Source organism: Populus alba, chromosome 3 (assembly GCF_005239225.2).
Source record: "Populus alba chromosome 3, ASM523922v2, whole genome shotgun sequence".
Lineage (NCBI taxonomy): Eukaryota > Viridiplantae > Streptophyta > Magnoliopsida > Malpighiales > Salicaceae > Populus > Populus alba.
In genome coordinates this window covers 18,589,786-18,660,210 of record NC_133286.1, presented here as the reverse complement: position 1 = coordinate 18,660,210, position 70,425 = coordinate 18,589,786, and the positions used below count along the sequence as shown (strand labels likewise).

At 32.5% G+C, this 70,425-nt stretch overlaps 7 protein-coding genes, 1 long non-coding RNA gene and 1 other non-coding gene across 13 annotated transcripts in view; 7 read left to right on the top strand and 2 right to left on the bottom strand.

Annotated features, from left to right (window-relative positions):
* Positions 1-3,892, top strand: part of LOC118054462 (serine/threonine-protein kinase PBS1) — a 5,511-nt gene extending 1,619 nt beyond the window's left edge. The window contains exons 3-5 of the mRNA XM_035066058.2: positions 944-1,133; positions 2,410-2,801; positions 2,917-3,892. Of these exons, the coding sequence (XP_034921949.1) occupies positions 944-1,133; positions 2,410-2,801; positions 2,917-3,393 (1,059 nt within the window). The 3' untranslated portion in view covers positions 3,394-3,892. The remainder of the gene's footprint in view (positions 1-943; positions 1,134-2,409; positions 2,802-2,916) is intronic.
* A 1,269-nt stretch (positions 3,893-5,161) lies between these two features.
* Positions 5,162-7,241, bottom strand: LOC118054461 (bidirectional sugar transporter N3). The gene is made up of 6 exons (XM_035066057.2): positions 7,028-7,241; positions 6,621-6,657; positions 6,298-6,508; positions 6,028-6,189; positions 5,816-5,935; positions 5,162-5,720 (listed from the first exon to the last, which is right to left on the bottom strand). The coding sequence occupies exons 1-6, from the start codon at positions 7,074-7,076 to the stop codon at positions 5,436-5,438; spliced, it is 864 nt and encodes a 287-aa protein (XP_034921948.2). The 5' UTR covers positions 7,077-7,241; the 3' UTR covers positions 5,162-5,435.
* Positions 7,242-15,147: 7,906 nt separating this feature from the next.
* TRNAQ-UUG (transfer RNA glutamine (anticodon UUG)) lies at positions 15,148-15,219 on the top strand. The gene has a single exon. It is a non-coding gene; the product is annotated as a tRNA-Gln (tRNA).
* Positions 15,220-15,376: 157 nt separating this feature from the next.
* LOC118054562 (uncharacterized) lies at positions 15,377-15,870 on the top strand. Its single transcript, XM_035066202.1, has 2 exons — positions 15,377-15,597; positions 15,675-15,870. The coding sequence occupies exons 1-2, from the start codon at positions 15,377-15,379 to the stop codon at positions 15,868-15,870; spliced, it is 417 nt and encodes a 138-aa protein (XP_034922093.1).
* Positions 15,871-27,072: 11,202 nt separating this feature from the next.
* LOC118054459 (NAC domain-containing protein 83) lies at positions 27,073-29,134 on the top strand. Its single transcript, XM_035066056.2, has 3 exons — positions 27,073-27,749; positions 27,994-28,280; positions 28,521-29,134. Exons 1-3 carry the CDS (start codon positions 27,569-27,571, stop codon positions 28,818-28,820), a joined length of 768 nt encoding a protein of 255 aa, XP_034921947.1. The 5' UTR covers positions 27,073-27,568; the 3' UTR covers positions 28,821-29,134.
* Positions 29,135-33,396: 4,262 nt separating this feature from the next.
* LOC118054458 (uncharacterized) lies at positions 33,397-35,340 on the top strand. Its single transcript, XR_004688521.2, has 2 exons — positions 33,397-34,040; positions 35,065-35,340. It is a non-coding gene; the product is annotated as an uncharacterized lncRNA (long non-coding RNA).
* Positions 35,341-39,593: 4,253 nt separating this feature from the next.
* On the top strand, positions 39,594-44,394 carry LOC118054457 (pyruvate dehydrogenase E1 component subunit beta, mitochondrial). 2 transcript variants are annotated; one of them, XM_035066055.2, is made up of 16 exons: positions 39,594-39,760; positions 39,927-40,002; positions 40,131-40,196; positions 40,502-40,582; positions 40,665-40,691; positions 40,823-40,885; positions 40,993-41,079; positions 41,325-41,450; positions 41,919-42,052; positions 42,130-42,202; positions 42,331-42,396; positions 42,813-42,851; positions 42,941-43,065; positions 43,156-43,270; positions 43,828-43,934; positions 44,050-44,394. In XM_035066055.2, exons 2-15 carry the CDS (start codon positions 39,952-39,954, stop codon positions 43,894-43,896), a joined length of 1,122 nt encoding a protein of 373 aa, XP_034921946.1. In that variant the 5' UTR covers positions 39,594-39,760; positions 39,927-39,951; the 3' UTR covers positions 43,897-43,934; positions 44,050-44,394. The 2 variants fall into 2 exon arrangements, with proteins under 2 accessions (XP_034921946.1, XP_034921945.1); XM_035066054.2 differs by having other exon boundaries at positions 39,594-39,809.
* A 10,554-nt stretch (positions 44,395-54,948) lies between these two features.
* Positions 54,949-61,916, top strand: LOC118054455 (uncharacterized protein At2g33490). Of its 2 annotated transcripts, none has more exons than XM_035066052.2 (11): positions 54,949-55,281; positions 55,700-55,772; positions 57,324-57,398; positions 58,134-58,195; positions 58,275-58,337; positions 58,547-58,575; positions 58,752-58,956; positions 59,034-59,273; positions 59,618-59,671; positions 60,282-61,293; positions 61,688-61,916. In XM_035066052.2, the coding sequence occupies exons 1-11, from the start codon at positions 55,165-55,167 to the stop codon at positions 61,696-61,698; spliced, it is 1,941 nt and encodes a 646-aa protein (XP_034921943.1). In that variant the 5' UTR covers positions 54,949-55,164; the 3' UTR covers positions 61,699-61,916. The 2 variants fall into 2 exon arrangements, with proteins under 2 accessions (XP_034921943.1, XP_034921942.1); XM_035066051.2 differs by having other exon boundaries at positions 54,950-55,281; positions 58,275-58,343.
* On the bottom strand, positions 60,923-64,587 carry LOC118054456 (uncharacterized). 3 transcript variants are annotated; one of them, XM_073407979.1, is made up of 8 exons: positions 64,414-64,587; positions 64,199-64,331; positions 63,513-63,584; positions 63,051-63,194; positions 62,810-62,881; positions 62,656-62,727; positions 62,447-62,539; positions 60,923-61,062 (listed from the first exon to the last, which is right to left on the bottom strand). In XM_073407979.1, the coding sequence occupies exons 1-7, from the start codon at positions 64,493-64,495 to the stop codon at positions 62,461-62,463; spliced, it is 654 nt and encodes a 217-aa protein (XP_073264080.1). In that variant the 5' UTR covers positions 64,496-64,587; the 3' UTR covers positions 60,923-61,062; positions 62,447-62,460. The 3 variants fall into 3 exon arrangements, with proteins under 3 accessions (XP_073264080.1, XP_073264081.1, XP_034921944.1); XM_073407980.1 differs by lacking the exon at positions 60,923-61,062 and having other exon boundaries at positions 62,107-62,539; positions 62,644-62,727; XM_035066053.2 differs by lacking the exon at positions 60,923-61,062 and having other exon boundaries at positions 62,107-62,539.
* Between the last annotated feature and the right edge of the window lie 5,838 nt (positions 64,588-70,425).

Sequence of the window (70,425 nt, the reverse complement as noted above, 5' to 3'; positions counted from 1 at the left end):
AAATGACCTTTTGTTCTATGATGGATGGATGTTTCTATGTATAAAAGTATCACAGACAGTTGCCAACCCCCGCTACAGAGCCAGGTACAACAACACTTCAGGATCCTTATAAAACAGATTTGAATTCGATACAAGATTGATTCCAAAGTTAAATGCTATTTATAATCACATGAAAGTAAATTAAAGCCACTGGTCAATCAGATATACCAGAAAACAAGACTGCAAAAACTGTATCAGTTACTGCGATGTGATATATATGGTTTCTTAACCATTTGCATTTCTGAAGGCATAATGTAATTGAGATGTATTTCCTTTATTCCGTGGTTTATTTATCACAGCATACCTATCTGATCTACTTCATTCACAGTATTCACAGTTTAGCACAAGAGATCAATTCTAAAGTGGTTTCTCCTTTACCCCAACTTAGATGAGGACAAGAATATCAAGTTATGAGGATTTGTCTTTTGAATATCACATTCTTTGAATTGGGAGACCAAGGATTTAAGTATTGTTAAGTCACCAATAGATGAGCGTGGTTGTTATACTCTTTGTGTTGATATCAGAACCATGATAGGCTGATGCTATTATTCTAACGAGTCATCAACAGTGCCTTTAATATTTAGGCCAGTTAAACATAGGCCAACCCAATAACGTAATTTTCTTCTAACTGACTTTGTATCCTTCCCAGGCTGCTGTTACTGCTTGAAATTGATAGTGTTTCAAGGGAAGACCAGCATATATGAATGATTTTAACAAATTTTACTCTTCTTCATGCAAAGCATAAAATTATGATATCACAGTGAAAGTCTGGTGGGATTATGCTCAGGATATTCTTTGAAATTCATATTATACATTTGTGGACTAACAAGGGGACATTTTTTTCCTTTAAGAGGTGAAAATGGTTGAGTGCTTTTCATTTCTCCTTTCTTCCTTTTTTTTGCAGGCTGTTGCTGTCAAACAATTGGATAGGAATGGCCTCCAGGGTAATAGGGAATTTCTAGTGGAGGTTCTCATGCTGAGCCTTTTACATCATCCAAACCTTGTGAACCTGATTGGCTATTGTGCTGATGGGGATCAGCGGCTTCTTGTCTATGAATTTATGCCCTTGGGATCATTGGAAGATCACCTTCATGGTAACATTCCCTGCATTGCTAAACCTTCAATTTTGAATATTTATTGTTTCTCATTTATTTGTATTATCAAGGGTTACTAGCTTCTTACTATCAGTGTTAAACTCAATCATTGAACTGTCACAATAAAATCACCGCCCAATGCTGAGCATCAAAGTGAAAAATATCCTTAAAGACAAATTTCAACGATTGGACTACCTAAGAAGCATCATGACTGATGTCATAGAGAAGCTAAAGACAATATACAAGAGCATCATGACTGATGTCATAGTGTTAAGGTTGGTTAAAGCAAAGACAAGAGCATGGTCATGTCAGTTAGGTTATTGGATAATATACAAGTAGGGACATTTTGGATGGCTTATTGAACCAATTAGCTTTCACCACTTATTATGGTTAGAGGAGGTATCATGATCTCTCTTTCTTGTCCCTTTTACTGGCTGGTGATATTGATTTTCTTTAATGAAAAACTCGGCTGTGCATAAAAAGCCTGATGCTTGTTCTCTTGTCTTTCTGTTCTCCTCCCTTTTTTGGATTGATTGTACCATGATGATGCTAAAACATTCTGGTAGCTGAGGTGGATTTGGTTGTCATTTAGATAGCCAGTGACAGTGTAATGTCTATCATCATAGAACTGAGACATTGCTTCAATAGCTGCTGTAAATTAGTTACAATACTTGTGTTTGACCGGTGTAAAATTATGCTTGAATAAGGTAGTTTAGTTGTAAACAGTTATGTTTATTTCTGAGGCAATGCTCAAAATAAATACAAGGTCTGTATTCATTTTCTTAATTGACTTTTATTTTTGAGATATTAGAAGCTGGAATTCACTGTTCTGTGATCGGCATTGTCTAATCATTCAAATAGATAGATTAACCTCCACATTAATATTTTTCAACTGTCAATTCATTGGTTGCTTGCTTTGAATGAATACTTCAAAGATCAAAGATTGTGTCAGTTTTAATTTGAATAATTTGAAATAGGAAAGTAAAATTTACAAGGGACATGATGGTCATCGGCAAATAAGAAGGCAGGTATTGATATTTGAACACAGTAGGCTATTAAGATGTTAAAGCACTGAAGCACTCAAAGGAAAATGAAGTGTCATGCTTGAGATTTTAGGATAATGTGAAGTTAATGCTTGGTGTATGTGTACAATTCTCGAGTTGCTTCTCACTGAACAGATTTGCATATTTTTTGTCAACTAAATTCATATTGCTGAAGGGAAGGAGTGGCTATTAATGTTATTTTACTCACTGGAAGTTGATGGATTCTTCTGCAGACCTTCCACCTGAAAAGGAACCACTAGATTGGAACACGAGAATGAAGATAGCTGCAGGTGCAGCCAAAGGCTTAGAATACCTGCATGATAAAGCAAGTCCTCCTGTTATTTACAGGGATTTTAAGTCATCCAACATATTACTTGAAGAAGGATTTCATCCAAAGCTTTCTGATTTTGGGCTTGCAAAGCTTGGCCCCACCGGGGACAAGTCACATGTTTCCACCAGGGTTATGGGTACTTATGGCTATTGTGCTCCTGAGTATGCCATGACCGGACAATTGACTGTAAAATCTGACGTCTACAGTTTTGGGGTAGTGTTCTTAGAGCTGATTACTGGTCGTAAAGCCATTGACAGCACTCGACCACATGGAGAACAGAACCTCGTGACATGGGTAATAATCTTTGACCAATCTGAAGTTTACCCCATTCTTTATTGTCTTGTTGTCACACGTATTTCCTATGCTCATGTAATAATTGTGAGTTGACGGAGGTTCTACAATTATGCAGACACGTCCATTATTCAATGATCGTAGGAAATTCTCAAAATTGGCAGACCCGCGACTTCAGGGACGTTATCCAATGAGAGGACTCTACCAGGCTTTAGCTGTGGCATCCATGTGCATCCAGGAGCAAGCTGCTGCACGTCCTCTCATTGGGGATGTGGTCACCGCACTTTCTTATTTAGCAAACCAGGCATATGAACCTAATGGTCATGGCTACAGAGGTTTGGGGGACAGGGATGAGAAGAGACATAGAGAGGAGAGAGGTGGACAGTTATCAAGGAATGAGGAAGGCGGAGGATCTGGACGCAAATGGGATTTGGATGGATCTGAGAAAGAGGACTCGCCAAGAGAAACTGCTAGGATGTTAAACAGGGATTTGGATAGAGAACGAGCTGTTGCTGAGGCCAAGATGTGGGGAGAAAATTGGAGAGAAAAAAGACGACAAAGCGCTCAAGGAAGTTTTGATGGCAGTAATGGATAGCACGCAATAATAGTAGTAATAATGCCTGGCTGGCATCGTTTTTCCTTATTGTCTTGTTTCCTGCACTTCATCACCACCGAGTAAAGAAGAAACTTTGGAAATTTAAGCTTTGCTTGGACTGTCCATCCAGACAGCTGCTTGTAAGGAATTTGATGCCGGTTTCTTCTTAAAACTTGTTTTACCATTTTCTCTTCCCTTTGTTTAGTTTCCTTTTCGTTGAAACATAGAGCAAGATGATGATGATGATGATGATAACGAAGAAAAGCATAATCTGAGGGTGTACATTATCAGCTAGGAGAGCAAGAAAAGAACTTGACGTGTTTATAAAATTTTGAGAGTAAAGACGTCTGGGACGTGTTCTTTTTGCTCTTGTAGGTTCCTTCTGAGAATAAACATTTCTGCTGTCTGTATTCCTCGACAAAATTTTACCGAGTAATTATTGTAATTTTATCAACTAATTGATGTGGTAATCTCTTGATGAATGCTTGCATTTAAAGTACTTGTTTGTTAAGGTGAAAAAGATTAAATACAACCATATAACAGAATAGATTGCTTTTTCCCTGTTAATGACCACTTTACCAGAGCTGCTTTTCCCCGTTCTCGCGTGGTATGTTTTTTATTTTTATTAATTTTACTCTTTCACAATTTTTTTTAATTTTTTTTAATATTATATTATTTTAAGTATAATGCTTTATATTTTTTTTTTGTTGGGTTATATAACAATTCTATAAATTTAATTTTTTTATTTCAACTTTTAATATTAGATTTGTTAAAAGTGATGCTTTATAATAATTTTTTATTTGTTTTCTATGATTATCTTGGTTTTATGATTAAATCGCAAGTTTAATATGTTAACACCAATTGATTTTTTTTTTATTTAATCCTTCAAAAATCAGGTCGATTAAAAATTAAGTTTCATATTTTTTTTCTGATTTACTTCTATGAGGTTATCTCAATCTCATGATCAGAATTATAGGTTTAGCAAATTAACTTGAGTTGACTCGGGTATTTTTTTTTTAGTTTAATTTTTTTTCGACATTAAATTAATTAGAAATTGACCTTCATAATTTATTTAGAATCTCATGACCTAGATTATATATTTGATAAGAAATCTTGGTCAACCTAATATTTTATAATCTTAATCTTAATATTTTAAAAATTATCATTTAATATTCAATATGTTGTTGTATTAATATTTTAAAAAGATATCGTTTAATAAACATTATATTTTAAATTTATGATTAAAAAATTCTTTTATTAAAAAACACTTGCATGATTTTTTTTATGTTAAGGAAAAAATTAATTTAACCTACTGCGCATACTCAGACCAATTATCTGGTTTTTATCTATACTCTGGTCCAGCTGCACCATGTTTTTATCAAATATGGATGTCTCTCTCATGTTGCATTAGATGAAAGGGGATCTAACTCCAAGGGGTTGGTTTAGAGATTAAAAAAAAGAAGACTCTTTATTTTTATATTTTTTTATTGGAACTTTGGGATCAGTGTCCATAGAAACTGCAAGATTTCTGTAAATATATTAAAAAATATGAAAAAAGTGTTCTTTAAAACATCTAAAAGAATTTAATACAGTACTTTAGAAGCAAAAGAAAGATAAAAAATTAGAAGCCACCGCAATAACGAAACAGAATTCATGAACCTTCCCTACACGGGCTTAAGGTGGAAGTGTTTTATGTGGCCTGCCCAGAATCAAGGGTCGATCGGAGAAGACGACATGAAGATGGGTTCGCAAGATGCTACACTGTCTGTTTCACCAAGCACTCTCGGTCAAGTATATTGATGTGGAAGATAAAAAACATACAAAATTAACATATAGAAGTCTTCCCGCTTATACAGGGGAGAAGCGGGAAGCTTTTGATTCATACATCCCTTATAACAGGAGAGAAGCGGACACATCCCGCTTTTACAGAGTGTACAACATGAAATTAATGCTACTTACTGGTAGGGGATCGATGGCATGGCATCGTATGATCATTGGCGAGGAAGTTTGTAACAAGGTTGTAATAAATAAATACATGTAAATCAAACTGCACATTCATTTGATTGGAGCTTATCCTGTGAAGCTTCCATGGTTTTCTCATCCTCCTTAGCCTCCTCTGTCTGGTCGTGCTCCTCAGCACCTCCATTCACGTCAGGTTTTGCATCGACCGGATAAACTTCAGGGGCCCCTACTGCGCCTAATATGACAATACTCTTTAAGTTTTGACCTGGCAGCTTCTTTTTCTCTTCAACCTTCTGTGCATTCCTGTAGATCCCATATAGCAGCATCTGAAGTAACCCCAAGATGAAGCCCAAGATGTTCGGAAGCTGCAAGTTCACAAGGAAACACAGAATCAGTTGATGGCTGAACTGAAATAGGTAGATATTTTGTCGTTTTGAAGTAATGCATGGAAATTACTTACAGCGATACACAAGTCCTTGAGTAGAAGGCCGTAGGCAAACCACATGACCGCGCTCAAAGTAAGGAAAAATGACAGGGTGAAGGGCATGAACTCGACGCTCTTTGTTCGAATTACTTGTTTCTACAAAAAACCCAGTAAACGATAGATGAAAAACATGAAGCTAGCTATATAAGATCACGAACTCGCATCTCGGTTCAGATGTCAAAACTCACCAGGATGTTTAAAGGTGCTGCAAAGACGCACACGGAAAAGGCAACGCAAAGCCAACCAAGAACCTTAACACGTACTGAACCACTCACTAGAAAATGTGCAAGGAGAAGGATCAAAGAGAACAACCCCATGTTCATAGAAATAAGGAGTTTGATTGTTGAGACCTGCATCCGAAGATTCAATTCCTATTATTAATCTGGATTGTTAATTATAAGTTAAGACTTGAGTTTCAAATAAAGCAATGGTGGTAATCGATGAAGGTATATATATACCCTGCTCTCTCTTGCTGCATAAACAATATAGATGGCAATGTAAGTAGTCTCCACGATACATCCAAATGAGTTGATGGTGACAAGAAGAATTGTATCTTTTTTTAGCATTGCATAGTAGAGCCAAAGCATAGAACTGAACAATGCCATGAGATAAGGCAACGACTGGAAATCTTCTGTTGATTTTTTTTTGAAAATTCGGATAAATGTTGGCCTGCAAAAAAAAAAAAAAAGTTTCCTTACAATTCCGTCATCGAACTTCATAATCAAGAATGAAGAAGAACACATCCTGCTTATAAAGCTAGAGAAAAACGCCCTGCACTTACACTGGAGCCAAGTACACCATGGTTGAAATAATGTTTCCTGTCATCAGGCAAAAAAGAATTTTATTGATTTGTCAGTTTGTCATCGATAAAAATAAACAACAACATGAATCACCATTTCGATATAATAATAAAAAATGAACGGGAACACAGTTAGGATTGACCAAAAAAAAATAAATGCTTTCTTGTTTTAAACTTTCTGCAAGGTGGCAAGAAGATATCTCGATAATCTCCCCTATTTTTTGCCAAGCTTAGTTTCTCTAGAGGAAAGGAGTATAGGTAGAACATAATTTTATTACCACGTTCATATTAAGTAGAAGAAGTAAGGATCTGTAGGCATTATTGCAAGTAACTATCTAGCTAGAAACGAACTGCATGTATCATGATGTTATGTCTATATATATATATACCCAGAATGCCAAATGCGAATGCCAAATGGAGAATGCTCGTCACTGCCATCTCTACTTCCTCCTCGAAAATAAAGTAAAAAACACCAAAACACAATCTGATCTCTCTATATGTGATAAAAAGGAGAAGCAGAGGGATTCAAGCAAGAGAATCCCCTGCGTTCTGTCCGAGGATTTCTAGCTAACTATAACCCTCTCTCTCAATGATCTCGTGAAAGCAATTGGAGCGGATGGAAAGCTAGAGTTTTGCGCAGCCCTTATATACACAAAAAAACACTCACACTGTTCATTCTTGTGCGTGACAGGTAGAGAATTAGTAGGTGACGTTGCCCCATTTCATTCTGCCTACTTACGTTAGCGTTTTTAATTCTTTATTGTTATTTTTTAAAATGTTTTATTTTAAAAATAAATCACACAAGAAAGTGTAGTGTTTATAATTTATTTTTGATATTAACATATTAAAACAATAAAAACATCATAAAAAATTAATTTAAAATAATACAAATTAATTTTTTTTAATATGTTTGACTAAGCCACGAAAACAAACGGTCATTACATTTCCTTATCCCACTTACCCTTCTCCTCGCGTGCCTACAATTCACACCACTTAATGGGTATGTATAAAAAAAAATTAATCTCTTCTAAGATTTTCACCGAGAGATGTTTCTCTTTTCAGAATTATGTTAATGTTTGTAATTCTTCATTATTGTTTTTTAAAATGTTTTATTTTAAAAATAAATCACACAAGAAAGTATAATATTTATAATTTATTTTTGATATTAACATATTAAAACAATAAAAAAATCATAAAAAAATAATTTAAAATAATACAAATTAATTTTTTTTTAATATGTTTGACTAAGCCACGAAAACAAACGGTCATTACATTTCCTTATCCCACTTACCCTCCTCCTCGCGTGCTTACAATTCACACTACTTAATGGGCATGTATCCAAAACAAATTAATCTCTTCTAAGATTTTCATCAAGAGATGTTTGTCTTTTCTTCCTTTTTTTTTTACATGCCTAGGTACTAATTAATCTATAAGTTCATTTATAACTTAATTATTTTCATCCATTTTATTTTTCAATTTATTTTGATTTTCTATTTATTAAAAAAATAGTGAAATACAAAAAAAGTAAGCATGATGAAAAGATATACAATAAAAAGATATTTTTTGAAAAAAAATATTATTAAATTAAGTATGATCAATACTGATCAAATAACAATTCACACCAATTAATCAACATGTATCCAAAAAAAATTAATCTCTTCTAAGATTTTCACCGAGAGATGTTTCTCTTTTAATCCTTTTTTACATGGCTAGGTACTAATTAATCTTTAAGTCCATTTGTAACTTAACTATTTTCCTCTATTTTATTTTTTTCAATTTATTTTGATTTTTTATTTATAAAAAATAGAAAAGTAAAAAAAAAAGTAGGCATGATGAAATGATAGACGATAAAAAGATATTTTTTTCAAAAAATATTATTAAATTAAGTACGATCAATAGTACTGATCAAATAACAATTCACATCAATTAATGGACATGTATCCACACAAAAAAATAATCTCTTCTAATATTTTTACCGAGAGATGTTTCTCTTTTAATCCTTTTTTACATGGCCAGGTACTAATTAATCTATAAGTTCATTTCTTACTTAATTATTTTCCTCTGTTTTATTTTTTTAATTTATTTTGGTTTTCTATTTATAAAAAAATAGAAAATTAAGATAATTCTAAGGTAAGGTTTCTACGTTACTAACATACAGCAAGGCTATCCCCGATTGCACAGCTCAATTCACCTGACCTCTGCACAGCTTTGTTTTTTGTTATATTCTTTTTAGCGGTTTCCATACCTCCTCTGATAATTCTTCTTCTCTTCTTGAATTCTCTAAACAAAAAGAAAAAGGGAAAAAAACAAACACGCATTGCCACGTCGGCAGGCATGAGTTGTAGTATTTCTGTTTTTGTTTGAAACGCGCTGGTGTCCATGCGCGCATGTTTTTTACTCATTATGGAGGGGATCTTGCTCTTGTTTTTCCCCTTCAAGCCGCCATCTGTTTTTGCATAATCAACGACATATCTTATATAACTAGTTGCATTACCTTGTGATATTATGGGTTATTTTTTTTATATAAAAAATATCAAAAAAATTAAAATTTAAAAATATTAGGTTTTTCTGCAAAACTATACCCAATAGTTTTAGGTTTGGTTGCAATTACTGATCTAAAATACCAAACCTAAAAGTAATATTTATAATATTAATAATAACATTAAACTTGCATGACTCAAGTTTAAGTGAACCTGACTGCTACACAGGACCCAAGAATATTTGATTTTTATTTTAATTTAATTTTTTTAAATTATTTTCTACTCAATTTATTAGATCTTTTTTAAAAAATCATTTTAGTAAAATTATTGATGGTCTTATAGATGGATTAAGTTCTTTGGTATATTCTAGAGAGTTTGAAAAAAATTAATAGAAATATCACTCCCACTATTTAATCACCAATAAAATTAAATTTTCAATAATATTAAAAAAATCACCATTTAACTATGATAGCGGTAACATTTTTTTTTTTCAATAATAATTCTAGAGGTTTACATGTTGCATTACCCATGACCAACAAAACAAGAATTACCTATAAAAGACTTTCATACGAGCAGTAACTACCAATAAGCTTATCCTTAAAAATCATGTTGACAGAATCATTGTCTAAGTACCGATGAAATATTCCACTTGGAATATATCAATAAGTGAAAGGTATAGGGAAAGTCTAAAGTGCTTTTTTCACGCCTTTTAAAATATTACTTAATTAGGTGGCCTTCAACTGGTAAAAATATTTGACATGGCTATTTCATAAATATCAATGATTATTTTTTATTATTTGTTTAGGGTAATATGTTATATATTTAGGCGGCCTTCATTTCTCAATTTGTGGTTCTTGTCGAAGCTTAAAATACTTTTCTAATCCACTATTTTACTGTTTTTTTTCTTTTTTTTTCTTGATTTTGATATTTATAGGTTCATTAGACTCTAATTAATCTAGTTAAACCAGGTTAATTCACTAAAAAATAAAACTCATTGAGCAATGATATATTTTATTTATAAAATTAAAACTCAACCTTGTTTAATTGAAAGAAGCACTGAAATATGTAAACCAACTATCGGTATTGTTTAATTTGATTATATGTAATAAGGATTTGGGGTGTAATAATTTAGGATGTTTTTGGAAATTTTTTAAAAATATTAAAAACATATTAATTTATAATTTTTTTAAAATACAAGTTAAATCACGTTTCCAAACCCAAAGCCAGACGGTCTACGGTCTGGTAGTCTGGAAGGTGCATAAAATGAACCGAGAGGACCCCACTGCTGGTGCTACTTCTGTTATCCATGTCCACAAAACATGAAAATACTGATAATTTTCCTTGAAATAAAGAGAGGAGAGAGAGAAAATGAAATCAACGGCTTTTGTGTGTTTCCGTGAAGGCGTTTAATCCTGTGTTTTTGTCTGTTTTTTCAATTAAATGTAAAAATGTACGTACGATCACTGTCCTTGTAATCAAACAATTATTGGTCTTCCGATTTCAATGATTAAAGGGACATCAAACTGAGCAAGAAACCCACTGAGAAAAGAAAGGGTTCAAATCAGCGTGTATATGTAATCTCTACCTGACAGCAGGGTGAAAAAAAGTGGAAGGCGTGCACCCAACCAACCCTGGGGCTGACATTTTTTTCCTGAAAATATCAAATGCTATGAGCTAACGCGTCGCACAATTGACACTACTTGGAAGGTGACAACCAAAAACGAGAAAATTTCCAGTAAGTAGGTCGATTCCTTTGACAAAATAGTTTTTATAGATAAACATCAAAGTAAATGCTCTCTTGATATTTACTTGGTGAAAAAAAAAAAAAAAAAAACATATTGATATATTATGTATACAAACATAATTATCAAAAAAATAAACATGAAAGTGGAATTCATCGACACCCCTCCCCCCTTTCCACAACAAATAACAAAATCCTCTATTTTATTACAAATCAACCTCTCAAAATAAATTCGGTCACCCTTAAACTTAGTTTGCAAGTATCCCTTTTATTTAATTTTTTTTTTTGGATTTTTCACATTAAATAAGCAAAACTACCTATTTTTTGTTTAAACTTGATTTTAAAAAGTTCATTTTTATTGCATTTTTTATAGTATATGTAATTTGTTTACGTGTTTACTTGTTTTGTAGCCTTTTTTTCTCATAGAATTTTATTTTCTAAATGTATGATTTATACATGTTAGAGTTTACTTAAAGTTTTGAAAAATTAAATTTGTTTGTAATTTAGAAAAAAAAAATTGATTTTGAATCTGTGACTTAGGTGTTCTGTAATGAAATAAATAATGGCTTATTTAATGGATTCATTTTATATTTTTTTGATTTTATTGTTGGGCTAAAAAATTCATTAAATGTATATGAATTTGAATTTATATAGATAATTGATAATAATTAGAATATTATTAAAGTATATTGAATAAGTTTTATTTAAACCAGTGTTAGCTAATTTACTTAGTTCAAATAATTAATTGATACATGTTGTCATGATCAATTTTCTATACAGGTTTGATATAAGTAATGGATTATCGTTTATAGATATATCGATATTCACTTAAAAGATTGCACGAGATAAATTATTGTAATGGGGTTGAGAGTTTTATTAATTATACACTATCTAATCCAAAAAATATTAGTGGATGCGGTATTAGAAGTTCATTTAAGAGGGATTAAAATAAAAATTTTCTCAATCCAGATGTTGTAATTATGAAATTTCTACAGGAATGGTTCATAGAAAAATACTTGTGTTGGTTTGCACATGGAGAACCATATATTCCTTGTGAGATCGTGGTAGAAATGATGGTTATGTTAACTTCTAGTTTTAGCAATGTGCATAAGTTATAGATGACAATAGTAATCCTTATAGGAATATGGTTATAAATGCAATGAGAATGAATATAAGTTATGCAGATGAATGTCCAATAATAGATGAAGAACTATATACAGACACTGCCAGGTTTTTTTTATCTTTTAAAAGACTATGGCAAATCATTATATAATGGGTACATGAATAACGGTAAATTATCAGTCATTGCACAGGTGTTCACCATTAAGTCAAATCATGGGTTGAGTGAGGCCGATTACGACATGATTGTTGAATGGGCTATAAGCATTGTTAAATCCATGATAAAACCCCTTGGCCTAGGATACAAGAAAATCAACATGTGTATAAACTTTTGCATGTTATATCGCCTTGAAAATACAGAGTTGACTAAGTACAAAACATGTGAGCATGCTCATTACAAACTTGTAATCGGTAGGGGAATGACCCTTGCCATATATAGAGAACTTGGATATTTTTCAGTCACTCATAGACTCCAAAGATTATTCATGTCTTCAAAGACTGTTGAGCAATAACATGACATCATTCACATGATGTGATGGATGGAGTAATGGTGCACCTATCCGATGGTGAAACCTGAAACATTTTAATAAGGTGCACCATTAGTTTTCAATAAAATCAAGGAATATACATATTTTTTTAGGTTTATAGATATTAAGGCTACCTGAACGGTAACATCAACGATGAAATGGTCGATGGAAGTGTAATTATTTTAATGGAATAAGGTTCCCAAAATTCCTGAATGGAAACCAATAATTGATGCACGATTCAGAAAGTTCAAGGTTAATATTAACTTAAATATCTTTTTATTATATTAATTCGATTAGTTTATTAATATTAAGGAACTAATTCTTTTACAAATTTGAGTTGCAAGGAAAATTTTTACTAGGACAGGGCTACCAACGTTGTTGCAAGGAGCTATGGGGAGAATCACGCTATAACTAGGAAAGAATGAAATCAAAATAAATATTTTTTATCCAAATATTAAAATTTTATTTTTCATTTAATAACCGATAATTCATTTCTACCATATAGGTTATGTGATTTTTGATACAAGACTAAAAAAGCCAAAACAATATGCTAAAAAAAAGAGAGCTTCCAAGATTGAAAGATGTGGCGGTTTAAAAGAATTTTAGACCTTCATATATCTCAAAAGTTGTATGGACAAAATATATTTAGCATGTGACGTCCGATCATTTCATGTAATGATCACAATCTAGTGCAGAGAAGTGGAACTCGCATATTCACAGTTTCATTACCATGCCTACCAACGGATCCATTTTGTTTATTTTGCATGTAAAATGGATGGTAAGATTCTTTTTTATTACATCTATATTTTTAATTGTTGTTTTATAAGATATGTTTAACCAGCAATATTTTTTTCTTGCAAGATAAAATTCTTGAACACGAACCAAGACCGATTGAGCTTTTTGTGGAAATGTACGTATGAAATGATAACCATCATAAAGGGGTGCAACAGCTCTTAGATAGCCGAGCTCAGTACTTCATGGTATGTTAGATTTCAACAATTGCTTTTCTTAAGTTATTATTTTTTTGAATTTGATGAATTTGTTTTTTCAAGAAACATATAACACCCAATTACAAGAGAGATCCCAGAACAATATTTCGACTCATTCGAAACTATGATTAGAGGAAGGATTATCAAGTGGACCTGATAGAAATTAGGTTTACGATACATTAAACACTACGAGCGATGACTTGTAGACAATCCAAAGTGTTTCAACTATTGGATGCTCGCAATTGTTTTCGAGAATTCAAACTCAAGATTTTAATATGATTTTAAATGAAATAATTGAAGTTTGGATAGCCCACTTTATTGTTGAGATAGAATGACTTAGTGTTGAGACGACTGAACTTCAACAATTATACATGAAGCTGAAATCACAGATGCGTGGTACATGTTCTCCCTATTATTGCCTTCCCAGTCCCGACAAAGACTCCCTCCTTCTCCATTTCACTCTCTTCTAGATGAATTATATTTGAAATGATAAATTTTAAAATCTATAATGAATATTTGATTCTTATTTTAATTTAATTTCTTTAAATTATTTTCTACTCAGTTTATTAGATCTTTTTAAAAAAATCATTTTAGTAAAATTATTGACGGTCTTATAGATGGATTAAGTTCTTTGGTATATTCTAGAGAGTTTGAAAAAAATTAATGGAAATGTCACTGCCACTATTTAATCACCAATAAAATTAAATTTTTAGTAATATTAAAAAAATCATCATTTAACTATGATAGCGGTAACATTTTTTTTTTTTCAATATTAATTCTAGAGGTTTACATGTTGCATTACCCATGACCAACAAAACAAGAATTACCTAGAAAAGACTTTCATACGAGCAGTAACTACCAATAAGCTTATCGTTAAAAATCATGTTGACAGAATCATTGTCTAAGTACCGATGAAATATTCCACTTGGAAAATGTAGAATTCTGGTAGTAGTGTGATAGTTATTGATGATTTGTAGACATCCATCTCCTATTATGATTGAATGTAGACAGTAGCTAGCTACCTAGGCAGAGCTGTTAGAGGATGTGATCCGTTGGCTAACACACTTCAAATTTCACTGAAAAACCTCGGATGTACTTACTAGGTATGTGCGTTTCAAGTGTCGCCTTCTTCTTCAATTTCTTCCGTTGGTTTTAGCCACTTCACCACATCATTATGGTGATAAGAGGTCAGGTGGGGTAAGTAAACATGATGATCATGACAAATGCATTCCCTGCAGCTGTGGGAACCTTAAGTGGATGTTTACTGGATTCATTTAATAACATTCCAGCAAGCTCAACAGATGTAGACATGCTTTTTTAGGCGATATAAAGCTGAGCTCCCCAACTTCAAATCAACTTCTTATCCCTGTGTTTCTGCTGACAAAAATGAAGTGGAAATCGCTTGATTGCGTGCAAGCTGAAGATAAATCTTCAGTATCCCTTATCTCTGCAGCATTTCAAACTCACTTAGTGATCGGCACGTCATTCTTTTTTTACTTTTCACTGTTGAGTGAATCCTCCGAAGATCACGAACTGCATCAATCCTGAGTGGACCAATCAACAATCAACCGCATTAACTCGAATTCTCAATACATGCAAAATTATTAGTTTAGAATTGTATTTAGTTAATGATTTAGTGGAATTGTTCAGGAAGGTTCTATGGTGTAGTGGTTAGCACTCTGGACTTTGAATCCAGCGACCTGGGTTCGACTCCCGGTAGGACCTTTTATCTTCTTTCATTTAATTTTTTCATTAATTTTTCGAGTAATTTCTCAGAGACCACAAAGCCAGAAATGGAGCACTACTATACTCTCCATATCTTCAAAAAATCCCCAAATCCAGGTGTTTTCCACTTCAAATCCCTACCGCCTATCTCAGCGCAATGTCTTATCACGTGACCCTCGCCGAATTCGCAATTGCTCTCCAATCCATCGACAAAACCCTAACGCGTTTGTCATCATCCTTCTTCTCCGGAATCGACATCAGAACTCTAAACTCTATCACCAACGATTCTGGCGATCGTGGATTGTCAAAGAGAGGCTCTGATGAGACCTTAAGTTCCCGCAGGACGCAATCACAGCGATCGAGCGGTGCAGGAAGCCGGTGATCGCTGCGATAGAAGGAGCGTGTATTGGTGGCGGTACTGATATTGTGATAGCCTGTGACATCTGGTTCCGCAGTAAAGATGCTTTCTTTTCAGTTAAGGAAGCTGGTTTGGGATTAACGGCGGATTCGTGGACATTACAGAGGTTGTCGGGGATTGTTGAGCTTCGTAATGCAATGGAATTGGCCTTGACTGGTCTGAGGTTCTCGGGTCAGGAAGCCAAGGATTTGGGTCTGGTTTATCGGGTTGTCGGGTCTAGAGGAATTGCATGAGGGTGTGAGAATCACGTCAGCAGCTTTAAAATTTAGAAATTAGTCCAGCGGTGTGTATTTAAAGTTCCCCCAAGCTGGGCAAGGCTGGGTCGGGTTAGGTTTTTCTTGGTATGTACATATGGGTGTACATAACTTATATTTAATTTAACTAACCTTAATAATTAAACTAATAATTAATTACATGCTTATTAAAATTATGTTCTTTCTAATTAATGATGCTATAATTGGCATGAAGTTGCTGACAGTGTCACTTCACATGCCTTTTTAAATTTTTATTTTATAATTTATTGGTTTTGATAGGGAGGAGAGTACTCAAACGCAGAGTCTTCTGTAAAATCAAAGGCATAAAAAACTCTTTCTTTGCCGAACAATAAATATTATTTTCAAGCTCTGTAAGTGATCAACCATCACTTTACTCGTTAATTGAGACTAATTCTCCTTTTCTTTATAAATCTCACGTCAACTCGGTATATTTAAGTGATATTTGATAAATATTTTAAAATACTAATTTCAATATTTAAATCTATTATTTTATTTTTCGAGGGAGGTAGATACAAATAGAGTGATGTTGGGCCCCTAACAGAGCATGTCCCTCTAGAGTGGGCCTCGGCCTTTTTTACAGAACCAGCCAGGAAGGAAGGACTGGAACTTCAATTGGGCCCAGCATCTTATACTAAACCATTTATGTCCAGGACAGTCCTGAACCATCGATTGAAATTAAGAGGCCCCGAGTGTTCCTAGAGCCCATGTCTAGCTGATCCATGTTGACAGCCCTCAAAATTTGATTCTACTTTTCCAAAATTACAGCCAGTTTCTTGATCAATGAATTAAGCCAGCAGTTGCATCTTGCACTGAGAAAAAGTGGGTGCCCAAGCAGAAACCCGGAAAAGCAGGAAAAAAAGAAGAAGAAAAAAAAGAAAAGTTTAGACAGATGTAATGTAATATTCGCTTTTAAAGATGGAATTTGTACCATGGAGAGTTATAAATCTTTTATACGTTGAGGCTAGTTTTATAGGCCGCACCGGGCAGCAGATAGAGTTTTAAAATTGAGAAAAAATTCAAATGACTATATAAAAAAAAAAAAAAAAAAAAGTAATTATTACAATCCGTAGTTGACGGTTTCCCTCTCGTACGTCACATTTTTATTTTTTTAATATTTCTTATACCTCGAATTGCCTTGTGTGTCCATGATTTTAAAAAACATTCAACGGTTCATAAAACGTAATTTTTTGCAAAACCAAACTATAATTATAGCAAAAATTTAACAATAAAAAAAATAAAAATCAAATTTAATATAAAAAACAACAAGTTAATTTGTTATTTTTCCAAGCAAGACCTTGTCGAGATACTTTCAACACCATCAAAAAAGACGAGATTCTAAGATTGGAGGAAGTTGAACATATCATTTTGCAGTGGTTTTCCTCACACGCTGGTGTATATGTTGCACGTATTATTTAATTTTTCCCTACTTGTTCACTTTGATCCTTAACCTGGCATAAAGAGGTATAATCATTTGTTTTAGCTTTGAATTCAACAGTGGATCTTTGAATTTTCTTGAATAAGTAAAATAAGATTTTATTTTTTCAAAACAAGCACTAAATAGGTGTTGGAATTTGAGAGCCCTGCATGCGAAACAAATCATCAAGACTGAAGGCCAATCAACTCACTTGGCAGGGATTAAATAAGAAGGAATAAAAAAGTCCGAGGGCAAATTTTTTATTATTTTTTTTTAAAAAAAGGTGAAAGCGTAAGAAAAAGAAGAAGGGAGATGCCTATGAACCTGGTTTTAGTTTTAGTGTTTTTGTTAATGTCAATGTTAATTGATAATAAAGCTAGCCAGGGTGTTCACATGACCAGAGGTACCACCATTCTTTAACTTGATGCTGCTTCTTTTGAATCTTTGGAGGAAGTTTCCTTGAAGAGCACTATTAATATCGCTGCCGATGTTTTTTTATTTTTTTTGTTTTTATGAACTTCACGAGATTCAAAGCTTTGGAAAGTAGCTGCTTTTCTGCATTTAGTGGTTAATTAACAACTTGTGCACGGTAGCTGGACCAAGAAAGGTATGATTTCGAGTACGATCTGTACATTTTATGACCCAACAACATTTGTTTACCATTTCCAACCAATAAAGAAGAGGGATGCTCCTGTCTTTTAAATTTCATCAATCATGTTGGAACTTTATACTTAGAAAATATATGTGTGTGTGGGATGCAGCATCCTGAATTTGAATGTCACTTGAACGATTGGCCACCGCTAATTTCCACGTGCAGGCGTCTGGTCTTTACATTATTTTACACTGGCTTCCATTCACAAGTCACTTGGAATATTTTGCAGGAGCACGGAAATCTTGACTCAATCTCTCTCGTGAAATATAGAGTCCGGGGTGATCTAAAACATGGAGATTTCGTGAGGTTTATTTGCGTAAACGACTCTCTTTTCTTTAGAGAAGAGAGAGAGAAAGGGATGTTTGAAAGTTCAGCAGATGAAATGCTAGTTTGGAGCTTGTGTTTATGCTCAAACTCAGCCATTGCCACTAATTAAGAACTTAAATTTCTCTTATATCATTTCAAGAGGGAAACCTGTCATCAAATTATCGGAGAATTAGGTATAATCTATGAATATAAGGCAGGCAGTGACTTTGATTAAGCTAATTGGCTCTACCGATCAACCCAGATATTAAAAATTCTAGATTTTACTGTACCACTTGTCAAGGGCTATACATGAAGAGAAGTTTGCCAAACCAAAATTACGAAATTTGAGCAATGAGAAGGGTTAATGAAATATTTAGCAACAATCAATTTCAGAATGTAGTAGTTGTCTTTTCAGTTTGGTTTTACAAGTTGCTCGGTCGCGCCCGCCGGCCATTCGCTGGATTGGATGGAACCCTATCCCATGTGTCCCCGCCTTGCGGTCGCCAGTCTGATTGAGGCTTACGTGTGGAGGTGGAATAGAGTGTAGACCTATGGAAGATGTCCATTTATGCAATTTGTGTGGTCCTAGTCTTGCTTTAATTATGTTCAGTCCCCAAAACCCTGTCTTACCTGTTGGTGAAGAAAGACAGCTCTTCCATTGGCATGAGGTATACATCTCAAAATCTGCCGTGTCTTTCTTCCTGCGGGTTGACAAGCACCCATTAGAATTAACGTTAAATCGAAGAAACTGTGCGTTAAAAAATACCCCTACGAAAAAGCAATGACCTGTTAAACGTATCACCATCAATATTGAACAAAATAACAATATATATATATATACATATATATAAAAATATACACGCTTGGGTCAACTTTGAAATCCATTGCGGCTTTGAATTTCTCCACTTTCTTGTTCTAGAATTTCAATTCTATGGAGGTTTCTTTACTCTTGTGCGCGATGAATATTTATGTATTTACAGTATTGTTTATGCTCAGGTGTGTTTGTTCATTTATCATATGATTGCTTATCGCTACTTTTGAATCCCATGACATCTAGCTTTTCATTTTTTTAATTGTTCTGGGAAAATTGGTGTGATTAAGGCTCCACTCTAAACATGGAATATGATGCGAAAAGGAAGGAGAGAAAAGAAAGAGAGGGATTGTGAAGGAATGCTTGGCATCAAGGACTAGAGCACTACCTAGTTCTTCATCACCTCCACATCCCTTTTACTTGTTGCAGCTCTTTTTCAGTCAATAATTAAATGAAAACATCACCTTATAACGTTTTTGAAAAGATGAGCTTATAATGTGCTCGGTTACAGGGTAGTTTTTGTATTTTATGCTTCAACATAATCAATTTCTTAGCACCATTTATATTTTTGAAGACTTAGCCCTTCGTTCTACATTGCCATGTAAATCATTTTTACAAATTTCTGCTTTTTTTTTTTAGTTTCAAATTTTTTATTGTTTTTTTTTTATATCGGATTTTTAAAAATAAAAAGAAATATATATATTATTCTAATGTGTTTTTAAGTAAAAAATATTTTTTTTTAAAAAAGGAAGAAAACCATTTATTTTTTTTATTATTAAGAATATAAGCACCTTTTCTTTTGTTATTTTTCTCTCAATGCGTTGCACATACTCTTCATTTCCATCTTATTTTTCAAAGTATAAAATTCGCATACTTTTCTACAAGAACCCAAGCCATCAAATCAATCAAGCTAGCAGAAAGCCCACTCCCTGAAACTCTCTCTCCCTCCAATTATGTCAACATTAGAACATGCAAGGTCTAGGTGGAGTCCAATTCCATGGCACTGAAATGCTTCCGAGGAGGGCAATCCTAAAGAGGTTAAATCCAATACAAAACACCATAAAGAGCCAGGAAAGAAACAGAAGGGAGGAGAAGGAAGGCATCCTACCTTAAAAAACCAAACTTAAGGGCCATATAATATTATACAAAACAGTACGATAAGAAAAGAAAATAAAATAAAAGCTTGGTAGATTATAAAAATTAAAGCAGCACACAAAGAGATTTTCCACTGAACAATATATTTTACTCAAAAGACAATAATTGCAGCCATTGACGTTTCTCTCACACTCCATAAAACTCTCTTCAACACCCGCACGCAAACTCCTTTGACTCTGTCAGACAGAAAGGGAAGGCAAAGGAGAGCAAGAAAGAAAAACAGGAAGTACAGGGGCTTAAAATAAATAAATCGCCGCCATTTAGCTTACGAAAGCCAATTTTCCTTCCCGCACTAGATACAAGTTGGCCTAGCTCATTTGCTTGTAGGTATCTCAAGCCTTCTCTTCCCCCTTTCTTTTTTTTTTCTTTTTTTTTTTACCTTTTACAGCAATTTGTTTTCCCAATTTAGTCCTCGGTATTTTTAGGATTGTGGAAAAAGAGTTTCCCTTTTCCACACGGAATTAGGCATCTTCATTTGTCAATGTTTGAGGCCCCAGAATCTCAACTGCCCCACGCTAACTCGCATCTTCAATTATTATAACCCCTCAACCACCCCTATTATTTCACCACTACTACATTGATGCCATTCTAGCTTTATCTGCGCTTTGTATTTTATTATTTTTATTTCTTGAGGCCAAAAATATCTTCTTTTTAAATTGATTTTCCTTGTGGTGCATGGAACTGTTGGAGTGCTCCTGTGACATGGGATACAATCACTTCTCCTCCTACAAGCTTTGTCTAGTTCCTTAGTTTATTTATAGTCTCCAGCTTCTCTTAGCTTATAAAAACTATGGTAACTACTAATCTTAAATTAATTTGTATATATGAACTGGCCCTTGGACATCATTCTCGGACAACCCGTATCTTACAATGTTTTCTTAAGGAATAAAGATCTAGCTACAGCATCCTGGCATATTGTGCTGTCTCCAAAAATAAAAACATTTTACATGGGTTCTGCTGCAAAAAAAAAACAACTGCACTCGCAAGTTGGCTGTAATAAATTTAGTTGGATGGTTATTTTTTAATTATTTTTACAGAAAATAAACTCAAGTTGCTCATTTACAAGCGCATTTCTTCTCAAGATAACACAAGGAGAAAGACGGGATGCCTGGACAGTAGTGGGTTCGTAAGGGCACATTCGTCCTTTCCTTGAGATAAAGATTCTTGAGACGATTACTCCTATAATTTTCCATCTGATCCAAAGTAGTGAGACAAGAAGATTTAGAAAATCTGGAAATGGGGCATCACTTGAAGGTGGCTCTTTTGTCAGTTACCCTGAACCCGACGTGGGTGTCCGTCGTTTTGGAAGCAAGTAGGTCCCTCATCTTTATTCCCTCACCCACCTCACTCATGGTCACACAATATCCAAATGACGAAAACACCCTCTCCAATCCATCCCCAGTATCTTCTTTTCTTCATTAATAACATTTAACTTCTCTCATAAAGTTTCTTTTCTGACATTTGAAGAGGTATAAATCATGAAGCATCTCTTTTTTGCTCCAATCTCTTTCTCATGTAGGAGGTGAGTTGAATTTTTACAGCCTAAATATCAAATCCTGCCGAGAAAGTTTCTTTGGGCGAGTGTGTTTTTGTACAGTGCTTTTCAATATTGTTTTTCACTTGAAATTAAGTTAAAATAATATTTTAAAAAATATATTTATTTTTAATATCACAATATCAAAATCATAAAAAAAAACATTAATTAAATATTTTTTAAAAAAAATCTATGATCAGAATCATACTCACTCTTAAAAACACACTCGCAATCACTTTTAACTATCAATACTCAAATATCATCTTATCCCACGCCTCCATAAAAAAAATCCTAAATATAAAAAAAAAATAAAAAACAAAGTCAATTAACCTAAGACGCCAACAAAAAATAATGCAGGAAGTATTACGTAAATGGACCCTCCAAGGGAAGAATATCGAGCACCATTGTCAATTTCGAAGGCCCGTCACAAATAAGGCCTTTTTGTACGAAATAATCAAGTTAGTTACACACGCATCCCAATGCGTGTACCACATTATGTAATACTTAAATGCCCTTATTATTATCCTTTCAAGAAACCAAGAGTGAAAAATAACGTTCAAAGACCGTTTTGGGTTTGATAAATTCCTTCCGCTTGCTTTACTTTATTGTATAAATATATGTTACATTGGGATCTTTTCCAAGTGGTGCAAGCAAACTTTGGCATTTGGAGATGATCTAGCGTGCTCGTGTGGCCATGTTTCCCCCCTGCATTAAAATAAAAATTGATATGCTAATTAAGACAGATTTAATCTTGTTTTTATACTTAATTATTAACAATCTTGACCCAACAAGATAATATACCTTAAACTAGTTATGCCTCCAACCTTTACACATAAGAAAATGATGGCGGTTTTATTATCTTGTACTAATATAATCTGTAGAGTGAGAATACAAACTTCGTGCGATTTGGAGCACCCCAATTTTTTTCATTTCTCCATTTCCATGGCATCATTGTCTTTGCGTAGGCATAAGATTAATATATGGTCAGTTTCATTTTCATACCAATGGTGAAACAAAGAGCTTGTTTGAAATGGAAAAGGGGATGGTACTGCATATAATTTATTTATATAAAAAAAAAAAAATCACTGACACCTCATTCATTTTTAGGGGCACATGTCAAATCAAAACTTTAGGGTATGTAATCCCCTTCATATACATGGAGGAAACAAGCATTTTACATTGTATTCTATATAAAAAAAATTAATACAAAATTTTAAATTATTATGTAAAGTTTTAAGATATAATCTATATTATTATATAACATATCTTCTTAAATAAATTTTTTTAACTTGAAATTTAAATAGATCCATACTATTTTGTACTTAATTTTTATTATATAAATAAAGATAGTAAGATTTGAATTCATGATCGTTTTATTATCAAGGTTATAATAACATATTAAAGAATTAATTTAACCCATAAATTTAAATTATTAAATGAATTCTTGATATATAATTTTATAACATATTTGTTATAAAATTAATGGCATTAAAAAATGCTGAATGTAAAATTTTATGAAATGAGATTTTATAACTTATTATCGAACTACCTTTTGTGATAGTTACGGGATCAAATTTTAAGATACCTGTAAGACATTGTAATTAGATTTTTTTTCAAAATAATTAAATTACGTTTACTGAATTAATAAAAAAAAATTCTGCGTGATGGGATTCGGCGAGTGGCTAAATTGTGAATTCAGGAAAAAAAAACAGTGAATTATGCAAAAAAATAAATAAATAAATTACAAAGGCAATGCCTTTTCCTTTTTGTTTTTTCGTTTTTTCCAGCCAAAACTCAATTAAAGAAGGTGGCGGGTTTCAGAAACCAGCGGCTAAGAAAAATTGTTCCCTTAATAAGAGCACAAACAGGCAATAAAATAGACTAACAAGTAAGGCAAAAGAGGAAGTGACCTCCAGCTGTATGACATGAGGTGACTTCACCCTCACTAGGCTGACACCTTCAAGACACCTCTTCGCCTCCTAGGGCACATCTCCATCCACAAAAGTCATTTGAAGAAGTTCAATCATCTATATAACATTTTAAATAGTGTTATTTAATTATTTTTTTCCTGTGACACTTTAATGAAAAAAAAATATATTTTAATAAGCTATTTTGTATTTTACATCAAATGAAATGATGAAATAGAGGGGAAGTTTAAAGGGAAAAAAATAGTTAAAATTTTCTCTTTTTCCTCCAAAAACATATAAAAATAGCTTTTCATTTGATAGACGTTATTTTAGCATCCCATGTAAATATTACATAGACTCAAAATCAACCGCGTAGTCACTTAATGATTTTATATTTATTAATAATTTTTTAGTATTTTAAATCAAGAGTTTCATCATGTATTTTATAATTCTTTTTCAACCTATTTTTTTCTAGTAAAATGTTTTTTTACTTATTTTACATGCTATCATAATTAGACTTAATTAATGATAAACACTTATACAATGGTCGATAATATACTATAATTTGTGAACCCATCTCATAATAATTTATCAGAATCTTTTAGAAGTTCAAAAAATTTAGATGCATCTACATTTGATTCTCCGAGCGTGTTTGGCAGTGTGGTAGCGGTTGCTTTTCAAATAATTTTTCATGTCAAAATACATGCCAATGATGTTTTTTCATTTTTTAAAAATTATTTTTGACATCAGCACATCAAAACGATCCAAAAAGTACAAACCGCACTCAATTTTAGCAAAAAAAAAATCAAAATTTGATGAGACGCAGGTACAAACGCAATGCCAAACGGTGTCTTCATCTACATGTAAACCTTCACTTGAATTACTATAATTTATTTTCATTGGATACATCATCATACTCTTATAATAATTACTATTATTATCTACAACTTCATATATATTGCTGGAACTAGATGTTAAGCCAAAAATCATTTCCAACGTGATCTTATAGGGAACATATGGTTCTTTGTGTGGAAACCAACATAAATATCTCTCAACAAACTCCTTTTTTTGCTTTAGGACATGCATCATCATAATATCTTATTGATTTGTCTTTACTCTTCACGCATGAACATTTAATTCCATTTCCAGGAATATTCTTCAAATCAAAAGGTGCAAAACTAATAAAACACTCAACCCCTTTACAATAATTTTTCATATTCAACTTTTTGAGTAAATCTCGATACATCTAAGAATAATCATCTATTATTTAGAAAATCAACCATTCTTACAATAATCTTCTCTATACAAGTATTGAAATAAATCTCGATACATCCAATAATAATAATCCATTACTTACAAAATTTATATAGAATAATGATGATATCATTTTGTAATAATATAACAATCAATTCAAAATTCAACTTTATTAATTAAAAATAAATTCACAGTCTAATAACCAATTATTATTTTTGTATAAAAATACAGTGATGTGTCAAAATATTAACTAAATAAATCAAATTAATAACAATTAATTGATACCCAACTAATTATCTATTATTTGTTCGATTCAAACTTATTCAATTTAAATTAATATCATTTAATTGCTATCGATTCCACAAGAAATCAATTTCTCTAAAATTCATAACATAACAATAAAATTGATAAAATATGATTGTTGATCATTAAATAACTCATTATTTCTTTCAGTATAACACGCTTAAATTATAAAATCAATTTCATCAAATCATAAACAAATTCAAATTTCTCTACATTCAAACAAATCCTAACATACAAAACAAAGTTTGAGAATATTTTAAAAAAATAGTACCAGGACAATGATGCTGAACTACAAAGTATTGAGTGACCGAATTTATGATGATAAGACCTAAATTTATGCCAAAATAGGTGGGAGGAGCTGTTCTTTTGATTTGTAGTTAAAGAAAAAGAGAAAGAACAAGAAAGGGAGAATAGGGTTGATGTTGATTATAACACTTTTAAATTTACTGATAAAATTTTATACAAAATATTGCAATGAAAAATGTTATCGGTCTATCAATTGAAAATGACGACGTGTCTTATTAAAGATGGAATCATCGATGCACTATTTTTTTTCTTCTAATTATTTTATTATGATGGTGATTTCATTGGTAATTATTAACATATTTTTTTATGTTAGTAATTACATTGAAAATTATTCACATAAATATTTTATCATAATTATTATTGGACATTACCAATGAAAAAACATATTTCACCAGTAATTTTATTGCTATTCCACAATTTCTTAGCAGTGTAAAGCCCAAAAGCAAATGAGAGATAATAGAAAGAAAAAAAGACAGTGGTGTTTTCACCTTATAGTTTGTTATTCATACCCTACAATTTATTTTAACTGCTTAGATAGATAAAAATACCCTTAATTATATTTTTATTTATAAATATAACTAAAATTAAAAATTCTTCCTTTGTGTATTTAGGATAATCAAAATTTACCCCCTTTTTTTCATATACTATAATTTTTTCCTTTTAGATATTATCCACCAATAAAATATTTATTTCAAAAAATTTATTAGAGCTTAAAATTTTAAGAACTTGAATTTTATTTACTTCATGTTTTTTATTTGAATTAATTTTTAATTTCAATAATTGACTACAGAATAACATTTTGATTATGTTAAAAAAAAAACACTCCATAACTTTACTAAACAAGGGGTAATGTAGTATATCAATATAGCTTACAATAAACATGGAGTGGGAATAACAAAAAAAAAAACAGAAAGAAAATAACACCATTAAAAAAAAACTATACAAATCCTAGTTTATATAGCTCAATCAATTAAATGCATACTTATAAGGAAAAAATCTATGTCACCAAGCAAGCTAGTTAAAAAAATTTAATTACACTGTCATTTCTTTCACTCCCACAAATAAAATCATGTTCTCTATTTATCAAAGGAAAAGAAAAAACATGTTCTCCTATGAAAAATATTTATTTTTCCAGATAATTAGTGTATAAGAAGCCATTCGATCGTTAAGGAACCGGGGCACAGGCAGCATTCATGATCTGTCGATGCATGCAACGCCTGTAAGGTCACATCATCCTCTGCTCTCCTCTGCTCCGTTGCCAGTTTGCTTTGCTTCCATGTGATGTTAAAAACAAAAAAAGAAAAGGGATTTTGTGTAAGAGAGGAAGGGTGAAAGGGTAATCTCGAATAAAAAATTGAATATGGGATGTGGAAGAGGAGAAGAGGAAAAGGGTTGAAAAGAGCTTTAACAGCATCGGTTATCCCCATAGGTTGAACAGAGCCAAGCTTAGTTTTCAGACTCTTGTGGGTTTGGTTTAATTTATTAAGATTTCCAACCTTTTTTCTCAGAGAACCGAAAAAATTAAGTGCTTAAAAGTCTTCAACGTTTATTTCCTCACAACGAATAGCGTCAGAAGAAAAAAAAAGAGTTTGAGTCTTGTTTACGCCATAGGAGTCGTCCTTGTTCTTAAAGACAGGTCCCTCTTCTCTTCTTTCTCTCCAACACACCCATCACTATAAAATAAGCCATACTTTCCCTCTCCAATAGCCACACCTCTTTTACTCCCTCTCTCTCCCCCTTTTCTCCCCTCTACATTTCTTTCTTTTCTCTAATCTATCTTTAGCTCTCCTTTTCTTGTTCCTGTTCTTGTTGAGGCTCTTTGTCAAATATTCTCTTCATGCGAACTTTGATGGTGGGTTGTGACTATAAGAAGGGTGCATGAGTCTTGGGACTTTCGAGCTAGAATTGTGCAGCTCCAATAGCGGGTTGAGACGTTCTTGAGCCACAAGGCACATACATATATACATAAAGTTTTTGATCAATTTCACGTTTTTGTGAGGTGCTCTAATAAGACATGGAGAAGCTTAATTTTGTCAAGAATGGTGCTGTTAGATTGCCTCCTGGATTTAGGTTCCACCCTACAGACGAGGAGCTTGTAGTCCAGTACTTGAAGAGAAAGGTGTTTGCTTTCCCCTTGCCTGCTTCCATAATCCCTGAAGTCGATGTTTGCAAGTCTGATCCTTGGGATTTGCCAGGTTAGTTATCATGCATAGACAACTAGCAACGAAAGTTGAAGTGGTAAATTTATTGCAATTATAGCCTTGTAGTTAGGACTCTTTGTAAAATTATCAGCAGCAAAGGCATTTTTAGAGATAGGTTGTCAATTGAAACCAAAATGCATTGCCACGTGGCTATCAAACCACTTGAGTAACGAGGTAGCAAGAAAATTCAAGGAGATAATTGCTACTTTGCTCTGATACATGGGGTTTGTGGGTTCAGGTGATTTGGAGCAGGAGAGGTACTTTTTCAGCACCAGGGAAGCCAAGTATCCCAACGGGAATCGATCCAACAGAGCCACAGGCTCTGGCTACTGGAAGGCAACTGGAATAGACAAGCAAATTGTGACTTCCAAGGGCAATCAAGCTGTGGGGATGAAGAAAACTCTGGTTTTTTACAGAGGAAAACCCCCGCATGGCACTAGGACTGATTGGATCATGCATGAATACCGTCTTGCTAGCACCGAAACCGCAGCCTGCAATGCCCTGCTAAAAAAGAACTCAATTCAGGTAGAGTTTTTACTGGGTACATTTTCTTTTCTACCAAGCAAATTGTAAGAAATTCTTATAAAAGCTTTGAAGCTTGTTTCCACTGAGATTCATCTCTCTGTTCCTGCAATCTACAATTCCTTTTTTATTAAAAAAAAAAGGGAGAATAAATGATCTCATTTAATCACTCGCATGCATTGTTCCACCTAATTCATTCATACTCGAAGGTCAAATTGATAATCTCTGTCGAATTTTTTGCAGGGCTCCGTTGCGGTGCCAATGGAAAATTGGGTTCTGTGCCGCATATTCTTGAAGAAGAGGAGCACCAAAAATGAGGAAGAAAACATGCAATTTGGCAATGATAATAGACTGTCCAAGCTCAGGACCACAAAGCCTGTTTTCTATGATTTCATGACAAAGCACAGGACAACTGATTTGAATCTAGCTCCTTCATCATCCTCAGGGTCCAGTGGAATCACAGAGGTGTCTTGTAATGAATCAGATGATCACGAAGAAAGCAGTAGTTGCAATAGTTTTCCTTATTTTAGAAGAAAACCATAACTACAATGCCCTTCTTAATCAGCCATTAGTTCTTGTACCGTATTTAGGTGTTCTGGCTTCTCAACCATAATAGCCATCTTAAGCAAACTAATGCTTATGTCGTTAGGTTTCGTCTCTCTCATCTGTGAGTATGGTTAAAACAGGAAGGCAAATCACAAGAAAAAAAAGAGGAAAAGAAAACAAACCCGGCATTACTGTTGTCAGTAATGCAGAGAAGAAATGTGGATGTCGACAAGTTATCATGTAATCAACCTCAAAATTTCAAAGTAATTGATATTTCTCTCTTTTTGCAAATAGAAATGTTTCTTCAATCATGTTTAAGCAGCAATTATACGCTACTCCATTAAACCATGCAGGAGCTGATTCTCTCTCTCTTTTTTTAAAAAAAAAAAGGCAAATGATTTCCAATGGAATAATCAGAGTGGATTTTGTGAAAAATAAAATCCTTTCGCAAGAGCATCGGAATATAAGAATAAGAATAAGATTTTTGCAAGAATATAACCTCCACACGAGGTTACTATCTCCCTCATGGGAAAGGCAAAATCACTTGGCAGAACCTAATTCCTTGAAGCTATATCAAAATGGAAAGAATCTCTTAAGGACTCTTTGTACCTGTTTCAATGTCGGAAAAAAAAATTGTATTAGATGAAGTACCAAAAATCTAATAGCCCAAGAAGGATAGCTAGGTCATAATTATCGTATCTATTTTTCTTAGTCAATGTGGTTGATAGACCAAGATAACTTGTGGCTAATACTTGTAAATACACGTTAAGCTCATCCAATTGGCATGGCAGTGCACTAGGCCAAGCTATTGGGCTTGGCAGCACCTACCAAACCCATATAGGGTATAGGTCTGGTTGGCGTCAGACCTAGGTTACGCTTGGGCTTGATGTATTGTCAGACTCATACATTAGGTCTAACACCATCTATCAGACCTACACATAGGGTCTGGCAGCACCAATCCTCAATATAGGTCTAGCGCTAGCCAACCCCAAAAAGCAATTAGGTTTAACTAGTGTTAGTCCCAATAACCTTGGGTCTGGTAGTGGTCTAGCATTAGCCAACCCCAAAAAGCAATTAGGTTTAGCCAATGTTAGTCCTAGTAACCTTGGGGTCTTGCCACTCAACGCGATTGGGCTTGGCACACTCCAAGCACAACCATGGTTAAGTATGGCTTTGGCCAAACCCAACGCGCCTCCACTATGGCATGTTTATACAAGAGCATGTTAGCCCAACACACCTAATAATTCAGAAAAATTATACCTATATGTTTTTCTTGATCTAATATTTTTTTGTAAAGATATACTAATGAAATCTCAGTTCATCAGTAAACCCCCAGTCTTTGCGATATATTAATATGCGGAAGACTTTAATTAATTTCTTAATTTGGTTAGAGTAGTGAGTTTTGCTCGTATAAAAAGTGGGTGTAAGCTGGAAAAAAAAATATGCATCTAGATTGAAAGAAATTTTTTCAGATATAAAATATCAAAAATATATACATTGAAAAAATTTTAGAGATTGAGGATATTATACCTATTATTTATAAAAATCTCAAGTGATGATGTGGAACCTAACGAGGTTAAGCCATTATCTTAGAAACTTTTGGAGTGGAGTGTGGGAGCCCGTGGCTTTCCTAGCAATAACAAAGGGTTTAGGAGCCCTCCACTAAAAAGTGGTCATCATGATTTTTTTTTATAGGTCATAAGAGCCCCCTACTAAATAGTGGTGATTGGATGATGCTGTTATTGTATTAGGGAGACTATGTCCATCCCTTGAAGAGCGGGGCTATTATCCTACGGAGATAGAGTTGTACAAATGACATTAGAAAGACCATATTTATCCTTTGAAGAGTGGTGCGTGTAGTACTTGAAAGACCACATCCATCTCTTGAAAAGTGGTGTATATAGCACTAAGAGACCACGTTCATTCCTTAAAGAATGGTGTGTATACTTGGAGAGTGGTGCATATAACACTAAGAGACCATATCCATCCTTTTTTTAGGAGAGTGCACATTCCTAGAATTAATGTCAATTACTTGGAAAGAATAAAAAATCATTTTGAATAAATCATTAACATTCAAAACTTATATTCTTATTAAGGATGATACATCCTAGGATGATCTGAGTGATATGTATAAGGGAGGTTCTTAAGAGGAACATGTCTTGGAGGTAACACTAAGATGTTCGATTTAACTACCTTGATTATTTCATTTGGAAGGCTATTCACGTTAGTTATCCTTATGAAAATAAAGAGGTTCATGTCATAGCAAACTAACCTCTTAAACTCGTAAATGATTTTTCATGAATTGTTTCACTTTCGATAAGTTTTTATCTGGTAAGGCATAAAGTTTTCTCCAAAAGGCATGTTCTTTTACTTCTCATTTCAAGGCTTTTAAGGCTACTGGCTCAAACAATTCTTTCATCCTAAGCATCTCCCCATTAAATCTTCTCAAATATGCTCGTGTAAACTCACCATTTTATTAAGCAACACTAAAAAGTTATGTGGAGTTTTCCTTGGCAAGTATGCTAGTGCTAAATCATTCCACTAGCTTGGCGCAGAGATCACTGAACCTTTCAATAGAGTTTGGTTCCAATTTGTTATATCAAGCATGCACAAATCATCTGAAGGTTGTTAGGGGTATCTTACATATCTAGTCACTCTCTTGGATGACCAATTCTAAGCTATTGGCATACTTTACACATGCTCTCTTGAATTGGTCAAGCCATCATAGTTGTCCAAACTCATTTTCATATAAATATAGTCGTTGTGAAGTCAAGCATTCCATATGCATTTAAACAAAAAGGAACCTCTCCACTAATGGTAGCCATAGAAATTCTCATGGATATGCTCATGAATAGACTATCTCCTAATTCTTTGTTTGTTGAGCTTTTAGAAGCCTAAGGAGCTTAGTGTAGAATAACGATTATGGTGGTTAGTGTTTGCCCCATGGTAACTAAAGAAAGTTTATTTAGAGTATTTATGGATGTCACAGCATTTGCTTTGCTTTGTGGTTATTGTCTGCCCGTGGTAACGAATTTGATTATAAAAAAAATTATCATCTCTATAAACTACAACAACAAAAAGTTTCCAAATAAAGGCCATTTTAAAATAAAAATAAAATATAAGGACTAAAATAAAATTTAAAATATATAAAAACTATTATGAAATTTTCTCTTACACTACAAAAAATCTTACAACTAAACAAATAAATGTAATGAATCATTACTTCATTACATATTTGATTTCAATATATCGTACTATTCATATTGGGGTTTGGTGTAATTACTTCAAGATAGTATTTGCAATAGAATAAGTATTAATACTTATTAGTCCGTGATCATTAAAAAAATAATTTCTTTACAAATTAAATAGTATTATTTTTCCTACCTAAAGGTAACAAGAATTATTTTTATTTAAGTTATACATAATTGTTCGTAACCATCATAACTATAGATTAATCAGCTAAAATATGAAAGTAAAGTATTATTTTTTATGGTTTATTAGTGAAATATATTTAATAGTTCATAATTTTTTTTGTTACAAAGTAAATAGTATTATTATAAACCACGTGGGTCATAATTATAAAATAATATGAATAATTAGCATAATTATGGGATAGCTAATTAAGTTATATAGTGGTAAGATAAATTATTACCATACAATAAATACAAATATTTAATAATTTATAATTTAAAAGAGTTATAAACTCCTTAAAATAATTAACCATAGATACGGTATATCCATGCACCCGGGGTTTATTTTTATCCGGATCCATGTTTCGTCATTTATTTAGTTTTCTTAAAAAATAAGAAAAAAAAAGTTAGATTGATATATTTTTGGTATTTTTAAATTATCTTGATATGCTGATATTAAAAAAAAATTAAAAATTAAAAAATATATATTATTTTAATATGTTTTGAAATAAAAATTATTTTAAAAAATAAACAACCGATATCATTTCAAAACACACTAAAAGTAACGGGGATCATATTCTGATTGGAATCTCAGATATATTTGGGTACAAAACAAAGAAGGATTTAATTGAAGGACTCCCCTCCTTTAAAATAGAGCAGGTTCCCGATTCCTAAATTCCCCGGCAGTTCATTTCATGCCCCTTCTGTAGAATCGGTATAATTGAAGGATTTATTTTTGCTTCCCTCGCTGCTGTCGTGTACAGAGTCAAGAAGTTAAATCCAAATTTGCAAGTTGCAAGGAGAAAATATTAATAAAACTTGTATCTTCCTCCGAGCGCATGCAAAACTGGGCTAAAAGTGCCAAAAACTATACAAAAGCCACCGCCCCCTTGTCCTTCACGGATTTGTTAAGGATTTTACTTTATAAATCAGCTATCACTTCTTGACAAAGCACAGTAGCCCATTTGTCACCAGTTGTAGCGGTCCGCGTTTGCCCTCCATTTGTACTGGCAGCTTTACAGTACATGAAGAAAGTAATTTTGTTTTTATTTTTAAAAATATTTAATATTTATTTAAAAATAAAAAAATAAAAATTATTTTAAAAAATAACTACAACCAAATTTTCAATCACCATGAAACTCTAAGCCAATGCAGAGCTAAAATTTGGTCCCATCCTTGGTGATAATGCATGCGTTGTGTCCTTTACTCCCCTTGGCTGCCCCTCCTCTCGTGGGCACTACCCTATAAATCGTTATGAATAAAGCAATCCTCGTCCTCCATGATCCAATTCCATTCCTCACAAATAATGTAATTGAGAGAGAGAGGGAATAAGGTATAATTGGGTGGGAGAGCGTGAATGAGAGACGGAAGATTTGCAATTGGCAGAGAAGGGGGTGGTTTCAGACGCACGCTAGCGTTGCGCCACCAAAACTTGCAAGAGGAGTGATGGTGCCACGCTGCGTGCGTCTAAAATCTTTAACCCCTTGATTTTCTTTTTTCTTTTTCATATAATTGACGCCACTTGAAGGAATTCAAACATCAAACCTGGACTGGAAGAAAAATGGTGAAGAGCTGAGATGTTAGGTTTTCCAAATTTGAATCTTGGTTTTGGAAATTGGAACATTATTGTTTGTTTTGATTTTCATTGTTCTAGTTCTCTGCTTTTCTATCTTCCTGTTTTTCTATTGTGTTAATTTGACCCTGCTAGTCTTCAGTTTCGATTGGCAGAGTGAAATGACAGGCCACATGACAAGGAAATGCAATTTCTGTAAATAACAGTGGAGCAGTGATCGTGCCTCCCAAGCAGGTGAGTTCATATGCTCTTACCTCGCACTTAACATGCTTGTTGCTGGAAATCTGAACCATAAGATTGACCTGTCCGAAATCTGAATCCACTAGTCTGGTTCGATTTGAGTTCTATACATGTGTTGAGTCACTTTAAAACTTGGTTATATTTTATTAACCTAAGTATTGATTAATCCGAGCCCTCTTTTGTGATGTAGAAATAGGATGTTGTGTGACAAGAAAAAACCATAATTTTTTATTTTTTATTGAATCAAGTTTAAATTTTACTAGATAATTTTACAAGCTTAGTTTTATAATAAATCAACTCAAAAAAATTCGTTAAGGTCTAGAAAACTTAATTTTCATTATTTTTTTGAAGTTTCTGGGTTTTTATATTAATTTTGAGTTTTATATTCTCTATTCTATTTGAATTAGAATTATAATGTTGGTTTTTATTTTATTTAGGAGTGGTAAACCTTTTAAATAAACAAAGTTGAAAAATCAATAATAAAGTATGGATTCAGTCAATTATATCTTTTTAGTTGTTGTTTTTTTATATTTTTTTCATCCGCGTGACTTTGATGTTGAAATTTAGCGTGTGAAGTACCCTTGACTATCATTTTATTATTGTTTTTTAAAGATATTTTTACGTTACATGACTAATTATATGTAAAGCAAAACAGTTTATTTCATCAGTTCAGTTAATTTAATTAGTAAGACAAAACAGTGTGACTGGCTCCATCTAGTGCAGTACAAATGGCTTGATCTAATATACTGCGAAATTTCTCTAATTATCTGAGCCGATGTCACATAATTGACTTCACTAATCCTGTTTTATGTTAAAGATAATGATTGTTTGTCATTATATTTTAAAAGTGTTTTTAAAAAATATATATTTTTTTAAATTAATATATTTTTATGTTTTTAAATTATTTTAATATGTTGATTATAACAATAATTTTTTAAAAAATAAAAAAAAATATTTATTTTTTTAAATAAAAAAATATTTTAAAAAACAATTAATACATTATTTCCTCGTAGTGCAGATATTAAGGACGGTAGCTGTTTGCTTCCTGTAGCAAGATATTAAGGTGCAGATCAAAACAGACCGAGTCTCGTGTTCTGCGAAGTGTGAGGTGTGAACTTTTCAAAGGCCTCGAATTAATGGACTCTTGTAAGAAACAGAACACTCAGAACTGAACCTGCTACTGCTTCAGCCGCCTATATAGAAGATGAAAACCGTTGCTTTCTCTCTTGCACTGGAAAACGCATTTTTATAGCCCTGCATTTAGTAAAATAAAATAAAATATTTATTTCGTGAATTGACATGTCAGCAACGAGTTACACTTTTAATTATCGTGATAATAAACTGTAACATCTTAAATCACGATATCAATTAAATATCGTGAGATAAGATTTGAATTGATATTGCAGTTTACAATAGTGACATATATTGAATTGAAAATTAATTGGTTGACTAGTTTATAATAATCAGTTAAATTAAAAAGTCAATTAATAATAAAAATAAAAAAAATATCAAAACTAGTCTCTAAATAAAAATTTTAAAATCTAAAGATTTGATACTTGTAGTAGTGATTTCATCCGTAAAAACATATAAAAACTTGAGTATGATTTAATGATTGGATTAAAAGTTATGGTATTTTTTAGCCATTATTTTAGTCTTGCGTGACTAGACTTTCTCTTGAATTTAAATATATCTTACATCTTAATAAATACTAAGCGATCCATGTTATTTATCTAAGATAAATCTTTATCTAATTATGACAGACTCACATTTTATTACCTAGAATTATTTGTTATAACAAGTCAGATGATATTATTGACACTAAAAAATAAGGGATAATTATTGCAAATAATAACTTTTAAAAATTTTAATTGGAGTATAAGTTAAAACATGATAAGGTGAAAAAGTGCTATATTATTATTTTTTAAAAAAATAATATTATTTTATCAAAACTTTTAATTATTGTGTTAATTTTAAAAAATCCAAGTTTTTCTTTCTATGCCTTAAAATCTTGTTTGGTATTATAGTACGAATTATTTTTTACTTGAAAATATATTAAAATAATATTTTTTTAACATTTATTTTGAAATTATCATATAAAATAATTTATATATATATGTGTGTTAAAATATTTTAGAGCCTGGACGCGCGCCGAACTTTCTTCAGTTATCAAAGTGGGCTTTTTTTATTCCAAAATTACTTTTTTTTTTCTTCTAATTTTGTTGCTTTTCGACAAGAATTTTTCATTGTCAAAATTAGGCTAAAATACGCAATGGTTGTTGACGGTGGTTATTGTTGTTCAAAAATCAGTACTTAATTATACAATGTAAACTTGTAATTAAAATAATATACAACTTGCATTTTAAGAATGCATTAAAACTTATAAGAAGATCAGACTAAAAATCTAGCATGTATATTAATTATATAATATGTTAGACTTAAACTAAAACAATACAATTACTTATTTCTTAAATCACTTAGAATATAATAAGTTGAATATAAAAAAAAAGCAAGCATAAGTTATTTTTCTTTTAGATTTTTTTATTATTTACTCGGTACAAACAAGTTGTATATAACCAACTTTACAAGATTCTAATAAAATTATCTTGTTTAAATACACTTTTAATTATGATCCATGAATTAAAAGAAATAATTCTCAAATATCTCTCTATAAAAACTGAATTTGAGCTATAAAATAAAAAATTAAAAAGGAAAATAAAGGTTATAAAATATAAATAAAACTAAGTTAAAACCAAGGTGAAGTAAAGTGTGAGAAATCTGTATAATTTTATCCATAACACTCCACTTTCAGCTCATTTTAGAGAGAATTTTAGATCTAAAACTAATATAAAATTAACTATAGTAATTATCATAATAAATTTCCTTCATTATCAACCTTGATTATTCATAATAAAACAATATTAAACAAGTTTTAACTTTAGATATGACATCTTTTTCTGTTGAAAAAATTGTCTAAGTTAATGAAGAAGAAGACTAACTCTAACACCCCACCCTACTAGTAAGGTATTGTCTATTTTGAGCCACGGGTCTCACGGATTTGTTTTTAGCAGACACGCATAACCTTAAAATATGTCTTAGTAGTTAAGGTGAGCATGCACATATAAGACACTCTCTAAGTCTTTACTCGTCAACGTGAGATATTATAATCCACCACCCTTAAAAAGTCTGACAACCCCATCGGCATCACTGGACATCTAGTGAGCTCGGCTCTGATGTTAAATTATAACACCTACCCCACTAGCAAGATATTGTCAACTTTGGGCCATGGCCCCTGTGGATTTGTTCTTGGCAGCCACATATTATCCTAAAACGCGTCTTACTAGTCAAAGTAAGTATGCTCATATAAAACTCTCCTCCAAGTCCTCATCTCGCTGATATGAGATATTACAGTCCACCCTCTTTAAAGAGCCCAACAACCTCGTTGGCACCACTAGATAGCTAGTGAGCTGGGCTCTAATACCAAATTATAACATTCCACCCCACTTGTAAGATATTGCTCGCTTTAGCCCACAAGCCTTACGAATTTGTTGCTCTAATGTAATACTCCATCTCACTAGTAAGATATTATCCGCTTTAGCTTACGGGTCTTATATATTTGTTCTTGGTAGTAACATGGCCCCAAAATATATCTTACTACTCAAAGTGAACATGTTCATATAAGGCTCTCATCTAAATCATCACCTGCCGATATAAGATATTACACTAATTGTCTAAACTTTTTATTATGGGTCGAGAAAAATAATTATTTTTATTATTTTACAGTAAACTCAAATTCAAACTTGGGCTCGGAACCTGACTCGAACAAGCGTGTAATTTGTTTGAAACATATTTTTCTTATAAAATTAATTATGGTAATTACCTAAATAAATCTCCTTTATTCTCGGCCTTAACTACCCCTTGTAATATAATATTAAGCTTAAATTTCTCAGCTCTAAATATGACATGTTTTTGTGCTGAAAAAATTGTTTGGTTTGATGAAGAAGAAAACTACTTGTTCAGACTCTTTCTTCAGGGACCAACAAAAAGTAATACTTTTGATTATTCCACAACAAATCCGGACTCAAGCTTAGAGCTCGAGTCACGCATGCATGTGGTGAAAATTCAAAGACTTCTTTGTTTATAGAATTAATTTTGGTAATTATCATTATAATTTCTCTTAATTATCAGTTTCAATTACTCACCATGAAACAATATTAGGCTGAAAAGTTTTGGATTTAAAATTATGTTTTTCATGCTAAAAATACTTGTCAAGGTTGATGAAAAAAAAAAAGACTAATTATTTAGACTTTTTATTCATGGGTTTACAAAGAATGATTCTTTAGATTATTTTAAAGCACACCCAAACTCTAGCCTGGAGCCTGAGCTGCACGCGCATATGACTTCAACTCAAAATTCATTTTGCCTAGATCCATTATTTTCTAAAAGATTTGGTGTTATTTTGGCTCAATTTTAACTCTTTATTTTTCCCTTCCATAAAACAAGAAAATATTATTTATTTTGCATATAAGATAAAGTTTTTGAATTTTTAAAAAATATGTTAATCAATTATTATTTGAGTTTATTTTTTTATTTATATATAATTTATTTTGATCATGATAATTTTTCTTCCTAAAATGTTTAATCAATTTTTGTTTATTCTGCATTCCCAAACGGGCTATATCATTTCTCTTAAAATCTAATGGCTAATCAATTCAAACTTTCAGGGAGATTTTCAAATCTCGTGGAATTACTCTGGTGGACTATTGAAATAATATCGAATTAGTTCTGCTGTGGTTTCTGATAGTACCTGTTGAATATCTGCGGTGGTTGGTGGGCTCGAGCTGCCCGCCCATCTACCGCATGATGTGCCCACCTACTTCCACAATTCTAAATGCAACAATAACCTGTGCACTCGCTAAGCATTGGTATTTTAAAATAAATAAATAAATTGTCAATAATCATTGCTTTTTCACTTTTAGCGATTCTTAGTTTATTTTGGGTATTTAAAGTATAATAGTAGTTATTTTTTAAAGTATTTTTTATTTATTTTTATTGATTTTAAATATTTAAATAAATTAAAATGATTTAATTCTATAATTAATGCTTTTTTGAAATAAATCTTAAATTTCATTTAATTTGAGTCAGTAAAAATACAATACATCTCTAATTCATATTTTCAAAGAAAAAGGACAGCGCATCAAAACTGACACCGGAGAAACAAGTCCCCGTCAGCAAGGATGTACAGAGAGAGAGAATCTGTCAGCAAGATTGTTTTTTGGAAAAATGAAGATATTTAATTGTGAGATCCTGTAACGAGAAACTATCTAGTACTTTACATTCTCTCAAACTAGTAACAGCAAACAATCACCATTAAGACTTCATCATCGCCTACCGTCCGATTCCTCACTACGACATCATGAGATGATCTCACAACACAAGAGTACCAGCTAACCAGGTTTCCAGTCATTATTCTATTCCAAATAGTAAAGTCATAGTTGTCTTTCGTGGAATCAATGAAAAACTAATATTATTAGTGCCCACCCTCTCAAATAAATAAAAATATCGGAAAAAAGTACGCGCGGAGTAATTATCATTAATAATAATATAATAAGAAAAAAAAAAAAAAGAGTAAGCGAAGAAGGCGGTGGAGGTGGCTGTTTTGATCGCCATTCCCTCATCTCATCTCCCCTACCAGATCATCAGATCCTGCTCTGCCTGTGAGAAAAAAAATATTTATTTATTTCTTTGATCATCGCCTTAAACAAGGTGCTCTCACGGCTTCTGCTTTTTTATTTTTTCTTTTACAGTTCTGATTTTATTTATTTATTTGAACTTTTCCTAAACTCTAGGTTTTTAATCTTTTCGTTTTGTTTGGGGATGCAGTTTTTGAGATAGAGAAAGAGAGAATATGTTTGGAATTGTAAGGCAAAAGATTAGTGCCGGAGGTTCTCCGCTCCTGGTATTATTATTATTATTATTATTAATATTTGATGTGTTTGTATTTTTACTTTATTTTTTGATTCATTTAATTTGTAGCTTTTACATTTGCTATTTTGTTCTTTGTAATTTTTTTTTGTTTGTGTGTAGGCTTTTGGGCAGAGGATTCGCCCTGCGGTATCGGCATGGAGAGGTTATTCATCTGCAGCAAAAGAAGTAAATGCAAAGCCATTTTCTTTTCCATTGTAAATTTATCGGTTGTGTTATATATCAGGAGAATTTACTTTTTTTGCTACTATAATTGGTAAAATTATTTTTTAATTGATTGTTTGTAAATCTCTTGTTCAGCTTTTCGTAATTGCCAGTCTTGTATTGGGTTTTCAATCCCCCCGTTTTTTTTGTTGGGGTTGTGGAGTTACATTTTTAAATGCTGTTGTTATCTCTTAGCCAAGGTATGCTTAGTTTTCCTGGAGAAGATAAAACTGAGATTTTGCACTTGGTGAATCTATAATTGTGTGCAGATAACAGTTAGAGAAGCGCTAAACACTGCGCTCGATGAGGAAATGTCAGCTGATCCTAAGGTCTTTTTGATGGGTGAAGAGGTGAGAATAGACTCCAATGTTTTAATGGAGTTCTTTTTTTGATGTTCTCTTCTTATGTGTCTTGTGTTTATGTGAAGTGCAGGTTGGGGAATATCAGGGTGCATATAAGGTCAGACTTTCTTGCCAATGATATAAATTTGAGGTTTTCCATATTTGTTGCTATCCCTCTTTCATTATTATTATTTTTTTCTGTTGACGAGTCTGATGGTCCATTTACCTTGAATTTTTCATTTTCTGTAGATATCCAAGGGGCTTTTAGACAAGTATGGTCCCGAGAGAGTCCTTGATACACCAATCACAGAGGTTGGTTTTATCGCTGGACTTTATGATGTGGAATTTGATGTTTTGCTTCTATTCTTTGGTGATGGTTGTTCCCTGACCACCATCTGCTTTTCTTACATGTCTAACAGGCTGGTTTTACTGGCATTGGAGTTGGTGCTGCTTACCATGGTCTCAAGCCAGTTATTGAGTTTATGACATTCAACTTCTCTATGCAGGTTTGTAGGTTGCCTATGGTTTATAAATACCTTGTGCAAAGAGATTCTCTGATTCAATAGTGACAAATAAATGTTTGGGGTGCCAGATAGTGCATTGATTGAACATGTGTTTTAGAGTGATGTTGATGGAGTATATTTCTTTGACATTTCAGATCTCTTATGCCAAAATTATATTTGTTTGGGATTTCAGATGGGTTTTGCTGAAATTGTTACTAGTTGCTCTTCAATTTTGGCTTTTGATGCAGGCAATTGACCACATCATTAATTCGGCTGCAAAATCAAATTATATGTCTTCAGGGCAGATATCAGTGCCCATTGTTTTCAGAGGGCCTAATGGTGCTGCTGCTGGAGTTGGTGCTCAACACTCTCATGTATGGTGGTTGTGCTATCTTATCTATCTGTCATTTTGCAAGCTCCCCCTCCCTCTTTTGTGTCTCTGTGAATGATGACCTTGTAGTTTGATACTAGAGTATATGGCTTGATGGCATAAATCATTTTTGTCATGTGGTCATTGGTTGCTGCTCCAAAGTCTAGTGTATTCTGAAAAGAAGCTGCTTGCTTCTTTTTTTCCATCTTATTGTTTGGGTTTTATAATTGATCATATTAAATCTTGGAGAGGACAGCAACATTGTTCTTTTGTTTTAGGAGAATCTTGGTTCAAACACAATTATTGATTACAACTGATTCCCAGTATTTGATAGTGGAAAGAGGGAAACATTATTGTTGAAGATGTTGTTTAGCAAGTTCTGTGTATATGCGTGTGTAATTGCCAAATTGTTCAGAGTAGTGATTGTAACTCAGTTTATTGAGGGCTAAATGCTCGATGACACTCCTTTCAGTGCTATGCTTCGTGGTATGCCTCCTGCCCTGGGTTGAAAGTGCTGGCTCCTTACTCATCTGAAGATGCCCGTGGTTTGTTAAAGGCTGCCATAAGGGACCCTGATCCCGTTGTTTTCCTTGAAAATGAGTTGTTGTAAGTATCTTGATAAGTGGTGATTATTACATTTTCCTAGGTTGATGTCCATAGTTGATTGATCTTTTGTTATTCAGATATGGTGAGACATTCCCTGTTTCTGCTGAAGTACTCGACTCCAGTTTTTGCGTTCCAATTGGGAAAGCCAAGGTACCCCTCTCTGAAGTCTTAAAGATTATTCCTCTCAATGTTTCTGCAGTTAGCTGCTATTCAGTTGTGCTCTTTAATTATTTATTTCTGCATTTACATTTTCCCTTCAAATTGTTTACTTTCAACAGATTGAGAGAGAAGGGAAGGATGTGACCATTACAGCCTTTTCAAAAATGGTTGGCTATGCTCTCAAGGTTTGTTCTGCGCTTCAAATGTTCTCCTGTCATTGATTTAATAATTTTTTACCATCACCTATCAGGAGGGAAAAGATGGTGGCTATTATAGTGGTCTTGCTTCTTTTAATGATGTGGCATTGCATTAATATTCAGGCCCCCATAACTGATGTAGTTGAATTTGGGTGGAGGTTGTGGATGCTACTTTTACTTTAATGTTGTGATGTGACATTGTATTGTTATTTTGTTGAGACTTGAGCCCCTCTTTTGGGACACATCCTGTATTTATTTTGTAGTGCAGAATGGGATGTGTTTAACGTTTTGATATGAAGCCATTTGTTTGGAGAATTCCCTGTGCCAAGTTTTTATATATAACACATGCCATGGACAAAACATTTCCCCTTCCATTTGAAATCACAAGGTTGTTTGTTTCACAGGCTGCCGAGATACTTGCAAAGGAAGGAATCAGCGCTGAGGTAAACCGTTGCTAGAAGGACCGTAAAGCCCATACAGCTTATAGCACTTTCAGGTCCGATGACAAAAATAACTGATCTTGTTAATGCAGGTGATTAACTTGCGCTCAATTAGGCCGCTAGATAGAGACACAATCAATGCTTCAGTCAGGAAAACTAACAGACTGGTGACAGTTGAAGAAGGGTTTCCTCAGCATGGTGTTGGTGCTGAAATCTGGTTCGTATTCTTTCCACTAAATATTTAATATCTCCTGCAAAATTATTCTGGCTCCACATGTATTTACACAATATGCTATTTCGTGGGCAGTGCATCTGTTGTTGAAGAGAGCTTTGGTTATCTTGATGCCCCGGTTGAGAGAATTGCTGGAGCTGATGTTCCCATGCCTTATGCAGCTAATTTAGAGAGATTGGCTGTTCCACAGGTCTGCTGTTTCATTTCTTTCCTTTTTGGTTTTTATATATCAATTCTTCTAGTTTGATCATTTTCTGGCGCGTGCCATAGATGTGCTTACTACCTTAGATGTTTAAATCCTTAGCTGTTTCCACTGGACTTCCAAAACCTATTGGTTAGTTAGAATCCCTTCAACATTTAATAAAATTGTATCCATATAAACAATCTGTGAATTAAATCAGATAGATGTCTTTGCTACTTTCCTCTCGACATAAATTCCCCCACTATGAATCCTTTTCCGCCAAGTACCGTTTTCCACAGTAGCAGCAAAATCCATAGAGGAATTCCAAATGAACCCCTTTCTCTCTGGCTTCACACTATAGTCATGTCTGTGGTGATTATTTCGAAGCTTGTCCACTAAATGTGGCCTTTTGTTTCGTTCTCTTTATAGCTAAAGCTTTTATATGGCCTTTTGTTTTGTTCTCTTTATAGCTAAAGCTTTTATATGTTGACTTATTTGCATGATGGGAATTTCAAGCACGCTGCATTTTTGGGTGTTTTTTATCTTTTGGTTCATGCCATGTGCAGGTTGAAGATATTGTTCGTGCAGCAAAGAGAGCTTGCTACAGATCTGTGCCAATGGCTGCAGCTGCTTGATGATACTCATTAAAGTCTAGAAACCCTCTTAAATTCAGGTCAGTTTACTGCTGGCTTTTTGTCCATCATTGGTTAGTTTGTTTGGTAATATTTTTCACAAAATCTTCACTTTTATTTTGTTATTCTTGTAATGACAAACAATGATGCTTTCAGGAATCTGAGAGATGTACATTTTTCCCCTTCTGGTTACTGCTGGGAAGGAACAGCTCATTGAATAACATGGAGCGTGCATCAACGGGAATTTTTGTCTATGTTTTGTCAAATTTGGTACCTGATATGAACCCGTTTCACACGTGAGCCAATAAATATGTTTACTTGTGGATTTTTAGAGCGCATTCTCCTTTGAATGGTCCGTGATGTTTCCAAGTTTATCTTCATATGATCAATTTGATTCCCTTTTATTCATAAATTGATGTATTACATGCTCTTCATGACATCAGCTTGAACTTTAGAGGCCCTAGTTAAATTAATTAACGTGTTCTGGGTGTTACTCGAGTATATTATGTGAATTGCACGCATTAGAGAAGTTCCATCTGCTTTTCTGTTTAAGATTGCTAGAAATACAAAGGTCATTGAGATTAACGCGTTCTCTTCTGGCTTTTCTTGACACAAAGGCACAGTTATTAACCAGTCACAGCCTGCACTCAACCTATGTGTTCCAAGATATTTCATTGTTTGGAGCTTAACTCCCTCCGAAGTTATTCCTATCTCTAGATATCAATCCATTTTGCCGCTCCATTTATGTACTCGAGAATCTTGTGATGAACTGGATAGTACATGGGGTTTATCAGGAAATGACCAAAATCCAAGTTATCTAATCAAGTTGGCAATGTTTAGCTGTTCTCCTTTATTCCTTCCTATCTGCTGTCCTCTTGTCTTCCGTCTGGATTTGGTTATTTAAAGATTCGGGTGGATTTAGTGGAGCGCTTAGGTGGCCTGGATTCGTCTTGTCAGGTTCCCCACTGAATAGGATGTTATTACGGTAATGTCCAGCACCCTTCCTGGTATAAACGCTCAATTTAGTCATATTTCTTGTAACTTCGTAAATAAAATATAGATAATCTTGTTTAGTATTAGATTTTTAAATGTTCAAAATGTTCGACTCTGGTTTAGCTGCACGAAAGAAAAAACAGGGTTCATTGTTTGCTCGACTTGTAAGTTTTTAGCATGGAAATGGTCCAACAAGGTGTCAAAAACAAATATAGTGCACTTGTTTGGTTTTGGATGAACGTTGCTCTTGTTTTTTCTATGCAACCTGCTTTTTATTTGAATTTAAGATATTTTTTATTATTTTAATGTATTAATCTTTTTTAAAAAAAGTTAATTTATTTTTAATTAAAAAATGTTTTTACAAATCACACTGTCGTTCATTACCAATCAAGCACTTGTCCAGGCAAACACAACCACACCCTGGATAAATCTTTTGAAAGCATCTGTCTCGCGCATCATCTCCCTCGGACCTGTAAAGCACAAATCAAAGGCTATGCGCGTTGTATGAAACGCTGGCAACTAGACCAATTTTGAAAGTAATTTAATGGTTATTTTTTAAAATATTTTTTATTTAAAAATATATTAAAATAATATTTTTTAAAAATTATTTTTAATATTAATATATCAAAATAATTTAAAAATATCAAAAAAATATTAATTTGAAGTAAAGAAAAAAATTAAAAAATTTTAATTTTTTTTAAAATTTTTAATTAAAATACATCAGAATAATATATTTTTTTTAAAAAATTATTTTTAATAACAACATATCAAAATAATTTAAAAACATAAAAAATATTAATTTTAAACAAAAATAATAATTTTTTCAAAAACATGAATTATCTACCCCAATAATAAATAATTCTTGTCAGTTTGAAAGTCACCAAACATCTAACAGTGATCAACAGTGTTATAAGCAAACTGTGGTATGTCTCATTTCGGCATACCATTTTTAAAAGCTTTTGCCATAAACCATAGCATTGATGGACAGCAACAGACCATAAATGCCGTGATCTTGATAGAATGATCATCAGAAGCAGTCCGGACGCAATAAACCAATGCATCTGAGACCATCAAATGAGCTGAGGTTCTGGTATCAGAGGAAGAAAAGAAGTTTTCCTCAAACCAGATCGCCGGCAAGGGACTCTGGTGAGGTTTTTCAACAATGAGATCCATGAACTCTGAAAGTAGCTCCAACAGAGGACTACAAACTTGGGTTATAACCCTCAGGTCCAAAAATGGTCTTTTGAAATGCAAGGTTACATGAGACCACATCAACTTGCCTGGAAAAATGAAAATCAAATAATTTGTAATAAGTAGATGATCTAGCATTACTCAAGAACGCAATACGAAATTATCTAAGTGCAGGTGCGATTGCCTGATTAAAAGTTAATTTCCAAATAAGTGCATTTTCGATTCCGTTCCGGTCAGTAGAGTTCTGATACCTTTTCTTTCAGGAAAGAGCTCCTTGGGCTGAAGTCAACGAGCTCTTAGTATCAGGTGGTTAGAGTTAGTGTTAAGAGATAGGAACGAACGAAGTTAGTGCTATGAGAAGATGATGGAAATGCAGCAGGTGATGCAGATTACAGCCAAGTCTATAGCTACTATGGGGATAGCATCGGACGGTTGATTTTCATGGATTAAGAGAGAAAGCCAAGTATCCATTTAGAGTGTGTTTGACAGTGTGGTAGCGGTTGCTTTTCAAATAGCTTTTCGTGCCGAAATACATGCCAATAATGTTTTTTTTTATTTTTTAAAAATCATTTTTGACATCAGCACATCAAAACGATCCAAAAAGTACAAACCACACTTATTTTTAACAAAAAAAAAATTCAAAATTTTACAAAACATAGATAAAAACGCAGCCCCAAACGGGCTCTTAGTAGGTGTTATTGATAAGAGTTTATGATCAAAAAGTTTATTTTTATGTGGTCTCATACTCAAGCTATGTGATTATTATTATTAATGACTACTTGAGATTTATCTAATTATTAATTTTAAGATCTATAAAAATTAATTGATACATACATAAGCTGATATACATACTCCAGGTTATTAAAAAAAAAAAAAAACACACATAGAGAAAGCCAAGTCGAACTTGATAAAGGAGCCAAGGTTTACTGGGTCATAGGCTAACGTGGTTACATGGCTGCTTTCTTAACATCATCACCAACAGGAAGGATTTTCAAGACTGCCCTTTTGGCCATGAACGTGTTAGGAGGAGTGTTGGTTTATGGAGATGAGTTTGGTGGTGTCAGGGTAGTGTCCACTGTGCTATGTGGGTGGGTTTTTTGTTGGGGAAAAAATAAATAAATTACGCTTGCTCAACACTAGTAAAAAATCTATTTAATTGCTTTAAATGCTACAAGGATTAATTAATTTGTTTTGATAAATTATAAATAACTCTAATTATTATTATTATTATTATTTTGTCGAAAGTGGCCTCAGGTTCTAACAACTAGACAAGATCAATAAATTATGAATTGAAAATTGGATGCGTTTGTTTAATAAAAAAAACTAGTGAATCATATGTTTCAATAAATATTAATTTTTTTTATTAAAACTAATAAAAAAAAACTGAAAAGTAAAATGATAGATGCAAGTTAAGATATCTCACTTCATATCATGAGGAGCTTTTTAAAATTCTTTTTATTTAATCACATATAATAATTTCTTTTTTATGAATAGTGATAACTTAAATTCCATTAAAACAAGATAATTTCTCATTTTCTTATCAGTTCTTTTCACTAAAAAAAATATAATGTTTTCTATGTTTTTTATTTAATAAAAATCAAAAGCAACATGGACAAGTATATTTATAAAAAATAACTATTTGCAATGAAGATAAGAATGAAATCTCTCTAATTAAAACTCTTTTATTTTATTAATTCACTCTATTTTTTTGACATTTTTTTTCCATTATATATGTTTTAAGACAACATCGTGTCACAATCATCAAAGCAAATTTTAATTCAAAAAATTAATATTATTATAAGTTCGACACAAATTTATTAAAAAGTTTAATAACAATACAATGTCTACAAGTTGTTGCGATGAGCTTTTTTGAATTGTTGCCTTGGCTCATGTTTAAAATTAAACTGAGTTGGAGTTGACTTGATATAACTCAGTCAATCTAACTATTCAAAATAAAAATTGTTTAAAAACAATTTGATTTTATAAAAACATTCAAGACAACATTGTTTTAACTCTTTTTCTACCTATACTACGATGATGATATTTTGAATTAACTCAGGTTTATCCATCAAATATATGACTTAAGTTATAGATCTAGTTGGGTTTAATAACTTTATGTTTTGGAAATTTCTTTACATTTAATCATACAATAATAAAAATCAACATATATATGAAAACAACCAAATAAAATTTTTTTAAATACAAAAGCATTACAAATAGCAATAATTTTTTTTGTTAATGTTATAAAAACCAATGCTACAATTGTACTTGAAAACAAAATAAAACTTGAATGATATTTAATAAAATGATATCCAAAAATAAAATTTTAATTAACTTATTTAAATGAATTATAATTAAGATTGAAGGAAAAAATAAAAAAGTTTAAAAATGCCAGGAATTTAGGCTTAGATAGGACAACATATCTAGCCCATAAACCTATATGCCTAGCCTTGTTTTATCTGATTTTTATAAAATGCTTAGTCCAATCATTTTTTTTTATATATAAAAAAATAGATGACATATTATTTACTTACCTAGATTACATTCACCATAACGATATCTGGAAAATTATGTTGTGGATTCTTGGACTTTAAGAATTATTTTTCAATTTGTTTTCACATAAAATACCTTACAAACACCATTAGAACTTTAATAAATTAATTTATCAACTTAAAATACATTTAAATCAATTCAAAAACATAAAATTAAACAAATAATTCTCTCTCAATCCTTTTTTTTTTTGGGTAAAATAGAAACTCAAAAACATCTCAATGACTCTACTTTTCTAGATAAACACATTGCCACAAATTTCGTTTTTTTTTTTATAATGAAATCTTACCAACCGATAACTTTTAATTTCCTTCACCATTTTTTAACATCTCTCTCTCCTTAAACTTAGACACATAAATGTTTATAAAATAAAATTTTGAATTAAAAGTAAAAGTTTTTAAACTAAAGGGATAACAAGAAAATGAAAAGTCAATAGGCCAAAATCTTTGAACAGGTGCTCAATGACCAGTTAAAAAAAAATTGTGAATAGTTACCTCACTTTCAATTTTGTTTTTATTTTTAATTTTTTGCAAGCAATGAAAACATTTTTTTTATTTTTAAAATTAAGTATCAATCCAATTTGAAATTTTTTTTGATACCATGATGACCACATAAAAAATAAATATAAACAAATTATCAAGCATGATTCTCCTTTCAATGCAATGTAGAATAATGATTTTTTTTTAAAAAAAAAACTTTAATGATTGGGGTAGAAAAAAAATCAAAGGACTAAAAAAAAATAACAGAAAATACTATTATTTCTCCTTACTTGCTATGGAGCATGTAGAAACTCCACACCATTTAGGTTTTTTTTAATAATACATGTACATTTTTAAAAAAATTATTGAGGCTTGAAGCATTTTTAAGAGAATACTAATATATATTAATTAAACATTAAAAAATACTGTACGAAGAAAATAAGAAAATACACATGGATCATTAGATTAGTGAAACCTACGTACAAGCAGGTCCAAGTTTATTTATTTTTGACAAAGATAGGTATTTCATTAAATTAAAATTGGAGAAGACTTCGACATCTAGATATGAAGTCAACCATAATACAATACAATTCTGTATAGAAAATGAAACGGGTTAACATGTTATTATAAGGACGTCCACAGAAAAAATACAACGTGAATTTTGCAAAGAAAACTGAAGATCTAAAATTCAAATATATAAAAAATCAAAATCATCTTACAAATGGACGAACAATTAACATTTTTTTTTTTTAATCAGTATCAATCTATCAGTAGCTATACTACCTGATCTTCCACTTGATACGCCTTTTTAGTCAAAGGATCAAAAATTAAAATATTAGCAATCTACATAAACTTTCATTACATTCCAAATTAATACCCATAAAAAGTAAAGATGACACAGGAAAAACAAATAACAGGTAAGATCAAGACCAAGCCTTAAACTAAAGAAAATATCGGATAAGCTAGAAAAATATGATATAAAAAAATATTAGATCTAGAAGAAAGAATACTAAATCTAGGATTATTGAATGAAAAATAAAGAAGAAGAAGCCTTGCTGTCGAAAACTACACCAGGACAACACATGATAAAACCCTAAAAGAAACTCAGATCATAGAGAAAATGAGAGTAGGTCCCAATTTAAGATTATAATATATTAGTTTATATTTATTTTTAAAAAATTTTCTTGATGTTTATCACTGCTCGAGAAGAAAATATAAAAACTTTAAACATGATTTAATGAATTCTTTCATAGCGATTGTCATTATTGCTAAGGCTATGTTTGTTTTCCGGAAAGTAGTTTCCGGAAAACCATTTTCCAAACTTTCCAGTGTTTGTTTGTCATTAGAAAAGTTGGTCAACGGAAAACACTTTTCGGTCAACGAAAAACACTTTCTAATCAACAAAAAATACATTCCGGTCAACGGAAAACACTTTCCAGTCAATTTCAGTCAAAGAAAAATTTGACTTGGTTTTCAGGAAAATGTTTTCCCTTTAGCTGTGTTTGTTTTTCGAAAAGTGGTTTCCGGGAAATCACTTTCCAAACTTTCTTGTGTTTGTTTGCCAGTAGAAAAGTTGGTCAATGGAAAACACTTTCCAGTAAAAGAAAAATTTGACTTGATTTTCAGGAAAGTGTTTTCCTGAAAAATTTAGGGGGAAAACACTTTCCGGAAGTTGTGAAAAATTTAGAAATGTCATTATTTGCTGATTATATTAAATTTAATCCTCAAACTTTTGATTGGTATATATATTTTGTTTTGAATATTTATTTTTTAATTTCATCTCTTAAAATTTTATTTTTATATTAACTTTGGTCCTTATTTTTATAATTGCTATTTGCTTTTTCCTTATCATATTTTTATTAAAAAAATTTATCTATCAAATTTGATTCTCATTCTTTTGATTGTTACTTATTTTATTTGAAATAATTTATAAAATATTGATTATTATTATTTTAATTTCTTCATCTTTCATTTTTTTTTAAAATTTTTTAGATTTGATCTCTATTATTTTAATTATTATTTATTTTATTTGAGATAATTTATGAAATTATATATTTTTTTTCAATTTCATTCTCATTCAACTTTTTAATTTGTAAGATTTATTCTTCATTATTTTAATAAGCTATGTATGAATATAGGATATAATAAAAAAAATTCATCATTATAAATACTTTTTAGATTTTTTTTTTATTGTAAGTGATTAAATATTTTATATATATTAGATAAATTTGAAAAAAAATTAATTTATTAATAAATTATTTTCCAGTTCATTTTTCATAACACAACCAAACACTGGAAAGTGTTTTCCAGTTCATTTTCCATAACACTGTCAAATATCGGAAAATACTTTTCCGGAATTCACTTTTTCCGGAATTCACTTTCCCAAAGGAAACCACTTTCCTGCAAACAAACAGAGCTTAATATATATTTAATGACAATAGATCTAATGGCATTTAATTGGAGCACATGCTACTAAGTTTTGTTGGGATTTCCATAAAAGCTCTTACATCCTCCGTTGCTAAATATATATCATGAACAATTAAAATGACACAATCTGCTCTATAATTTTCATGAATAACTAAAATGACACAATCTCCTTAAAGTATAATTAAATCTGCTTATCTACATTTTAAATTTATATTTTAGCTCATAATTTTCAGATCTAGAAACTATATATAATGGGATAAATGGCTCAATTTGTATCTATATAATAAGGACATAATATAAAATTTTATGTAGATTCCTTAAGAAATAAGAAAAACCAGCCATCATTTTTTTCTTAAATAAAATTATTTTCTTATGTTGCTCAAGGGGATTTTTGAAATGTAATATATAATTTTATGAAATGACAGTACAATTTCGGGTCATCAAGCATATTGGATTTTTATCTTTTCACATCATCAATCTCCTAGTAGAGTAAACGTCAGTCCAATAACACATACCTGCGAGGCTGGGACTGCTTTTGACTCGTCATAACAAGTATCACGGGAGTCGCCGACACGGCAGATTAATCGTTCGAATCTAGAGTGGAAGGTCATGGAGGTTGCGAGGAGGTTCCATAACTTAGACACCAAGGAAGGCGATTTTGTTGACCATAGAAAGTCTACGTCTCTTGGCTTTAATCATTATTATAATAAAGATTTATAGAAATATAGATGCAAATAATTGGAAACAGTAGTGGGGAAGTTTCAAACAAATAAAAAAAGCAAGTCCACAACACATTATTGTCCCCTCCAGCATCTCAACAACAATTCCCAGGCTTCCCCGTCTGTAGAATTGTTTGATTGGGAAAATAAAAAAATGGGAAAATGAGAGATTAAATAACCACTTTCCCTCCTCTGTGGTCAATATTTTTGTACTCGAACGCGGGACGTGATGCATTAAAATTTAAGTTTTCTGGGCTTTGACGTTAATCCTACATCAAACCGTGTGGATTGTTTGTTTATGCGGGGGTTATTTGTACCAACAAATGCGTAATAGATAATTAAATATTTTTTAATTCAAATAATGGTTAAAAAAGAAAGAAAGAAAGAAAGATCAACCATGTAGCTTAAATAAATTCATGTATTGTAAAATCACGTGATATTTACTTTTAATTAATCTTCAAATATTTTTTATTTTGTAACCAAATAAAACGATTGATTAAAATTTAAGATTTTCATTGTTTATTAGATTCAATCTTATATATATTTAATTAAATGGGATTTTTCCAATGCGTAAATAATGATCTCTTTACTTTGTTACTCAATCAAATTATATATACACATGAAGACTTTGGCGTACAAACTAACTTATACTATTTCTGAACATTCTTTAATTTCCTCAATAATACGATCTCTAGTATTTTTTTCTTCATCAAATAATAACACCTTGAAGCTTAATTAATTCTTCCTCTCTTGTCTCATCTGGTCTATTTTTCTCATTTAATCTGTATGATTTTTCAGGTCAACAATAGATTCCCACAGCCTAAATAATTATTGATGATTGCTTTACTCGATCGATACAGTTTTGAAAATCTTTTTGACCCTTGTATTTATCCATAACTGTTTCATACGTCTCCTGGCTCCTACAATTAGAAATTTGTATGGACAAAATTTCCATTTAAGGAAATGTTTTTCTTGCCTAGTATTTGTTCTATTAAGATTCCCATTTCGCAATAAAAATCTTGACTTAAAGTTTGTTTGGCTTGAAAATATGGAGATTTTTTTTAAAAGATATAATATCTTTTAAATATAAACCACATCTTTAAAAGCTAAAATAATATTATTTTTATTAAAAAAAACATAAGTTATCTTCTATCCAAATAAATATTAATATTTGTGAAACAATAAAGGATTAAAAGGAGTACACTCGCACATTTATCACTTTCCGGATTTTTTTATATAGACTCTTGGTTTATGTTTATTGAGTATATAACATTTTCTCTTAAACTCTATGATATTAAAGGTGGTGTGTGGTGCAAGATTAAAAGAATGAAGGGTGAATTATTAGAGAAATATATAACAATTATAAAAGTATATTTAATGATGTGGAAGTCAACTTTTAAGATTGATCGCTTGGAGGCTAAAATCAAGTGTATTAGTGAGATCATTTATAATCAAATATAAAATAATAAATATCAAACAATGTATACTAGAGAGTATGATTTACAAGAGAGGAAATTGATTTAATTATAAGTTGGAAGAAAAAGAAAAAGATAAAATTTTTATCATTAAGAGAGTATTTAAAAGTGTGATAATGATTGTTTTTTAAAGTGTTTTTCTCTCAATAATACATTAAAATAATATTTTTTATTTTAAAAAAATTATTTTTAATATTAATATATTAAAACGATTCAAAAAATAATAATAACTGTAAACATAGTTTTTTTTTTATCTAAATTTCACCCAACTTCTGTTTAGAACTCAAAACCAAACCGGAGCTAAGATTACTTATTTTGGAGGTTAAGTTTCAACCTCATTAACAATCACTCATTTTTTTTTTAACACCAAATTAACAATTACCGTTCTAAAATTTAATTCCACTCATCCCTTGTCCAGCATATCCTTATTGTGGAATTCTAGAATCCTGCACAGTAAGTGTCGGAGATAGGATATAAACTATGGGAGGGCTTGATTGAATTGACCTCTATATAGTCACTTGCATAATATCTTAATATTTTCTTTATAACATCAGCATCTTAAATACACGATAAATAATAATATTAACAAGTAAATAAGTGGTGGGTGGTGTTGCTTACGTAATGATGATCATCTCAAAACTATATAACACCAACGGCACAGATGAATTGATCTATTTCAGGGGTGTTGGAATAGGATGTAAATTGGTTGTTTAAAATGTTTTTTATTTGAAAATAAATTAAATAATAAATTTTTATTTTTAAAATTTATTTTTTACACCAACACATTAAAATAATAAAAAATATTAAAAAAATAATTTGTTTTCAAAACTCCCGTGCCAAACACCCCTTAGTTATGGTGATCAGTAAGGATTAAAATGAAGGAGGAAAACCGAGATTATAAGGCAGTCATCATAAAGAATTTGTATTTGTCCAGGGGGAGAAATGAGAAGTAGTGAGATTTTGACCGTGGACCAAAAATGAGAAAGTATGTTTCGTATTTGACCAATAATATACTACTTTAAAATTCAAATAAAAAATTAAAAATAATACATCCTTATCAATTATTAATTTTTATTGTCCAAACACAAGGAAATAATCCAAGGGAGAGGAGAAACAAAAGAAAATTGTCTTAAAAGTAATTCTTAATTTTTTTACTGCCCCTTTAAGTCGTTTGTTGATTTAATTTAAATAAATAATGAAATGAATCGTCGTAATTTGGTGAGACTGAGATTTCTTTGCTTTGATCTTTCTTCTCTTCCTTTCCGTTTATATTCCATAAGAGAGAATATTATTCATTCCCTCTTCCTCCTTCCCATTCACCAATTACGTTGTTATCTAAAGAAAAGCTCTTCAAATTTATTTATTTTGGATTTTAACACCAGCAAGAGAAACGAATTCAATTCCTACCTTCCCACCCTCCTCATCAAAGGCAAGGAGATGAAATCACTTAGGAAATTGAGAGGATATGCTTCACTTCACAAACAAGCAGTACATAAAAACCCAAGGGATCTTCCCTCTTTCTCTCAATCACATGAGCTTGCTAAAGCCTCTCAGGTACTCTTCACTCCTCTCCCTCTCTCGTTCTTGCTTTGCCTTGATTTCGCAGCAACCAAACACGACTGCAGCTTGTTCTTACTTAAATAATTTTCATTTTGTGTCGGTCAATTGCAACCTTTTGTTGTTGTTGTTGTTGAATAGATAATTGAGGATTTTAAGCTTAATTTGATCTGATCAGTCTTTTGAGGTTGTTTGGATAAAAATAATAATAGTAGTAATAATTGTAATAAAGGGAAAGCAGAAACATTGAAATGATTGGTTTGGTTAGTGAATAGATTATGTATAATTACTTTAATAAACCATTATTTTAAGCTATATTAATGATCGAATGTTAGCTACTTTTTTCTGTGCTTTTGATCGCTTGGGATTCTGTTTCTGTTTCTTATAAAATCTGGTTGCTTTTTATCATTTTCAGGACATGATAGATATGAAAGATTGCTATGATAGCTTACTTTCTGCTGCCGCTGGAACCGCCAATTGTGCCTTTGGTACTCCTTTTTTTCTTGCACTGTACTTTACTTGAATTCCTTGTATTCTTTTTCCATGGATACCACCGTCAATTCATAAGAAGGGGCATCGAGTTTGATATTCTTGTATCGGCCTGGGTATTTACAGTTTTACTAACACTATCATTTGATTGTTAGTCCACCAGTGCCATTCTCATTTCCCCTCAACAAAATGTTTTTCGCTTAAAACTCGCGTTCATTTACTGCATTTTTTTTTTTTCTTTTTCTGGGAGGGGGAACTTGAAGTGTGAAGCTAATAATGATAATGTTTTGGTGGAAGTTCCATTATTGGTAGTTGGTGGTTCAATTAGAACGAAGTAGCAGCCATATGGTCCCTTAAGAAATGAAGCTTGAAGTTTTTTAAGGCAATGTTATACTATAAATTTGAAGAAGTCTCAGCTCCCAGTCATCAACTAACATCCAATGGCAACATTGCAAAAGCTAATTATTATGGTTCACAGAACAAAACATTTAGAAAGGAAAGGCTTAGTAGTTGCGATTAAAATATCACATTAGCTTTCTTTTGCTGGCACGGGGTATGGAGTTATTTAGATCACACAAATCATGTTTTGCGCATGACGATTGCTCTGCAATGAGTGAGTTGGAGGTCTGTTGAGTACCCAATTTCATGAACAAACTTGGTACATAACAAATGGCAAGAACTAAATTTTTGCATAACACTGGTGATATATAACATAACGGAAATCAGGCAGCCTTTATCATTACAAACCACTTCTGCAGCATTTTTTCCTTTCACACCACCACAGCCTATTACATAACCATAAGAGCTATCATGCATATTCTGGCTGTTATGCTACAGAAAACCTTGGTTTGGCAGCCAATTTGTTTTTTGTTTTGTCATTGATAGTCTCCAACAACTCTTCACATTCACTTTTAATTTTGTTCAGTAATTTCACCAATATCAATCTTCACTCTTCAGATTCTGCATCTAAACTAAACATCCTAGTGATCTTTTTAAGATCTAATCCAAATACCTCAACTCTCTTCCACATTTTATTTTGCAAATTATTTGTACAAATTAAGAATCAACAAGGTTATGTAGCATCTTATATTGCTTTTTTTTTTTTTTGTGATATTAGTTCCTATATGTATTTACTACAATGACCATTTGTTAAAATTATTAAAAATTATGTTGATTGCTTAACAAGTTTCTTAAATAAACTGTGACTGTTATGTGATACCTGGGTGATGTTCTGATTCAAAATATTATCCAAAAGAAAGTCATCTCTAAGATTAAAACCTGTTTTGGAAGCTTAAGTTGCAATAGATTCCCACCAGATGAACCATGACTGGCAGTAGCCTAAGTTATGCACATGTGGCACTTTCCAGCATTTTAGCTTGCTGTTGGCCTTTTGGTTTATAGATTGTGAGGATTTACTGAGTGAGGATTTAAAATGAGTTCATTAGTGAACATCACAGTGTTTTATGTGTTGATTTAGAGAACTTGCATGTTTTGAAGGATCCTGTTTTGGTGTGTGATTCTAGAATGTTCTCACTTCTGTCTTTCCTCAGAATTCTCAGAATCATTGCATGAAATGGGTGCTTGCCTTCTTGCGAAAACTGCATTGAATGATGATGAAGAAAGTGGTAAGTTAATGAATACTTTCTTTACTCTTCTTGTTCATTAGATAATTTGAATAGATAGTAGGTGACTTGATTTACTAAGGATCTCAATAACTTCATGGTGGACAGGTTTGTTCATCATGATATTGATGTTGAAAGTTAAAAGAAAATTGTTAGTGGGGACTAGGACTTCTTTTCAGTGTTTGTTGTAACATCTGAGTTGCATTTCTTTTGTATAGATTTATTGACATTTGCAATGAAGATATAAAGCTAAACCATCCTAATCCTTTTCTACTAATTCTTACTTCGGAAAATCACATTTGACTGAGAAATACTTAACTCACAGTCAATATTCTACTGTCTTGATACATACTATAGATCCAGGGACCTAACTAGAGTTGTTTTCATGAGCCTGTACTTTGGAAACTGTGTTTTTATTAACATCTTTGTTTTATTGAAGTTATGTTCAAATTGATTCTACTTTCTCTTCTTTAAGTTGCTAGAGAATTTACTTGTGCATTTGTTACAGAATCAACAATCTAACCTGTTTTTTCATCAGTTTTAACTGAAGATACCATTTCAAGTTTCAATTTTCAAAAAGATTATGGTGATGCATTTAGACAAACTTTAATGCAATGATAATAATTGGTCTTTAATTCAATGAATTTGTTCCTTTTGAGTGCATATTCAATTACATATAGTTGCATTCCAAGAAGGTGACAGGAAGAGAAGCTGAAGTTGGCTCTGTTTTCTTTGCAGGCAGGGTCTTGCTGATGCTGGGAAAAGTGCAATTTGAACTCCAGAAACTTGTTGACGGCTACGTGAGTTGTTGTTTTGTAATAAAAATTACTAAGAGTCCTGGCTTTGTTGTGGTACTGATTTTTAGTTTGATATTTTCAGCGTTCTCACATAAATCAGACAATCATAAGCCCGTCAGAGTCTCTTCTGAAAGAACTTCAAACAGTTGAGGTCATCTTACAAGCTTTCATTAACTTAGACTATCTATAACTTTTCATGTTAAATTATCGTTGGAAAATGCTTAAATTCTTAATGATTGAAATCAGTGCTCACACTTAAACATTTATTTTATTATTTTTTCTATTATCTTGTATATGGTAGTTAAAGCATTTTACTGAAGGAGCAGTCGCTGAAGACTTTTTTCATTCATACAGGAGATGAAGCAGCAGTGTGATGAGAAAAGGTTTGTGGTACTATTTCAAGCACCTTTCTAAACTTGCACCTGCACCCACACACTCACAAAAAAAAAAAAAAAAAAAAAAAAACAAAAGGAAGGAAAGATCAGAAACAAATAAAAAGAAAAATGAAAGCCCTGAAATTTGATATAAATTTCTTCTCCCCGTGTTGCTTGGTTTACAGAGATGTATATGCGCACATGGCGGGACAGAGAGAAAGAGTGAGTGGAAGAAATGGAAAGGGAGAGTGTTTTTCTATGCAGCAAATACAAGCAGCTCATGATGAATATGATGAGGAGGCCACTTTGTTTGTTTTTCGTCTTAAATCCCTGAAGGAAGGACAATCACGCAGTCTTCTTACACAGGCGGCTCGGCACCATGCTGCTCAGGTTTCTTTTTCTTCAAACAATTTTTTTAAAAAAACCTGTTGGTTTAATAGTTAATCCTGCTTCTTTCTTGAAAGCAGCTGTGCTTCTTTAAGAAGGCTCTTAAATCTCTTGAAGCAGTTGAGCCGCATGTCAAATTGGTCTCAGAACAGCAGCATATAGATTACCACTTTAGTGCCCTTGATGATGATGGGAGGGATGATGATGATTATGATGATGATGAAGATTATGATGATGCCATTGATGATGGAGAATTGAGCTTTGACTATGGACAAAATGACCAGGAGCAAGAAGTTTCCAAATCAATAAAGTCAATGGAGGTAAGACTTCAATGCACTTTTCATCAGTGGAGCCAATCAGCTTACCTTTTCTTTTCAGAAAAGCAACTATAATGCATTGTGTTTTACGATTTTATGAATAGCATTGCCTTGTAAAGGAGGAAATTTGCACATTTCACTTGTGGTTTCTAGTGCATAAATTCTGAATTCTAGGATTGACCTTTCTGTGTTACCTGTTCATGTTGAAACTTATTCCACAGGATAAACAACTCAAGACGATCTTTTATAGTCACTCGTCATGATTTCCAATTTTTTCTATCAATGCATCCTTCAACTGAATTTCTATTCCATTTTAACTTCAACTTGCTGTATAACAATTTGTGCAGTTGGATTTGGAGGACATTACATTTCCCCAAGTTGTGACATTGGAAATGGCAAAGGTAAACCTTCATATTGTGGACTTGGGTGTTCCAAGTGATCATGCTGATTTCATATCTGTGTAATGCAATTGTAGGCCTGTTAATGAGTGATCTAATCTGCCTGGCCAGGCTTTCTAAATCTAAGAACTACTATCATATTTCACCATCCTTGCACGCCTGAAATTGTTTTCTTAAAAATGATTTGTGTGCTTGAACTAATAACCTGGCAAAATCAGTATGAAAGCCTTAGCATGGATAATCTCAATAATAAGTAACGTAATGGAACACAATACATGCCATATCTGCTCTTAGTGTTTCCTGCTATTAGATAATATTATTTATTCGTTCTGGATATCCACTTGAACGTGTATTTATAGATCTCCCATTTGAGTAATTGAGTTGGGTTGGATGAGTTGACAGATACATACAGACTTTCACTAATTGAGTTGGGTTGGATGAGTTGACAGATACATACAGACTTTCACCCTTTCTACTCATAGAGCCCCGCATATCTTGCTCTATTTCAGCTCAAACATGAATGTTTGCTGTAATCTATTTCTATAATGCACAACCAGGACATCAGATCTTTGACTGATGGTGAGTTTTATACTTCTCTTTGGATTGCTTGCAGGAAAATCTAGATAAAAGTTACAGGACATCGTTTCCTATTAAGGGAGAACTTAGTGCAGGCACCCAATCAGCTCCGCTTTTTGCTGAAGCGAAATCTGATCCAGCTGGAAAAACAAAACAACTGATGCCATCATCCACCCGAAAGTTCAACACTTACGTATTGCCTACTCCAGCAGACCCAAAGAGTTCAAATTCTACAGGACCTGGTAGCCCGGTTTCTCAAACATTAAAGACAAGTTTGAGTGGACGTCCTCCGAATTTGTGGCACTCATCCCCTATTGGCCCTAAAAAAAACGATAAGTTACTAGGAGTTGAAATGTCTAGCAAGCCCCCTGCTATAAATTCACAGTCAGTGCTCAAGGAGAGCAACAACAACACTGCATCCACCCGATTACCTCCTCCTCTAGCTGATGGACTCTTTTTTTCAAGGCTTGAGCCACCGGCTGGCGCTGAATCTAAGAAAATCAAAAGATATGCCTTTTCTGGTCCTATTACATCCCAGCCATGGTCTACCAAGGCAGTCTCCGCAGAACATCCACAATTGTTCTCTGGACCCCTTTTGCGAAATCCAACGCCCCAATTATTTTCATCATCTACGAAAGTGTCTCCAAGAATATCACCAAAAGTATCTCCTAGTTCTTCCCCTCCATTTGTGTCCTCACCCAAAATCAGCGAGCTACATGAGCTTCCCAGACCCCCAGTCAGTTCAACCTCCAAGTCTCCAGGGGCTGTAGGTTTGGTTGGTCATTCAGCTCCACTGTTGCCCAAAGGCCACATGCTTCCTGGTACAAGGAAAACGTCAACATCAAATGTAGAATCTCAACTGCCTACACCTTCTCAAGTTGTCCCTCGCAGTCTTTCAATACCCTCTAGCAGACATAGAGTAATGGTCGCTCAGAATTCAGGGATTGTTGAGAATGTTGCCTCACCTCCTCTAACCCCTATATCTTTATCTAACACCCAGCCATCATCCACTGGTTCCCGGATCGTCAATCAGACAGTTCAAATCAGAGGTAATTCATAATCCAAAGCATTTGAATGGCTATTTAGTTTAGGATAAGTTATGCTCACGCATCAGTGTCACACTGGGGTTATTAGTTCTGGGGGTTAGACTGGTCTAGGTACATTTTTTGATCGCATAAAACCATTCATATACTAGCTGAAGTCCCAATGAGAACAAATTGTATGCATCTGAGAAAAGAAACTCTTGCATGTTTTTTCATCAGTTGTAATTTTTCATTTAAATAATTTATAGAGATGCATAATTTTAGTTACTTGGATAGACATGTACATGCACCAAATGTAAATGAATTTAGTTTTTTTAATGTATACATGCTCATGCATCCGAGCTTTGTTTTCATTAACGACAGCGGTATCATTTCTAAACCTCACATTTGGTGAATGCAGGTGCAGTTTGATTCGATTCTTTTATAGCGATAGAGCTTTGCTTCAAGTTCAGCAACCAAAATTTGAGCTCGCACGATTCTCGCATCATTTGGTACAGTGGGAGAACTGTAAATATAATCCTTGTCTACTGATTTTTGGCTTGTATTGTTATTTTTGTTAATCCGTTGATATTTATATTTTTTTGCTCTCCTTGGAAGTAATAGCAAAATTCCATTTATTTTCCCCTTCAGCATTTCCCCCATTTGTATAATCTCATTGATTTCTTGTCCTTAATTAAGGACCATTTCGCATAACAGAGTTGAGTTGTGTAGTGGAGCCCTAACTGGATAGATTATTCTACATTTCCCGTCATGTTCACTCGAGTGATTTCGCTGTCCCAAAGCAATCATGTTCCGTGATGTTCACCGACTTGCCAAAGATAAAAAATAAAGACCTCCATTTCTGAAAGCAGAGGTTCGTTCCCTCTCTTTTTATCTCCACTATCTTTTTTAATATCATCAAAGAGTGGACTACATGTGATCGTTATATTATGTTACCGCAAAAGGAACTGCAATTGGGTGATGGTAACCGCAAGATATGGTGATTTGGAGATTCTACTCTTTTTTTCCTTTTTTTGATGGAAGACGAGAGATTCTTCTCATAATAAAGAGGATTTCTTGGTGTGACTTTAACTAGATGCATCTAATAATTAATTATACGAGTAAACAAGCACACAACCATTGTCATATAATGAGTTAATATATGGAATTAGGTAACTGCCTCTTAGTGGGCTGTCATTTACAGCTTCCGGCAGCACCGTATCTCACAGATCCCATCAGTTCCGGTCCTTCCAGTCTTGAGTTATTCACAAAACTGCTTTCGAACAACCAGCACCAAGGAAAGAACAATTAAAAGACACTTCCAACAAAGAAATTAAACGAAAGCTTTTGATTCCAATAAATTAGTCTGGTTAGTACCATATGAGTTACCTTTCCTCTGTGAACTTGGAGAAAGAACCTGAGGCAGGTATGGTGCCACATAAATCATTGTTTGACAGGTCACTGCACAGAAATGTTAGATTGTTGGACGGGCAAAAGATTGTGTAGAAGAAAAGGTGATTTGTAGATCACGAAGAAGACTCACATGATCTTTAGGCTCTCCAATTTGGTCAGTTCTCTTGGTATCCTTCCAGTCAGTCTGTTGCCGTTCAGTCTCCTGCGTGGTAATTACGTGACACACCAGGCAAAGATACGTTAGCTAGGTCGTCATAAAAGTGAAAACGAACCTGACAATACTAATGGTTTTATCCACTTGATTCTGATCAAGCATCTGTAAATCAAAGGGTAGGTAATTAAAATTAACACAGATCTGAAAGAATGCTTACAGGAATTTAAGATTGGAAAGCTTAGAAAGTGAGGCAGGAATGGTCCCCGTGAGGTTGTTGTGATATAGATCCAAGCTCACAAGGCTCTTCAGGTTTCCAAGTTCCCTTGGTATAGGACCCACCAGTTCATTCATGTAGAGTTCCCTATATAGGGAGCATAAACCTAACATTAGTATTGTTAGCTTTAAACTCTTGGCACACTATAAATCATGTCGAATTTAATGCTAGTATCCATTTGATCGCAAGTCCACCAGATGGTAGGTGAGGTGAATGTTGTCTTGATCTAGCCCTGGATAAACTAGCAACAAGCTGATTAACCCGATTTGCTGTACTCTATCAACGAATTCAAACCCACTTAAACCTCAAACGTTTTGATGGTTAATCTATGTAGTTAAGAAAATGAAAAAAATGGTGTTGCTGCTATGGCAGGTTTAAATTCTCTGGATAGTTTGAAGTGCTTACAGATACTGAAGACGGACGAGCTTCCCCAACTCGGGAACCAGACTGCCTGAAAGCTTTGCGTTTCCAAGGTCTCTGCAACAACCAATATTTTAGTACTCCCTATTTATTGCTTCTATAATTTGTCGAGTTCATTACTTGACAATTTAACAGATAATTATTTGTGCTGAGTTACTTCTTCCATGACAGAATTTATGCTACTCTCAAATTTACATGTGCATGTATATACATAACAGCTTTCATGTTTTTTTCTCCCTATCTTCTCCTTTATTACTAGCACATGATCAGAGTCACACAACCTGTTTCAAAGATTTTGAGTTGTAAAAAAGAAACAAAAATGAGTTAAGGATATGGTAGTACTATGATCTTTGAACATCATGTTTGAAAAAGTTGTCCACCCTGGAGATCTTCATATACAAATGGATGTCACGCATGCATGCAGATTAGTAAATTTGGTCAGAAATGAGGGGCTTGTCTCTAGTGCCTAATTAGATGTCTTGGACTATTTAAGGTCTAAATAATTGTTTTGAGAAGCAAAAATATAGTCATAGTTTTCAGACCTTAACAACCTGACAACACACAAACTACAAAAATTAAAGCAAACATGCACAGAGGCTCAAATAAAATGTGAAAAAAGAAGAAGATAGGGATGCTGGAAGATTAGTAGTCAATATCCGTATGGTGCTTACAGTCGGGTAACCCGATTATCACCATCACAGGTAACGTGGAACCAAGTACATGGATCCACCAAGTTTGGGTCCCAGCTCTGGAGAACATGCCCTGGATCCTTCACTGCTCTCCTCAGAGCGTACAAAGCATCCCCTAGTTCATGGACCAAAAGGTTAAAATCACAGTTCAATTATACTCACAGTTGGTGAAAAATGAAAGAAAAACCAATGTGTACCTTCTAAATTTGCATTTGTTAGTGCTAGAATGATTGATGGAAGAACAAGAACGAGAAGATGTAACACAGTACAGCTTGCCATTTAGAGAACTTTAGGCCTGGAAATAAAGAGTCAAGATGGGGAGAGAGAGAGAGTAGAGAGTTCAGTAAGTTTGTATAAAGAATGGAAGCACAAGGGAAACAGCATTTGTCGGGGAATTTATAGAGCTCATAAAAGAGTTTGGTTACTGTGCATTAAGAAAAAATAAATAAAGGAAAACAATTTTCTCCACTGCAAAGTTCTTAAGAAGTGGGTCTAACTCTTCAATTGTTTAGTTGCTCTGTCTGATGCTGCCAAGAGTCCTTCCACGTTCTAAATTACCCCCCTGCGTGGACGATTCTGTCCTCATCAACTGTGCAGTGTCTCTATTCCTATTCCTTGTCAGCCATTGCTGGCCATGTCAGAACTTGGAAGGTAGGAGAGTAGCAGCAGAGAGAGACCTGGCAAGTAAAACAAGAGGAGTCCAGTTCACTCAGGACCACTGTATGGTCCTCACACTTGACCGACCATGAAACTTTACTAGGGTATACTTTAACAAATAAAAGATGCAAATTCAATGAAATTGAACTATATACCTATTAATATCTAGCATTTGGATTGCATGAGGAATTTCCTATTTTATGTTCCACAGAGTAAGGTTGAAACTCGAAAGAAGCAAACACGCATGTGTAGCGTTCACTAGCCATGTAATAATGATAATCGCAGGTGAAGACTTCTCTGTTAATTATCATCGAGTTAGTAGTGATTGCTTTTTTTGATAAAATTAGTAGTTGTTAATTAATTATGTTGTTAGATTTCATTAAATCCAAGCACCAAGCAGTTTTTCAATGCTATTTGGTAATCATATTTTTTTTGAACAAATCATAACGACAGTAGCTAGTCATAGAGATTGCAGAGTGCTGCGTGCATGCAGCGTCGGAATGAGCGAAATCAACAGACTTTTTTTCGAATAAGAGAGCCAAAACAAGATAGACGAGAATATTTGAGACTCACTAAGCCTGTCCGTTTCCCACTTCCAAGTTTCAAGTTCCCCGAGCATGAAAAAAGAATATTTAAAGCATGGATTTTCTTAATGAACTTACTTTTCTGCGTATCTTGAGAGGTGTTGAAAATATAGATATGGACAAGTCCGAAGAGCATAAGCATAAGAGAATAATATCACTTGGAAATATATATGTTGTGGTCGAGCAAACGCCTCCCATGTATTTATTTACTGTTTTCCTCCCTCTAGTTGCTTCAACAACGTATATTTAATGTGTTTCGAGGACTTAAAAGCATACTGTAGATTCGGCAATGAAAGGCCCAGCTTCAGAGGAGTAGAGTACTCTCTCAATTCACTAATGGCGAAGGAAGCATCGTTCTAGTAATTAACCAAATTGTAAGTCAACCAATTTAGAGGAGAGATTCGTTGGCTCTCGAACATTTTTCTATTCTTGTTTATCCAACAGCCTTTGCACACGATCGAGTACAGTTGTCTTTGGATAGACATGCAATATGGTCATATGGGACCTCATTAATTCCCCTTTCGTACATTTAGAAAAGTTCCAATAGCTCTGAAATATTTTCTTAAGTCATAGAATAATCAACAAGAGTCTAGCCCAACTATGTCAGCAATACTCCTGACTTCACTTTAAAAATGGGAGGTGCCTGTTCGACTCGATAAACGGAGATAGACCTACAAGAGTGTTTTAGCTGTAATGTATACATATTAATTAATCACAACCTTTGATTTAAAAAAGAAGAAGAAGAAATCGTGCCTCAGCAAAATAGCTGTGTGTATATAAGTTTCATAGTTATAAACTCCATCCTAATTTAGTACCTTTATCACGATTAATCAGAATTACTCTAATTTAGAAAAACATTGTTTTGAAGTTCTTTTAAGAGGTCAATGAGTTCTACCTGAAGTTTTGATTGGGTCGATAAAGTTGAATAGCAAATCCAATCAAATTTAATCAATTCAACTCTTAACATGGTATAATACAAAACTCAACTTGAATCAAGTTTTGAATTACATATCATTAAATTAGACAAATTAAATTAAAATAAATTTATTAAAAAATATAATTACAATACAAAATCATTTAAAAAACTCAAAAACTAATAAAACCAAATTGAAATCATGATTTTATACCTGATTTTACTGTCTTTAGTGCAATCTGAGGTAGAATTAGATTCACCATCGACTCCATGTGAATGGAATCAATGAACTTTCTTCGTCTTTATCACAAAAGAAAGAGTGGCAAATCAAACAAAAGGGCATTGATCTTGTTTGCTCTCATTACCATTCTCTGTGTCGACCCAATCAATGCTGTGCCTAAATATCCAATTAACCATCTTCTCTCCTCAGGTGAGACCTATCTATCCTTTCGAACGTCAGAGAAAATGCTAATAGAAGAAGGAATTCAAACTATATGAGCAATGCTAAGATTAAAATTTCAAAAGTTTCAGAGGATGATGATCGATTTCCATCGCGGTCATTACCTCGGAAGTAAAGTGTTGCTTCTTGGGTTGGAGAGGCACTCAGAAGTGGCGGCTAGCTGGTTAATGGACCACGTCCACTAGCAAGGAGGAGATGGGACTGTGTGGTTGGTGGCATGTGAGACTCGTCTTTTAAAGTTTGACATAATTGTTCGTTTGGGAGTCCGTGGTTAGTTTTTCCAGTGTCTTTTTACTTGGATAGTGTTGTGTTTTATTTTATTTTTTAAAGTATTTTTAATATTATTATATCATATGATTCAAAAACATTAAAAAAATAATTTTAAATAAAAAATTTAAATTTAAACAGGCAGCATCTTACTAAACAAGTTCTTAATTCATAGTAGATCTGCACATGCATGGCAGGGTTTTCCTTTGAACCGTGACAATCTATCTATACAGCGGCCAAATTTTATTCGTCTCCCTATTCTTGGTTTTATACCAATGTAACCTTTTTATTTTTAAAATTATCTTTATTTTGTCGTTATTTGATTAGAAAATCTGGTTGTTATTAAATCATTAACTATATGAAATCATATCATGTTTTTATTTTGACATGTATAATATAAGAGTGATTTAAACTTAAAAAAGAAAACAAAAGTAATTTTAAAAATAAAAGATTGACATGAGTGAAAAAGAAAACGGAAGGCCAAACCAAAATAAACAAAAGGTACAGTAACGCGCAAATAAGATTTTAACCGTTAGTGGAAAAGACACTACAGAACAACTTTCAATGTAGGGTTAGTCGGTCTTTGAAAGTGTAGCAAAAAAAAAATATAGTAATTTTTATTTAAAAATATATTTAATTTTTTTAAAAAAAAAATTCACATCAAAACAATACAATAATAATAATAAATAATTCAAAATAAAAAATAAGTTTTACCACGACTATAAATAGGATAAAGATACAAGAAAAAACATCAGATTGAATTTTATTTGGATTTGTGTTCTATAAAATTATCTCGACTTATAATTCAGGTTTAACAAGTTAATTTAAGTTGACTCAACTTATTTTTTTAATTGAATTTTATTTTTAATTTTATATTTTAACATTAGATTGATTAAGAATTGAGTTTAATAATAAAAATTTATTTGCTTTTGTTATGGTTATTAAGGTCTCATGACTTAGATAATAGATTTCACATATTAACTCGAGTTAATCTGAATTGATATAATATATTTTTTGTTTTAATATCCAAAAAATAAAACCTCTTGATTTTATTTTTAAATTAAACTATATTTTTATTGGTATTCAAATTATCTTTAAACATGTTAATATAATTAAATCACATCAAATTAATTTTTTTATAATTTTATATTTTTACTTGAAAACACGTTAATAATATCTAAGAAAGAATTTGATTCAACGCGTAAAATAATCCAGTAAAGTTTTCTAAAAAGCCTAGAACTAAAGAATCTCATCATCGAGATTCGCTGGTGACTTTCTTATCCTTTGACAAGGGATATTTAGATTATAACTAATAACTAAAAATCATACTTCGATTTTGTACCAAATGTCCCGAGAATTTCTTACAAGGAATTGGCTACCAAAATTTATATACATCTTCTCATTACTTTGCTCATTTTTTATTTTCTGTAGTTATTTTTTCTTAAGTATTTTCTTTTTCTTTTTCTTTTTCTTTTTCAGTTTGAATGTTTGGTGCAGCGATGATTAAAAAAATTTCTTTTTTCATATTAATTTTTTCGTATCTCACCCTTCTTATTGAAGGTGTTATAATTTAACATAAAAAAAAATACGAAGGAGTTTTCCTCAACGAAAAAATAATAATAAAGAACAAAAGAGTACTGATTTTTGTACTGGTACAAGAAATTCCTAAAACATCCATAAAAGGAGGAGACTTAAATTGAAACCCTAAAAAATTAATGGCCATGCTATCATTAAAGTTAAAAAAAGAATCTAAATTTTAATAAAGGGGTTTTAATATATAATAATTATCCTTTTCTATTCCCCGTGGCAATCAACAATAATTAGCCGCATTAAATATTTATCAACAGACGCCCCTTGATCACCTGTTAGCTTTATTATTTATATAATTACCTCAGACAATATATTCGTAATTTTTTTTACAAACACACAAGCCCGACGCTATTAATTTTAATCAGTTACTGAATTAATCACCGGAAAGTCCTGCGAGGTGTAATAAACAGACCCCAATCTACCTTTGAGAAACAATAATTTTATAGTCTGGTTTTAATTTAATTTTTAAAAATTATTAATTTAAATTTTATGTACAAACCAGTTACTAAATATTTACATGATTGTTAATTTTAAGATTCGTGAAATTAATTGAGATGTATACAAGCTGATTCAAATATCAACATTAATAAATTAAAAAAAAAATGAGTTCAATGTAACTAAGAATTGACAACCTATTTAATTAAATTATGCACTCTTGGCCCCATGGAGAAGCTGAATTCACCATGGCAAGCTTGAATAAAGGACGAACTGGGGGGTCAAAGATCTTTTTAGTTTGAATTATGTTTAAAGTCCAACATGTCAACAATAAAGCAAGCAAGTTGTAGCTGCTTTTCTTTCTTTCCATCTCCTTTTTCCCTCCATGCTTAAATTCAATTACTATCATTTTAAAGCTTCACCCATATTAACATAGGGTTGTGTTCATCCATCCATGATTACTTTTCTTGGTGTTTTGGAGTCGTCCAATTCAACAAACTCATCAATCGGCCTCTATGATGCGTTGCCAGAATAAAAGGTGGCAACCACCATATGATATATCCGATAAACTCTATATTATTCTGGAGTAGAGAAATAGAAGAGAGATTTTATGGGTAAATATATTTAAATCAATTTTTGCGACGCTTGCTATGATTTTTCTTTCATCTTTGTATACACATGTCTTGTACATCCATGAAGTAATTTTTTTTTTTTAATAACCCGTCGTCTAATTGATTTGTTTTCTCTATTTTGGATAGTTGAAATTCATTTTACAGCAACCTGAACCAATTTAAATAACTAGTTAGTTAATATATGCAAATCAATATCTTCAACTCCCGACCATTTATTTATTTATTTATTAAAATGCTCCATAATTCTCGTACTTCCACTGCATGATAGGTACGAGTAGTGGTGTATTTGTACATAAAATTAGGGAAATTAACTCGGTATATTCTTGTATTTTATGAGTTGTCTCCAATATATTAGGGAAAGTATGAAATTTATAGGTCATTAATTGTTGAGAAAACGCTATTATTTTTAAAGTGAGATTTTATAGCCTTTTAGTTTATGTGATTGATTTCCGATTTTTTTTCATGTTTAAACATCACGTTTGGGTTTTTGAATAGATTAAAATATGTTTATAAAAATCATAATGATTAATTTATGAGCTTTAAAAAAACAGAGAGGCAAAGAAAATGAGTAATATTTAGGTTCATTCCTTGGACTAGTAGTAGAATAGGGATGCCCTTCCTGTCTTCAATGTTATAAAAACGGGAAATATTGAGGGTTGATTAATAATATT

Coding starts and splice junctions, on each gene's coding strand:
- LOC118054461 (XM_035066057.2), bottom strand. CDS start 7,076: ATGGCAGTGACGAGCATTCTCCATTTGGCATTCGCATTTGGCATTCTG. Junction 5,936..6,027: donor CAGCACCTTTAAACATCCTG/GTGAGTTTTGAC, acceptor GGTTTTTTGTAG/AAACAAGTAATTCGAACAAA. Junction 5,721..5,815: donor TCAAGGACTTGTGTATCGCT/GTAAGTAATTTC, acceptor GTGAACTTGCAG/CTTCCGAACATCTTGGGCTT.
- LOC118054562 (XM_035066202.1), top strand. CDS start 15,377: ATGTCTTATCACGTGACCCTCGCCGAATTCGCAATTGCTCTCCAATCC. Junction 15,598..15,674: donor TCGAGCGGTGCAGGAAGCCG/GTGATCGCTGCG, acceptor CTGGTTCCGCAG/TAAAGATGCTTTCTTTTCAG.
- LOC118054459 (XM_035066056.2), top strand. CDS start 27,569: ATGGAGAAGCTTAATTTTGTCAAGAATGGTGCTGTTAGATTGCCTCCT. Junction 27,750..27,993: donor TGATCCTTGGGATTTGCCAG/GTTAGTTATCAT, acceptor TTGTGGGTTCAG/GTGATTTGGAGCAGGAGAGG. Junction 28,281..28,520: donor TAAAAAAGAACTCAATTCAG/GTAGAGTTTTTA, acceptor AATTTTTTGCAG/GGCTCCGTTGCGGTGCCAAT.
- LOC118054457 (XM_035066055.2), top strand. CDS start 39,952: ATGTTTGGAATTGTAAGGCAAAAGATTAGTGCCGGAGGTTCTCCGCTC. Junction 40,583..40,664: donor TCTTTTTGATGGGTGAAGAG/GTGAGAATAGAC, acceptor TGTGAAGTGCAG/GTTGGGGAATATCAGGGTGC. Junction 42,203..42,330: donor TTCCAATTGGGAAAGCCAAG/GTACCCCTCTCT, acceptor TACTTTCAACAG/ATTGAGAGAGAAGGGAAGGA.
- LOC118054455 (XM_035066051.2), top strand. CDS start 55,165: ATGAAATCACTTAGGAAATTGAGAGGATATGCTTCACTTCACAAACAA. Junction 57,399..58,133: donor GAATGATGATGAAGAAAGTG/GTAAGTTAATGA, acceptor TTTTCTTTGCAG/GCAGGGTCTTGCTGATGCTG. Junction 58,196..58,274: donor AGAAACTTGTTGACGGCTAC/GTGAGTTGTTGT, acceptor TGATATTTTCAG/CGTTCTCACATAAATCAGAC.
- LOC118054456 (XM_073407979.1), bottom strand. CDS start 64,495: ATGGCAAGCTGTACTGTGTTACATCTTCTCGTTCTTGTTCTTCCATCA. Junction 63,195..63,512: donor CTCGTCCGTCTTCAGTATCT/GTAAGCACTTCA, acceptor CTCCCTATATAG/GGAACTCTACATGAATGAAC. Junction 62,882..63,050: donor CTTTCCAATCTTAAATTCCT/GTAAGCATTCTT, acceptor ATTACCACGCAG/GAGACTGAACGGCAACAGAC.